Source organism: Arachis stenosperma, chromosome 3, assembly GCF_014773155.1.
Source record: "Arachis stenosperma cultivar V10309 chromosome 3, arast.V10309.gnm1.PFL2, whole genome shotgun sequence".
Taxonomy (NCBI): domain Eukaryota; kingdom Viridiplantae; phylum Streptophyta; class Magnoliopsida; order Fabales; family Fabaceae; genus Arachis; species Arachis stenosperma.
The window spans coordinates 26,974,132-27,046,220 of record NC_080379.1 but is presented as its reverse complement, the minus strand read 5'-3'; the positions used below and the strand labels follow the sequence as shown (position 1 = coordinate 27,046,220).

The following is a 72,089-nucleotide window of genomic DNA, read 5'->3' as shown; positions in this document are numbered from 1 at the left end:
TATATTCTTCAACCTTAGTTGCTGCAGGCTTGTTCCTTACAGAAGTGGTTGAAGAATCCTTTTTAGAGGGATTACTGTCAGCACTCTCAGGTGTCTGATCCTCCCTTGGCGTCTGAACGCCAGGAATGGGTGAAGATTGGGCGTTAAACGCCAATTTCTCTCCCTTTTCTGGCGTTTGAACACCAGAACTGGGCAAGGAATGGGCGTTTAACGCCAGCTTTCCTTCCCTTTCTGGCGTTTGAACGCCAAAAGTATTCCTCTCTGGGCTCTTACTGTCCTCAGAGGGATTTTGGGTAGTGGCTTGGTTATCCTCTGTCAATTGTTCCTTATTTGACTTTTTGCTCTTTTGAGTGGTGTTGTTCAGTGTCTTCCCACTCCTCAGTTGAACTGCTTGACACTCTTCTGTTATCTGTTTAGATATCTGCTATTTTGCTTGATTCAACTGCAGTTCTATGTTCTTGTTAGCAACTTTAGTTTCATGGAGCATCTCTTTAAATTCTGCTAACTGTTCTGTCATCAGGAGCAATTGTTGATTAAGCTCAATCATCTGTTCTTGAGGATTAGGATCAGTGACTACTGCCATGACTTCCTCTTTTGGAGAGAACTCATTGCTAGAGTATAAATATTGGTTTCTAGCAACAGTGTCTATAAGCTCTTGAGCCTCTTCAATTGTCTTCCTCATGTGTATAGATCCACCAGCTGAGTGGTCTAAAGACATCTGAGCTTTTTCTGTAAGCCCATAGTAGAAGATGTCTAACTGTACCCACTCTGAAAACATTTCAGAGGGGCATTTTCTTAGCATACCTCTATACCTCTCCCAAGCATTATAAAGGGATTCATTATCCTCTTATTTAAAGCCTTGGATGTCCAGCCTTAGCTGTGTCATCCTCTTTGGAGGGTAAAAATGATTCAGGAATTTGTCTGATAACTGTTTCCATGTCTTTATGCTTGCTGTAGGTTGGTTATTCAACCACCTTTTAGCTTGATCTTTTACAGCAAATGGAAACAGTAATAGTCTGTAGACATCCTGATCCACCTCTTTATCATGTACTATGTCAGCAATTTGTAAGAACTGTGCCAGAAACTCAGTAGGTTCTTCCTGTGGAAGACCGGAATACTGGCAATTTTGCTGCACTATGATAATGAGTTGAGGATTTAGCTCAAAGCTGCTTGCTTTGATGGGAGGTGTACAGATGCTACTCCCATATGCAGCTGTAATGGGGTTGGCATATGACCCCAGAGTCCTTCTGGACTGATCAATCCCACTTAGGTCCATAATGGATAAAGGAAAATGATATGGATTGCAAATAGATAAATTTTGTTTTTTTTTTGAATTATCCGAAAAAGATAAAATAAAATAAAACAAAAGAAAAATAAAATAAAAATTCGAAAATTAAAAGAAAATAAGATCAAAGCAAATTGAAAACTGAATCAATTAGTTAATTGAAAAGATTTTGAGATTAGCAATTAGAAAGATATGATTGAAAAATTTTTATGAAAAAGATTTGATTTTTGAAAAGAGGAAAGAGAAAAACAACAAAATGACACCAAACTTAAAATTTTTAGAAAATCAAACACTAATTTTCGAAAATTTTTAAGGGAAAAACACAAAGAGGACACCAAACTTAGAATTTTTACGGATCAAAAAGGGACTAAGGACATGCAAAATCGAAAATTAAAAGAAAAGCAAAAGCATGCAATTGACACCAAACTTAAAATATGAAACTAGACTCAACTAAAAGACTCTAAACCAACAAAAATAAAACAGTCCTAATATAAGCAACAAGATAAGCCGTCAGTTGTCCAAACTCGAACAATCCCCGGCAACGGCGCCAAAAACTTGGTGCACGAAATTGCAATCACACTTTTGCAATTCCGCACAACTAACCAGCAAGTGCACTGGGTCGTCCAAGTAATACCTTACGTGAGTAAGGGTCGATCCCACGGAGATTATCGGTTTGAAGCAAGCTATGGTTATCTTGTAACTCTTAGTCAGGATATCAGAAATTATAAGGATTGATTGTGAAAAGCAAAAGAACATGAAATAAGTACTTGTTTTGCAGTAATGGAGAATAGGTTGAGGTTTTGGAGATGCTCCATCTTCTGAATCTCTGCTTTCCTATTGTCTTCTTCATCAAACACGCAAGGCTCCTTCCATGGCAAGCTGTATGTAGGGTTTCACCGTTGTCAATGGCTACCTCCCATCCTCTCAGTGAAAATGTTCAACGCACCCTGTCATGGCACGGCTATCCATCTGTCGGTTCTCAATCAGGCCGGAATAGAATCCAGTGATTCTTTTGCGTCTGTCACTAACGCCCCGCCCTCAGGAGTTTGAAGCTCGTCACAGTCATTCAATCATTGAATCCTTCTCAGAATACCACAGACAAGGTTTAGACCTTCCGGATTCTCTTGAATGCCGCCATCAATTCTAGCTTATACCACGAAGATTCTGATTAAAGAATCCAAGAGATATCTACTCAATCTAAAGTAGAACGGAGGTGGTTGTCAGGCACGCGTTCATAGTTGAGAATATGATGAGTGTCACGGGTCATCACATTCATCCGGGTTAAGAGCAAGTGATATCTTAGAACGGAAGCAAGCATGATTGAATAAGAAACAGTAGTAATTGCATTAATCCATCAAGAAACAGCAGAGCTCCTCACCCCCAACCATGGGGTTTAGAGACTCATGCTGTAAGAAGTACACAAAGAAACATGTAAAGTGTCATGAGGTACAGATACAATGTCAAAAGATCCTATTAATAGTGAACTAGTAACCTAGGGTATACAGGAATGAGTAAATGACGTAAAAATCCACTTCTGGGTCCACTTAGTGTGTGCTTGGGCTGAGCATTGAAGCTTTCATGTGTAGAGACCTTTTCTGGAGTTAAACGCCAGCTTTCATGCCAGTTTGGGCGTTTAACTCCAATTTTTGTGCCAGTTCCAGCGTTAAACGCTGGAAATTCTGAGGCTGATTTGCAACGCCGGTTTGGGCCATCAAACCTCGGACAAAGTATGGACTATTATACATTGCTGGAAAGCCCAGAATGTCTACTTTCCAACGCCGTTGAGAGCGCGCCAATTGGGCTTCTGTAGCTCCAGAAAATCCACTTCGAGTGCAAGGAGGTCAAAATCCAATAGCATCTGCAGTCCTTTTCAGCCTCTAAATCAGATTTTTGCTCAGATCCCTCAATTTCAGCCAGAAAATACCTGAAATCACAGAAAAACACACAAACTCATAGTAAAGTCCAGAAAAGTGAATTTTAACTAAAAACTAATAAAAATATACTAAAAACTAACTAAATCATACTAAAAACATACTAAAAACAATGCCAAAAAGCGTATAAATTATCCGCTCATCAGTACGCGTGGGCGACGCGTATGCGTGACCAGTGCAACAGACAAAGTGATGCATACACGTGGGCGACACGTACGCGTGGGCGATGCGTACGTGTGACTAGGATTTTGTGCAATCGACGCGTACGCGTGTGCGACGCGTACGCGTGATAGAGCGTCGCGTGTTGCAATTGCAGAAAACACTGGGGGTGATTTCTGGGCTTCTTTTGACCCAGTTTTAGGCCCGAAAATCCAATTTAGAGGCTGCAGAGTGGCAAAAATCAATCAATGATTCACACTTTCATTCATACACTTTAGGTTTTAGATGTAGTTTTCTAGATAGAGAGGCTCTCTCCTCTCTCTAGGTTTTAGGGTTTTTAGCTTTAGTTCTTCTCAAATTCTGAATTCTATCTTATTTCAATTTAATTTCTCTTCTACTTTTAATTATTCTAGCATTCTAGTTTATTTATTTCCCTTGTTGATTACTTTATGTTGCCAATTTATTTTATGAATTCTTGATGTTAGATTCAATTTCTATATTAATGCAATTTATGTTTTCTATGGTAATTGTTGCTTTCTTTAATTTGTGTTACTGATGCTTGCAATTGGTTGTTTAAATTTAATGTTCCTCGTTACTTCTCTATGTTTTTATTTTGCGCCTTCCAATTGTTTAATAAAATGCTTGGTTGGATTTTAAATTAGCTTTTTATATTCTTGACTTGGATTGATTAGTTGAGACTATAGAGTTATGAAATTCTCTTGTTGAAGGATAATTAAAAATAGCTTATTGGCTTAGACTTCACTAAATCTAGTCTTTGACTAGGACTTGTGAAGCTAAGTTAATTTTGCTCACTTGACTTATCTTCATTGTAGAGGTTAACTAAGTGAAAGCGAAATACAATTACCATCACAATTGATGACGATAACGAGGACATGACTTCTAATTCTCAATCCTGGTTAAGAGCTTATTTAATTATTAATTTATTTTCTTCCCATTTTATTTTCTTGTTTCTTATTTCAAAAACCCAAAAATATACTTTATCATAACCAATAATAAACACTTCCTTGCAATTCCTTGAGAGACGACCCGAGGTTTAATACTTCGGTTAATTTTATTGGGTTTGCTTAAGTGACAAACATATTAAATTTGATTAAGGATAATTTGTTGGTTTAGATCTATACTTGCAACGTGAATATTTTTGTGAATTCTTTACCGACATTTTTCCCACATAAATTTTTGGCGCTGTTGCTGGGGAATTACAAACGTATGCCTTATTATTGGTTATTATATATATTTGCTTTTTGCTTGTTTGTTAGTTTTTGTTAGTTTTAGGACTTAGTTGCTTATTTTTTTTAGTTTTTGTTTTTATTTGCTATTATGAATTCTCATCCCTTTGGCTACGAGTATGGTTATGATTATGTTGTAGGAAGTGGAGATTACAATGAAGGCTTGCATCAAGGATGGGACAATCAAAGGTGGGAGGAGCCTCAAGGATTTGATCAACCCTCTTGGCAACAACCTTCACCAACGTACTATGAGCAAGAGCCATTCCAAGATGCCTATCAATCCAATGGTTATGGTGGACCTCTTCGTGACAATCAACAACCCCCACCATACGCCTATGACCCCCCATCCTCAACATAATTTTGAACCACCATACTCACAAGCCCTATTTTACCAAACACCTTCGTATGACCCCAATCCATACCCACCATACCAAGAGCCTTATGAGCCTTACGAGCCATACTTAGAACCACCCCCATTCCAACACAATTACTCCCAAGAACTACCACCTCAATATACACCACCCCCATATCTCTATCAAGATGAACCATCTCCATGCCCTTATCAAGATGAACCACCCTCTTATCTTGAACCATTCTTTCTATCCGATGAACCCTTCTATCCATCCCAACCTTCAATGGATGATATCCTTGGTGTTCTTCTTCAAGGGCAAGAAGAGATGAAAAGGGAGATACTAAAATTCACAGCCACCTTGGACGAGGTAATAAATCAATTAGCCTCCCAACATTTGGACACTCAAGAAACTCCTATGGCTACATGTGGAGAATCAATTATTGAAGAGCATAGTATGAAGGAGAAATTGGAAACTGCGGTGGAAAATGAAGGATGTTGCTTTGTGTTAGAACAATTGGAAGAAGCCGTACATGTTGAAGAGGAAGAAGTGGTCGAAGACTTATGAGATGCTGAACCTCCATGGAAATCTAGAGTTACAGAGTATTCCTCCCAGAAGATTGAATTTGATGTCGAGGAGGCTAGTGCATAACCTCCAAGGCGTGTTCCCTATGAAGAATTGGATCAAATAGATCAAGAGGCAAGTTTCCTTGGTGATGATGATCACGAATCAATCCAACCTTCTCCCGATGAAATTGAAAGAAACATTGAGGTAGACTTCTCTCCACCTCATATTTATAATTTGAGTGATGGAGAAGAGTTGGACGAATCCGGTGAGAAAGAGTTTGAAGGTGAAAAATCTTCTAAAAGGGTGGAAGTCCTTCGGCAAGGTTGGACGGGAGTCGAATATGCTTTGTCAAGAACGTTGGAGACTTCTCTACTTAGGTTGCCATCTGCTCCTTCAGTTGAGAGGGTATACCTAAATATCTTTCTGTGTATCATTTTGATTTGTAGCATTGATGTACAACTTTTTCTTGAATCAAAAACAAAAAAAGTCTATTTACAATAATGAAGAAAATGTGGAAAGAACTGATCAAACAAATAAAAGTCTAATTTACTTTATTTCGCTTCTCAAAAGATCTTATGATCTTAGGAATACGAATTCCCATAAATTTTGTGACGTATCGTCATTGTCACAAGCATATGTTTTTTTTTTTAAATTATCCGAAACCCAAGTTATTAACATATATAAGTTAAAATATGTACTTATCTCTATTAGCTTTACTATCCAACTTGAGTATGGTATTCTTGAAACAGATGGCCAACTTAGAAGGCTTTATGGAATGAAGCGTAAGAGAAGGATGTTTAGTGGTTGGAGTTGCAAATCAAGACTCATCAAGGTTGAGATTTCAAGAGCTAGATGCAAGGGTTGGACCGGTGATCACATAGTTGGATCTAAGAGAAGAGTTTGGTACTTCATTGAGAATTCAGATTGCTTATCACCCGGTTGGAACAATGATGACCCACTTAAATACGGGTGCAGAACAAGATTTGGGATCCAGGCATACAAGAGATCAACTTTGGGAGCTCAAAACTTGTAAAGAACTCCATCAAGGCTTGGTGAATTCACTTGGAAATGTTGGAGCTTATTGGAAGTCCAAGTGTTGGTGGAAGTTTCAAGATGAGTTCAAGCACAAGCTACCATGACAAGGAGCTCACCAAATATCCAACTTAAGGACTTTAACTAAAAGTGATAGGTGAAAGACACCCCACCATAGTAACTTCTTTCTAATTTCCCTTTTGTTTAGATTGTAATAAGTTAAATTTTATTTTTAGTTATGCTTATTTAGTTAAATTGTGGTTTCACTGGTTTGATCTTGTTTAGCATTACTTTGATAGCTGGTATGTTAAAAAAAAGGTGTGACGCGTATGCGTGACCCACGCGTACGCGTCGATGCGAATTTCGCTCTCTAGTAAAAAATTACAGAGAGTTGGGCTAAAACTGCGCTGGTAGTGTGATAAACGCACAACGCAAACCACGCGTGCGCGTCCCTGAGCGTCACTTTCATTTATAGGACACCACGCGTGAGCGTGACCAACGCGTACGCATCAGACCAAAATGCCACTCCAATACAAAGTTAGAGAAAATTACGCGAGAATGACACTGGAATTATGCGTTTAGCACAATTTCGCCCGACGCGTACATACCCGTCACTTTCATTCCTCTCCACCCACGTGGATGCGTCATTGACACGTACGCCTGGATTTGAATCCATTAACCCCTCACGCGAGAACCCTAACCCGTTCCCGTACCCTTTCTCTTCTTCCCTCCAACATCTCTTCTCCCCCTCTTCAAACTCACACAACCCCCTTTCTCCTGAACTCCACCATTGAACCTTCAACCACTGCCACCATCATCGCCGACAATCCCTAACCACGCTGGCCACCACTTTCTCTTCCCTCTTCTTCTTTTCTTCTCTTCCTTCTTTCCCACCTCCGTAACCATCACAGTCCTTTCTCTCCGCCTCCACCAAGCACTGTCGCGACTCCCCATTGCCACCGGCGATCTCCACCGCTCTTCACCCCTAGTCTTCCTTTCCTATCCTCTTCAACCACCTCGCTTGGTTCTTCAAGCATTGCTCCTGAGCCGCCTTTCCTCTACGACTCTACTTCCCCCTGCTTTCTGAGTTTAGCGCCTCCGTTCCACCATCATCACCTCCATCAGTAGCCGCCGTCTCTGGGTCGGCGCTGCTCTTCCCTCCCTTTTAGTTTCCATTTCTGCTTCTGAAACCCTTCCAGGTTTCCCCTGTTTCTCCTTTCTGCGTTCTGCTTTTATTCTATTCTAAGAGTATCATTAGAATTGCTTAATTTTACCTTAGTTAATTTAGTTAGAAGTGCATGTTAGTAGATTATATGTGGTTAGGTAGTTAATTGATTGTGTAGTGGATTTAGGTCTGATTTTGTTACTGATGCTGTCTGAAATGGCTTATGTTCATTTGCTATATTGAGTGATGATGATGTTGATATTCTGTAATCCCTTACATGTTGTTGCTGTTGCCAATTTTGGTTGCTACTGCTGTTTGATGCTGTTTTGCTTAATAATATCAACTCATATGAGTTTGACGCTGTTTGATGCTCTTTAATTCTGATGATACACTGTGATTATTCCACTACTGTTTGCTATTGCTAAGTTGTCATTGCTGCTCTGTAATTGCTGTTGATGCTGAATTCCTTCTTAGCTAATTATAGCTACTGTTTTGAATGAGTATGATCTGAATTTTATTCCTTCTTATGATATACGGATAAGTTTAGAAAATTGCTTGTGCAGTGAGGAGGATTTCGATCATTTTCTAAAATTGACTTATCCTTGCTGCTACATGATGGCTTATTTGTTTAGTTTATATGAATGCACATGTGATTTATGGGTGTTTAGTTGTTGATATATTCATATGAAACTTGGTTTGATGGATTGAATTTGGCTGCTCTGTTTGAACATGCACATTAGCTCATATGAAATTATAGTTGCTGGTTTTGTTTGATTCATTTTGGAATTCATATGGGTTGTTGTTTGCTGGTGTTTAAATCCGGGAACGCTCAATTTACTGCTGGAATGCTACCCAAACTCTTTTCGGAAAACTGTTTTATTCTTAACTTCCACTTATGAATTGACTTTAGTACTTTTGAATTGTGATTTATTTGGTTTAAATCAAAGCCAATTCATGGGGTGATGGGTTAGCATTTCCGTTCCTTTTGGTTCCCTTTCTAATTAAAATGCATTGTTGATAATTTCAATTTTTTTTGTGCTTCTTCCAGTACATGTTTCATCATCAATAACTTGCATTTTATGCATGGATGTGAGATTGCTTGTTCTTATACTTTTTGAATTTCTTTTGGTTAGGAACTACATTATCATGCCACTAATTTTAACCCACTTTTGTAACTTTTAACTTAATTGACTTTCTAACTTTTCTTTTTAGTTTTCCCCTTTTCAAACTAACTCTTTTAGTTTCTTTCAAGGCATGATACTTGTTGTTTCTTAGCAAACAAGCATTCTGAATTTCACTGTATGGATTCTTGGATTGTGATTTCTTATTGATTTTCTTTGAATCCTACCTTTCTTTCACTTCATGTTTTAGCTTTAACTCCTTTGTTGCCTATCTTATGCCTGTTTTACTTACATGTTGTTTGCCTTTTTGTTTCTCTGCTTTGATTTGATAATCTGTACCCTGAAAATTCTATTTTTCAGGATGTCTGATAGGAAAGAGAAAGGCAAGGCTAAGGCTAGCTCCAGTAAAAGGAAGAGAGGACAATCATCCGTTGTTCTCTTGGATGAATTTTGGTGTGAAAAGAATTTCTCTGATAAAAAAAAAGGCTGATCAACTTGTGCCTGCTAACGACTCAGTCAAATTTGCCAACCTTTACTGTGAACTCAAGTTTTCGGTGTTTGTGAAAAAACAGAACCTCTACTTGGAAAGGAAGCTCAGAATACCAACCGATTTGAGAAAGTATACTGAACATCAAATTGAATAGAGAGGTTGGGTATTTCTAGATAGGGATCTGGCAGAGGTAAACGCATCATGGGTCCGTGAGTTCTATTCTAACTATTATAGGACGACCTTTGATGCAATGCAGCGTAAGGGGAATCATATCTTAGTCACAGAGGAGGCGATACAGGATATCCTCCACTTCTGGCCTAAAACAGATGATATCGATGGTTTCAAGAAGGCCGAGGAGTCTATTAGATTCATGAGTTTTGATTGGGATGCTGTCCGGCGTACTATAGCCATTGATCCTGATGTTCCGTGGGCTATGGGAAAGTCGAAGGAAACTCCACGGGGTATCAAGGTTGATTATCTCAATGATGAGGCTAGGCTGTGGCAATAGATACTGAGCAATTATGTGATGCCTAGTACTCACGAGTCAGAAGTGCCAGCGGCTATGATCCTTCTTATTTGGTGTGTCATGGACGGAAGAGACCTATACCTCCCACGACTCATTAGGAAGTATATGTCTAGAGTTCACGTCAAGGGCACATTGGCATTTCCTTATTTGATCATTCAAACGGCTCGTCGAGCTGAAGTGCCTTGGGAGCCAGAGGATGAGAGACCACCGATTGCCGATTGCAAGAAGGTTATTCCGCACAACAAGCGGTTTGGCCCTCTAGGCCACAGACCACCTATTACTGCTCCCACTGAAGCAGCCACATCCTCAGCAGCACCTACAGCACCACCTACTTTAGCAGCACCATCATCCACTCAGCCATTTTACCACCTTGTGCAGCGCCTTTTTGAGCGTATTGATCAGATGGAACGCCGCAATCAGCGACGCTATGAGCAGTCGAAGCGTCGCAACAAGCGACGCTATGCCCATCTGAAGTTGATTATGACTACTGGACGTACTGACATCCCCTCTGAACCTAACACACCCCTGAGCACTCTGAGGAGGAGGACCAGCAGGAGGAGGCATAGCAGAAGGACCAGTAGGAGGCACAACATGAGGAGACTCAGCCTGAGCATCTGACAGAGTCACAGACACCTGCAGCTGACCGTGGACCAGTGAGTGACGATCTTTCTCACCCAGCTTGACCTCGATGCTATGATTTAAGTATGGGGAGGTCGCCATCTTCGGCGGACTATATTTTGGTGAACCATTTCAGACTTTTGTTTTATTTTGCTTTATTTTGTTTTATTTTTAGTACTTGCACATTTTTATTTTATTGTACTTTTGTTTATTTTTACTTTGTTGCATTTTGCACTTTGGCTTGTATATATCTCAGATATTTAGCTTGAATTGCACTTTTAGTATATTAGTTGTGATTTGGAAAAATGTGGATTATTGAGCTTAGTTTACCCTTTAGCATATGAGAATGTGGTTTGATTGAAAATAGGGAGTGAACTAAAAACTTTTGGCTTTTCATAATCACAACATTTCATTTAGTATATATATAACAATAAATGTTGGTCAATTTGTTGAAATTTTCAAGAAATTCATCTTTCTTAGAAAGGGCAATTAAGATTCACATTGATTTGAGTTAAAACTTTTTAAAACTTGCATGATATATATATATAGTTTGGAATATGATTTTTGAGCTCAGAACACACAACCCGTGAGTTTTTTTATCGTAATTGCATGGTTACATTATTTAACCGTAATTTTTATTATTGTGTGTTTTTTTCTCTATGATTGCAATCTGTCATTTATTCCATTTTATATGTCCATTATTTAGTGTATTTTAATGCAATTAGGTGATTGAGGCCATTATTTGATTATAGCTCACTTATCCCAAATATTCCTCTAATTCATTCACCTTTGTTTGCCACATTGAGCCTTTTAACCCCCTTTTCGTTATTTATATTACCACATCACTAGCCTTAAGGGGGAAAATAATTAACTATCCCATTTGAATCTTTGATTAGCTTAAGATAGTAAGTGTGTGTCAACTAAGTGTGGAGAAATGTGAGAACTTTGGTTGATGAGAATGTGTTTTATTTTATTGACAAATATTGAGAATATGGGTGTATACTCATGTGAAATTATAGAAACCATATGCATTGATGTATTATGCTTTCATATATAAAAAAATAAAAGAAAAAATAAAAGAAAAAGAGAAAAAGAGGGATTGTTAAGATCAATAAGAAAATCAATGCATATGTGAAGGAATTAGAATTGATACATGAGTATGTAAAAATATGCAAAAGTGAGATTTTGGGTGGCTAGGCTTGATTTTAGAATTGTATAGAGTGTGTGCGTGTGTTAGGTGAGAACTTAGGTAAGTCAAAGACTCATATGATAGCTCACTTGGCCATATATACATCCTCATCCTTACCTTAACCCCATTATAACCTTAAAAAGCCCTCATGATATTTGCATTTATACACTTGATAATTGTTGATTGGTTAGATGAAGAACAAAGTTTTTGAAGGCATGATTAGAGAATATTTGAGTGGTTTTACCCCAAAACACTTGAGTGCTTAGAGTGCATAAACACATCCAGTGAATGTTCAATTGCTCATTTCCATATGTCCATATTTTATCATTGCTTATCTTGCAAGTTTGTGAATTCTTTTGATTAACTCAACTCAATTGTGAATGTGCTTTGATATGGTTGATTTAGCACTTGATTGTGCATATATGATTTCTTGAAAATTTGACTCACTTTGACCACATATATGCCTATACATATATAGATAGATAGTAATTAGAATAGCATGATGCATGTAGGTAGCTTGCATTTAGATAAGTTGCATTGCATAAGTTCTACCATTTTGCCTTTACTCTTCTAGTTCTCTTGAGCTTAGCATGAGGACATGCTAATATTTAAGTGTGTGGAGATTGATAAACCCCATTTTTAGGGTTTATCTTGTGCTTAATTTAGTGGATTTTATTCCTTATTCTCACACTTATGCATATAATTCGCATATTTTACATTTTTCTTCCTAATTTTGTACTATGATTGAAAACATACTTCTTTGACCTTAATTTTGCTAATTTTAATTCTCTCTTATTACCATTCGATGCCGTGATATGTTTGCTGAATGTTTTAAGGGTTTATAGGCCAAGAATAGCTTAGAGGATGGAAAAGAAGCATGCAAAAGTGGAGTTTTGAGAAGCTGGCAGCGACGCGTACGCGTGACCAATGCAGCAGACAAAGCGACGCGTGCGTGACCAGGATTTTGTGCAATCGACGCGTCCGCATGATAGAGCGTCACGTGCTGCAATTGCAGAAAATATTGGGGGCGATTTTTGGACTACTTTTGACCCAATTTTAGGCCCGAAAATCCAATTTAAAGGCTGCAGAGTGGGAGAAATCAATCAATGATTCACACTTTCATTAATACACTTTAGGTTTTAGATGTAGTTTTCTAGAGAGTGAGGCTCTCTCATCTCTCTAGGTTTTAGGGTTTTTAGCTTTAGTTCTTCTCAAATTCTGAATTCTATCTTATTTCAATTTAGTTTCTCTTCTACTTTTATTTGTTCTAGCATTCTAGTTTATTTATTTCCCTTATTGATTACTTTATGTTGCCAATTTAGTTTATGAATTCTTGATATTAGATTCAATTTCTATCTTAATGCAATTTATGTTTTCTATGGTTATTGTTGCTTTCTTTAATTTGTGTTATTGATGTTTGCAATTGGTTGTTTAAATTTAATGTTCCTCGTTACTTCTCTATGTTTTTATTTTGCGTCTTCCAAGTGTTTGAAAAAATGTTTGGTTGGATTTTAAATTAGCTTTTATATTCTTGACTTGGATTGATTAGTTGAGACTATAAAGTTATGAAAATCTCTTGTTGAAGGATAATTGAAAATAGCTGATTGGCTTAGACTTCACTAAATCTAGTCTTTGACTAGGACTTGTGAAGCTAAGTTGATTTTGCTCACTTGACTTACCTTCATTGTAGAGGTTAACTAAGTGAAAGCGAAATACAATTACCATCACAATTGATGACGATAACGAGGACATGACTTCTAATTCTCAAACCTGGTTAAGAGCTTATTTAATCATTAATTTATTTTCTTGCCATTTTACTTTCTTGTTTCTTATTTCAAAAACCCAAAAATATATTTTATCATAACCAATAATAAATACTTTCCTGCAATTCCTTGAGAGACGACCCGAGGTTTAATACTTCGGTTAATTTTATTGAGTTTGCTTAAGTGACAAACATATTAAATTTGATTGAGGATAATTTGTTGGTTTAGATCTATACTTGCAACGTGAATATTTTTGTGAATTCTTTACCGATATTTTTCCCATATCATCCACTAATCCTCCTACATTAATTAAATCATTGAACTTCTGGATGGAGGCATCTGATTTAGCTCTACCACCCTCTTTCTCGTGATGCGCTCTGATAGCGTTGAAATCCCAATTACTAACACTCGGTCTCCCCCATGCGCCATAATCTGCAATAGCTTTGTGTATTGCTCATCTCTTCCAGCCTCATTAGTGTGTAAGTAAACACCAATAACTTCCCATTTCCTACCCTCCTGTTGGCTTTCCATGATAAAGTGAATGAAGAACGTATCATGGTTCAAAATTTGTACCTTAACTCCATCCTTCCATGTCACAATCAAACTTTCCGCCATTCCAGTAGGGTTCACTGCAAAGCAAGACTGAAAACCTATCCTCCGCAGCACTCATTCCACAGTCAAGATATTATTTTATGTTTCGGATAAAAATAATACCTCGGAGGAATGTGATTTATTAATTCCTCTGATGTTGTGAACTGTCAAGGGTTTCCCCAAATCTCGACAATTCCACATCACCATCTTCATACCTTCTTGGGTGCCAATTGTTGTGTGGCACCCACTTCCTATTCTGATTCAGCTGTTTCCTCCGAGCACTGTTTCTCATAGCTAACTATACCGCTGCTCCCTTCCGTCCTCCTTTTACTCCTTGAGATTATACTATACGAATTTTTCCTTCTAGCTATCTGTTTCATTTTCAATTTCTTCCAATTCTTTTTCTCTCCCTTCTCCTGGAGAAAGTTATCTCCTCCATTCTGTTCTGATTTGCAATTATGCTTTTTTATTGTCCCCCACCCCTCATAACCTCCACTCCTTTTACTATTTCAGTCTTTCTTCCTTCATTTTCCTTACCAGGTAGGACCCTGCAAGAGCTCTGAACCTTGTTCTCCTCTTCCCTTTTTTTGTGAACTTCTATCTTGGATAGAGAGGTTTGCAAATTCCAACATTAAATTAATAGGTACTGGCTTCTGTTCTCTGTCTTTTTCAGGTCTGTTGTTGTTATTGTTGTTTGGATTCTGATTTTCTTTTTCATTTTCCACTCTTCTACCAAATTAGTCTGCTCAGAGCCATCCTCTCCATTTATCCTCTACTTCCCTTCCAGTCGCTATATTCTCCAAGTGCTGTTGACAATTTCTGATTTCATGTCCAATACTCCCACAACAATAACAAAAATTACCAATACGTTCTTATTTGAGTTGAAGTTTAGTAATTATGTTATTGCTGCCAGAGATTTTTAGCACTCTTCTTAATGGCTTTGTAATATCGTGCTCGACCTTAATTTTTATTAGTCTTCCCTACTTATTCCTTATAGAGAAAATACCAACATCTATCACCTCCCTTAAGGTCTCTCCTATCCTCTTTCCTAGACCTTTTGTTTTGCACTGCTCTGGAAGGCCCCAAATCTGAATCCAGATGGGTACAGTGGTAAATTCTGCATCACAGATCAGAAAATTCTTCCTCCATTATTTTAGATTAAGAATGTAATTCTTGAACAGCTACGAAGCTCCCTTTTCTATTCGCAGAGCATCAATCTCTTTTTCAAAAAAGAATTGATAAAGGTTACCTCCATACTCTAGAACTTTGAAACCCTCTGGTTGAGACCAAATGGCATAGAGGTCTGCCTCCAATGTTCCTCCGCTGAATTGTCTATCAGCGAGGAGTCTTCCAACTAAACTTTTAGAGCATTTTTATCCCTTCTTGGATATCTTCATCAGTGTACGAAATCACTTGATTCTCCTCTGCATCACTCACTCCCTCTTGTGTATTTAGAGGGGTAGCATTGACTGCCATTATAAAACCTGAGGCACTTGATGTAAATTGACTAGCAATTTTAGTATTACTCTGAAACCCTAGCAGAGCACAAAAACCCTTCCAGTAGGGCATTCGAGAATTTAAAAGCAACAAATTCATTAAATACTTTACATAAAGACAATTACATAAAACTTTTTATCATATTATTATAAATACCACAAATATCAATAAAGGCTAAATGAGCCTAGTGGCAAAGCTTGCAACATGTCTAAGGGCAAGGGTTCAAGCCCTATTCAGGCACCATAGGAAGCTACTTGGTGGCAACACAGATCTGTGAAAGAAGAAAAAAAAAGGAGAAAGAGGAAGAAGGCAGCAGAGATAAAAGGTGTAACACCCTACTACACGGAGTTTTATGCCTAGGACATAAATCAAGGGTGGCGAGACGCAACAACCTCTAAAAACAAAATTACCTACATATATAACAAGGATAATATAGCTAGGAGCCTTGAAAAAGAAGCTAAGCAAAGAGAAACAGAAAATCGCATCACTCACGATCAGATACACGTAAAACGGATAGACAAAAATGAAAGGAAAGGTAAACAAGATTGAGAAGAAGGCTAAAAACATAAATATACAGATCAGAACTCCAAAGGGACAGACATCAAGCTCCAGTCTCGACCCGTAAAGCAAAGGCCGACCAGAGTATATATATATAACCCAACCATATCCAAAATACAGAATATAAATCCTAGTTCTTCAAAGTCAATCACTAAGAGGGACAAAACATGCTTTTATACAAAAATGGAAAAAGTACATATATAACTAAGTACTTAATATAAAGAGCCCGAAAGGATAAGTCTTCACTTCCAATAGAAAGGCAAATCTAGCATGTTCAGCGAGGCACGTCACGTCTTCCATATGAAAAATAACAAATACGTATGGAATGAGAACAGGAGGTTCTTAGCATAGTGGAGGTACCCACATAGATAATATATAAGGTCCCGAAAAAGGAAGAGGCATTCCTAAAACTCCGACACGCAGATTTAAACTTAAAATTAATTCTAAACTAGAAATCTTGGTAATCTATCTAAGGGGATTCTATTTCTACTCTAGTTTATCACCTCCTGTCAACCCAAACCTCCTAATTACCGGTGGAACTACCCTCAACGTTACCTCTGCCATTATGAGGGATCTCTCAGTTGCAAAGACACACAAGACAGGCAAAGAAAACACAGATAGAAAGCAATTATAACAAGTAGGACAAGTAGCAGATAAACATGGCTACAATTAGGCAAACCCAAATATGCATACTCAAACAAATCATACAAATGCACATGATGTATGTCTGCTCTATGGCTGATGAGTCTCATTTATCAGTTATCCAGCCAAACTCGACATGTCTGGTAGCTAACCCTGGATAGTCCCTGCGTGTGCGCATCCCTAAACTCAAAAATTATAATCATTCAACAAACATATATGTGTGTGTGTGTGTGTGTGTGTGTGTGAGGAGAGCTTATCCGAAAAGGTATAAGTGTCCAGTCACACTTACGACGTAAGGTCAATGGAATGAGATATAATTAATTTATAATTTCCATCTTGGAGCAAGTAGGGTGAACCACATCCTTGCATCTACCCGAGGAGCCTCAATACTAATAACCTGAAACAAGTGGGACGAAACTACAACCCTTGCGTCTACCCAGGAGGTACATTCTCATATGTCCAGGAGGAACAAAGGAAAGGATCCTAACCTCCCACGCACCATCTCGCTGGAGGCGATTTTACAATACTAGGAGAAATAAAGAAGGGATTCTCACCTTCCACCATCTCCTGGGATCACACTTTCAAGAAAGAGTGCTCAGATGAAACAATTATTCCTTTAAAAATCAGCTTTATAATATTAAAAATATTTATGCAACCCTATCTTATCTACACTCCGATATCTTCTCTTTAATCAATTCAAAACACTTCACTAAACCTCTCTAGTTAACCTACCCATAGTACTCTGTAATCCTAAGTCTCCGGCTCTAAATACAAAACAGAAACTATCTCTTTTATTTTACCAGTACACTCTCGCTCATCCCAAAAGCCTAAACACCAGTTAAAAATCTTAAATGATAGTTACAGAGGTTTGGAAAGTTAGAAGAATGGTTTGAAACTTAAAAATGATATTTTCAAAAAACAAGGGTTCCTTGTCCGTGTATGCAGAAGTATAAAATTTGACCATCTCATGTATGCGCCCCTTGTCAGCGTACACAAGCCCTTGGGCAGGGAAACATGCCCGCGTCGCATAACATTGCTTGTGTAGGTGAACTTGTCATTTGGCCCATTCTGTACGCAAGACGTCTGGGCAGAGCCCAACGTCGTTGCGTCGTGTGCATGTCCGCGTACACGCCTGTATCAAAAATTTTTAAAAGCTGTTAAGTTAGAAAAAAAATCAGTTTTTTACACCCAACTTCAAACGCGCATAACTTTTTTGTTAAAAATTATTTTTAATCCGTTATTTAAATGTTCTAAACTTCATGTACCCAATTTTCATTCAAAATAAGTTTTATAAAAATTTGGGGCCCGAAAGCCAAGTTATGTCCCACCAAAATTGGTAAAAAATCAGTTCTTACGCAAAACACCAAACCTCAAGTTTTTCCAAAACATTCCATTTAAAATCCATCATATTACAACCCCAAATAGTCCCAATTGTCCCAAACCATATTCACATACTTTTTAAATTCTGCCACAACATATCAACACTCCCAAACCACACCATCTACTCAACAAATTCATTCAATAAAATCTCACTACACCCAACATTAACCATCAACACATCACATTAAATACATATATAATATCTACGTCATAATCTCTAATTCAATACAATGTACATCAAATTATCACAATCCTTTGCTATATCCACAAACATGAATAATATACACAATCCATCATATCCTATGGTCAACTAGCTAGCCTAAGTTTTCACGTAACATTACACATTATCTATGAGAAACTAAAACCATACCTTGGCCGATTCCTTTCTAAATCTGAAACACCTCAAATTCCTCTATTTCACAAGCTTTCGCTTCTCCAAATCCTCACCAATTCGATTCCCAGTCTCCAAATCTTTGTCCCAAGTACTCTAATTTGATAATTCAACTCCAATTCAATATAAACTCAAGGTAGTTCATACAATTCACTCAAATTAGTACTAGGGCACACAAAATTGGACAAAACACAAAGGATTTAGAGTTTTTTTTACCTTATCCATTGATGATTGGAATAAAATTCAACAATTATCTAATGTTACATTGTACCTAAACTACCAAAATCACCAAAATCACTCAAAATCCAAACCAAATTCGTGCAAAAGGAAAGAACAGAAAGCTGGGCACAAAATACAGAAGTACAGACCACTTAGTTTAGAGAAAATTGAAGAGGACTCCGACATGAATGCGTGACCGTAAAGGCTCGTCAATCGAAACTCCAGATTGAAAGTTAGGGAAGATTGAAATTTGGAGTGAATAATAACACTAGGTTTTGTGTTCTTCACTCACAATGCAGTGTATTTCACCAAATGGAAGGGAAGAGTGGGTGAAAAGCTTAATTGTAGGTTTATATATGTTGGACTTTGGGTCCAATATGGATCCTGTTCAAGTGGTTTAGTCTGTTGGTCCAATTTTAGGCCAAAATCTTTAAAATTAATATTTTAATTTCTATTCTAAATAATTTTATATCCCTAAGTTATAAAAATTTAATTTTCTAATTTCTTTAAATAATAATTAATTTATTAGCTAATTATTTATTAATTTTTTGGGGTTTATATTCTACCCACCTAATTAAGAATTTTGTCCTCAAAATTTAGATTCAGTTACCTGAAAATAGGTGAGGGTAGTCTTCTCTCATTTCCGACTTAAGTTTCCAGGTGTGTTCCTCAATTTCATCTCGACTCCAAACAATCTTTACTAACGAAACTCCTTTTTGCGTATCCACTTAACACTAGTATTGTCAGTTCTAACTAGAGTTACTTAAAGCACTATATCCTCTCTTAGTTGTACTAGTTCAGGTTCTAAAATGTGATTGACATCAAAAGTGTACTTCTGAAACTATTATATGTGAAATACGTCGTATCGGTTCGAAAGATGTGGGGATAAAGTTACCCAATACGCCACTGGTCCAATTTTCTTCAGTATCTAAAATGGTCCATTTTTGCCACTAACTCAAGTCCCAATACACTTTGGCTTCAACCTCTTAGTTTCAATTGCTCATGGATTCCAACATGTTGAAGTAATCTCCAAGAATGCATAACTTCCTTCCTCAAACTATCTATGTTTTCTCCTCTTATATTCGCGTAACTCTTCTTCGGCTGTGCACAGTTAGAATCCTCACTCAAATTCGCTTAGTTTTTCTCTGTTGTCTCGGCTATCAATTCAGAGCGTAAGACGCTTGATTCGCTGGTTTCATTTCAATACAGAGGCACGTCACACACCGTGCAACCTTACTATCTCTTTGATGTGTAATCTCACCAATGTCTTCAACGAATAATTTGCTTCGATAGGTGAAAGGTAAGTGGACTTGGTCACTCAATACGCGATTACTTATGGCATCAAATCCTATCCCATATTTCGGCAAATCCATTACGAGGTTCGTAGCCATACCTTTCCACTTTCATTGTGGAACCCCTAAAGATTGCCGCATTTCGGATAGCTTCTGGTTCTCAATCTTCCCTTTCTCATCATAATTCATACCTAAACTCAACAAATCAAATTCTCAATTATCAATCACAACTAAATTGTCATCAATCATCTTATTCAATAATTTACACCGATTACCTTCACTTACCTCAAAGGAGATTTCCTCACCCTATCGTGGCCTTCAGCCCAACATCCACATCAATCAATAACAAAATCAATAAATACCATTCTCTTTATAATATCACACCAATTCTTAATCAATTACACATATATATACATTCATTCACTATCCATAACAACCACCAAATTCAATCAACACAGAGCTTTATGCCTATGACGTAAATCAAAGGTAGCAAGGTGCTATGACCTCTAAAAATAAAATACATACATACATATAATATAGCAAGGATATATAGCAAGGATAATATAGCTAGGAGCCTTGAAAAAAAGGGTACGATCAAAACAAAGATGTATCGTTCATGGAAAACAATAAGATGGAAAATGATAATAAAGCTATGAGCCTTGAAAGAATGCTTAGTGAGTTGCCTCACGTCCTGCATCTGAAAACAATAACATATATATGGAATGAGAATCGGGGGTTCTCAGCATGGTAAGGGTGCCCAAATAATTAATATATAAGGTCTCAAAAAAGTCAAAGGCATTCCTAGAACTCCGACACTCTGATTTTAAACTTAAGATTCAACTATGCTAGAAATTAGGTAAAGTTATTTAAGGTATTCAAGTTCTAATCTAACTTTAACTTAAAATTTCACTTTCTGACTCTTCTAATCTTCCGAATCACCGGTGGAACTACTCTCAGCGTCACCTTCACCAGCATGAGGGATCTCTCGATTACAAACACATACAATACAATCAAGGAAAACACAATTATGGATAACAAGTGCAACAGGTAGGACAAGTAGCAATTAATTACAATTAAAAAGTTAGGCAAGCCAAAATAAAGCATTCTCAAACAAATCACGTAAATGCACATATACATGTTTGTCCTATGGTCGATGAGCTCATCTGTCAATTATACACGCAAACCCGACATATCCGGTAGCTAACCCAGACATCGTCTCTCTGTTGCACACAATTATTGTCAAATTTTTCTGCCAGTAAATCCTACGGTAGTTGTGTTTTCTTTTAAGCCCATAATTAGTAGTCAAATTAAAATTTTTGTTTACAAAATTAGGGCAGAAATTCAAAATTACCATAAATCAACTAATGATTTTATTAAATATTAATGCTATGAATATAATAAAAAGTCAAACAAAGTAGAATACAACAAAATATACATGAAATAAATTAAATTCCTAAACCCTACGAATTTCGATAATCGTCGTCGTCGTCGTCTTCCCCAGCTGAGGTTACGGAGTAGGTGCTGATGTCGGTGCCCCACCAGCAGCATCGTTATCTTCAGCGCACATCTACTCGTTGTACACCTCCATCTGTTCTCGCAAACGCTCTAGCCATTCCAGCTTTTCCGTAGGTTCGAGCTGATGGCAACGGCTCCTTCTATGCGTGCAAGAAGCTCATTTTACCTCTGCTCAAACTGTTGAGCTTGTTGGTGAAGTTCCTATGTGAGCTTTTGCACCTCCTCCCTCAAGTCGACAACTTCCTTAGAATCGGCAGGACTGGTGGCATGGGCAGGCATTGGCAGAGGCAGATAAAGCCACCAGTGCAGAGGTGCGGAGGTCTCAGGCAAAGAATGACCCCAACCCAAAGATGTGATTCTTTTAGGGATTAAAGGCAGTCTTGTGCCAAACCCTATTAGGATCTATTACCGAGGCATCGGAGATAGCGGGGTCGTCCTCACTAGGCAGTTCAGATTACTGGGTCACGGTCTCCAATCTCTGCGTATAGTCCTCCTCTGTAACACACGTTTAGGATGATAGTTAATTGACTTTAAACCTAATAAATTTCAAAGTTAGAATTAATTGAAACTCACATAATGAGCCACAGACTGCTCATCAGTAAATCTCTCCTTGTTAGCCTTTAACATATGGGTATACTTGAAGGTCTCCGCCAATGTTGCCTCAGGATCTAACGATTTAGACTACACACATTGAAACCAACTAATAAAATAAATCAAGTAATAATTAACAAAGAATAGCAAATAAACTACGTAGCAGCCTGTTCTTCATCTTCATAAAAGTTGCTGACCTACCAGTATACTTTGAAGACCTCGGCGAAGCCCTGTTAGCTCTGTTTGTCAGATGGTGATGCTTGAACCCCTCATCAGTACTAAAATAGATGTCCAATTCCTTTTTAAGATCTGGACGAAGCCAAATAGTAAGGTTGTCGCATCCCTGACGAACTTCCTACATTATCTGCTGAAGTCGCTTAACTACCTGGTGATTGTAGATCTTCCTGATCAAGATATTATGTTCCTTATCCCAGATAAATTTCTCCTACACAAAGTAATTCAACAACATTAGTTAGCCAAAATAAAAAAATATTAAAATACAATTATTTCAACAAGGATTCTTACCGCTCACTTCTGAAACCATCACTCTCTGGTCTCAGCAGGGATCTTCGTGTAGCTTGGCCATGTGGTGTCATACATAGACTTAATTATGTTGGAGATCTCGTGTGTGCATGTATTGTTGTTTAGTGCAAACCTATCAATGAAAAACTTAAGATTAGCAAACACATGAAAATACATAAAACATAACAAATTCAAAGTAGATTGCAGATAAAAGATATTAAAATAGTATGTACTCATGCCTGCATGCCATCCGGCCAAATTCTCATTCGTATCACGGGCTGTGGTGGAGGGACATCTGGTTGGGACGCAATTAGGGGTGGAAAAAGACCAGGTGGCCTGCCAGGAAACTGCAGCCTGACTTGTGTTTATCCTGACTTGGCCTGGCCTATTATTAAATAGGCACAGACTCAAGCTCTTGTAAAAGTCTTAATATGCTAATAGGCTAGGCACAGGCTCACTAATTAGTCTTATTGACCTGTCAGGTCTGCTTGGACCTGTTAATACATAATTAAATATATAAATAAATTTTTTTATTAACAAAATTATGAGATATTTTAAATTTATTATATTTAATTATAAATACTTTTGTATATTTTAAATACTTTAAAAGTTTAAAAATTCTTATAAATATTAAATATGACATATTACATATAAATATTTTTATTAAAAAGTGATTTTTTAAAATAATATTTTTATTTTTGTAAAAGAAGATTATCAGACCTTTTAACAAGCTTCAACCCAGACCAGGTTGAATAACAGGCCAGACTTAGTACCTTTAAAAAAGTCTATAACAAGCTGCAGGCCAGGTTCAGACTAATTAACTACATGACAGATCAGACCTGTTAAGAGCAAAACCTGGCCTGACCTGACTTGTTTTAATCCCTAGACGCAATAGAGGAATCACCCACCGCGGGATATGTCGCTGGAGCTGTAAGGGACGGAGGGGGCGTAGCAGAAGCAGGAACATAGTTTGAATTCAGGACCATGATGAACTGCTGGTTTGTTGGACCTGCTTGTGATGTCACATGGATCGACGGGGTAGTCGGGGTAGAGGATGATGACTGAGCAGTTCCTGGGGATCCGGTGGAAACCCTCCCTCTACCATAACTATGAAACCCACTCGTTCTATCTGTGCTACCTGTCGTCATATCTGCAAAGAGAATATATTATTAACACTAATCAACATATATACATACAACACAAATCCTTCAACATTCATATTATTTCAAAAAAAAATTTTGACATAACCTCTCCTAAAATTGGATATATATCCACCTTTAATTTACAGTTCCTATAAATCCAACCAATCTCAATTCACATTATTAGTTAAAACTCAATTAAATTCACAACACTTTCAACAAAGTATATTAATTTATTTATACATTAAAAAAGAAACATAATAGTTTGAGTTATGCTAAAAAATTTCAGCAAATAATTATTTATACATGAAAAGCCATTTGAAAAAACTTCATACCTCAATCACCGTCTATCTTTTTATTCAAAATTCACTTTATTTTCATACTTGAATTTATACTATATATATATAATATAATATAACATTGTACATATACCACGCACTTTTACTTAGCATATTAATATATCTATCTCTATTTGAATCATAATGCTAAATTTGAAACAATTTATACTCAAATAAATTTACATAAAAGTGCATCTTAATTATTGATACTAAATTTAATTTAATCCTAGATCCTAAATTAGTATATGATAACCAAATCTTAAATCCTAAATTAACATATAACTAAATCTTAAATTAACTTAATCTTAAATCTTAAATTGGCATAATATTACCAAAACCTAAACTCTAAATTAATATATAAGTAAATCTTAAATCCTAACTTATTCATAAATCCTAAATTAGCATATAATAATCAAATTCTAAATTAATATATAATAAAATCTTCAATTAACTTAAACAAAGAAAAAGAGTGGCCATGACATCTGAGGAGTGAACAAAGGAAGAAGAACTCAGGAGAGTGAGATGTAGTGGTGGTGCAGGACGACAACAACGATGATGCTGGAGAGAGAGAGAGAGAGAGAGAGAGAGAGAGAGAGAGAGAGAGAGAGAGAGAGAGAGAGAGAGAGAGAGAGAGAGAGAGAGAGAGAGAGAGAGAGAGAGAGAGAGAGAGAGAGAGAGAGAGAGAGAGAGAGAGTCGCGACTGACGGAGGAGAGAGGAAGAACGAGTTGGTTTTGCTGAGGGGGAGAAGAGCAGTGACAGGAGTGGCCGGCGGTGACAGGGTTGACAGGGCGGCGGGGAGAGGAGAAAGGTAGAGAGAGTGGGAGAAGAGAGGTTAGAGAGAGGGGATATTTCAAAATGATGGGGGAGAAGGTTTGCGTTTTGAATTTTAGGTCTCGTTACTGCCGGATAAATTCGACGATAACGCATTGCTGTCGCCAAAACACAGCGTTCCTCTAAATGGGTTTACCGGTGAAAAAATCCTCCGATAAATCCCACACTACATTCTGCGCCTATTTTTTCTATTTTTTCTCCAATTATTACCGGCGAATTTACCATCGAAAATGAAAATCCGCTGGTAATGATTTTACCTGACAAATTCCACACCAAAACTGTCAATAAATCTATTGATAAAGTCGACACTAATATGCGATGCTAAATCTGACGGTAACTTCAACAGTAATCAGCGTATTTCTTGTAGTGTTGGTCATTTTAAAAGTTATTTTTGACACTTTTGAAAAATTAATCAGAATGATATTTTAGTACTTCAAAAATAAATTAAAATAACATTTTAATTTACATATGGGGATGACAAAAATAACTGTAAAAGAGGTACCTACGAAATTATTTTTTGCGGCAATTAAATTGGAACTTGTGAAATTTCCATCTCCGCAAATAAATGAGAAAGAAGATAGGTGGTAAAGAGATCTCCACAGAGCAGCCAAATCTTCAAAAAACAAAATTTACTAAAATACTTTTATTTATATATAAAAATTAAATTATAAATTATCATATTAGATATTTAATATTTATATTTGATTATGCTAAATTGTGCTTAGAACTTTGAATTGTATTATTATCTTATATTAAACTTTGTTGAATTTTTTAAGGATGTGTTATCCATGTGTTTTGTGTTAATTTTTTTTTTAAAAAAAATGTTAAGACAATACCCATGAATACTTGTGACTATTTGCTATTCTAATAGAGAAAACTAAACAGGGGCCTATGAAGGGATATGGGAGGAAAATAGAGATCATTCTCATAAAAGGGATGAGGAACGGGGAAGAGATATTTGCTTCAACGGATATGTATTGTCATTCCTAATGTCATATCATATTATATCATTTTGGTTTAAATATTAAAAATATTGTAGTGAATATTGGAAGAAAATAAATTGTGATTTAAATTAAAATTTAATCAATTTTAAAATTACACGACAAAAAAAATACATGTCATTATATTTACATGCCATTTAAAAAGTGTATTTATTACTTTTCAAATATGAGGATATGAAAGAACCACCTTCTCACAATTATTTCAATTCAATAATAGAAACAGTTAAATAAATATTCGCATTTTCTCTTTAGCAGGTCCTTTCATTTTCTAGTAATAAAAACACCAGAAGTTTCTGTCCAATGTCTCCGGAACGGCTAAATCTAAAATACGAAAAATATATGCACTAATTTTGTGTATTCTTTTTACATTTTATTAACTTTATAATTAAAAATTATTGATAAAAAAAATTCTTTTATATGATAAAACAAAATGTACCGAAAATACATAAAAAATAATACAAACATGATTTTTTTTCCCTCGAAATTAAAAAATTGGTACTGTCACTGTTGTATGTTATTCACCGACACATACTAGGGCAAAAGAAAACTGCCAAATCGTAATTATTTAACTTCTGTGATATATGCTCTAAGAGTTAAGTAATTCAATTAATTATAGACCAACTTTCGGATCCCTTTTGTCTATTAGTACGTAGAGTAAATTACTAAAATACTGAAAGTTTATATCGCTAAGAAAAGTATTTTCGAAAAATAAAATTTTAAAAATTAAAAAAAATGTGATAAAAATGATTATATAGTAAATATTAAATATATATATATTTAAAAAGGTTTTAAAGAAATTAGATTTTAATGAAAATTTTTGTAAGTATTATTTTAAAATTTGGTAATTCTATACAAAGTGACTTTTTTATTTTTATTTTGTTAATGATATATTTTTTTAAATAAATAAAAAATATCTGAAGATTAAATTTTATTTTGATTTTTTATATGTATCTTTTAAATAATTATATTAAATATTTTTACAAAATTTCAGATCATATATATAAATTATTTATTAAATATAAAAAGATATTTATCACATATAAAATTATATTATTTTTTAATTATTTTGTGTTTTTTTTTTGGATGTTCAATTTGACATTTGTATTTTTTCCAAATTAATTTTATCAGTCGTGTAAACTTTTAACATGGCACCATTTACAACATGTTATGTTTGCGAATATATGAGATAAGAGCGTAGCTGTCAGATGACCACCTAATTCAGCATTGATAATAATGGAGTACTAGTAATTTCTTGTGCCCTAGCTAAAGCAAAAATTAAAGAATATGTCCTTTCTTATGTCCCAAGTTACGTTCATCAAATGCAACCATTTGGCACCTCGTTAGATAACACCTCCCATTATTGGCATATTGGTTTTTATAGTTTTATTAACTTTTAAATTAAATTACTATAATTTTTAAATTTTATAATTGACTTTTTTTATTAAATAAAAAATTTTTAATTAAATTCTTTTTAATTATTTTTGTTAAAAAATATAATTTTATAAATAATTTTTTTAGTTTTGTGTTTGATTTATAATTAATTATATAATATTTTAAAAGTAAATATTTCAGAATTTTTTTTTACTGAAAAATAATAACTATTAAGGATATAAATATAATTTTTTATCTAATTTATAAAGATTCAATTAAAAATGTTTAAACTATAAAAACTTATAAGTAATTATTTTTTTTATTTAGGACGGATGGAGTCTGAGGAGGTTTATTAGGGGGATAATAAAGTGTATTTTTGAGAAATAAATTATTATTTGTATCGATAAATTTTATAAATATTGATAAGAATATTCATCAAATAAAAAAATTAATGTTGTATTCATAAAAAATAGGTTTCGTATGATAATAATATTTAAATCTTAATTTATTAATTTTTTAATAAAATTTTTAAATTAGTTCTACCCTTTATCTTTATCTTTTTTTTTTCAAATTCCAAACTTTTACAACTCTCCTACTACAAACACCTTCTCTAATTATTACTGCCTCCTTTCTCTCTCTATTGCAACCATTTATCATCACCACCACTATTTCTATCATTTTTATTCTCTCTTAATTGGTAATACACAATACTCAAAAACCCTCTTTTTTTTTTTGGGTCTTAGCAGTGAAAAATTATTAGGTTCTATTATTGTACACTCTCAACTCAATCTTTTTTTAGAATAATGATATATCGATACACCATAGTGTGTTCATTGAACCAAAATAGGAGTATAAAAGCACACTTCCTCCTAAAAAGCAGAGGTTGAAAAGCACCTCGGCGTGTGAGCGTTGCTCATTGGAAGAAGACATCAGGTGCAAAATTAGGATCTTGAAGGAATGAGAATGGATCAGCGCCCAACATAGCGGCCAGCTTCGATTGCTGCAACTGAGTTAATTTGGGATCTATTTTTTGTTTTAAAGGTTTTTTGTGGCTGGCGATGACAGAAGAAAAAAAAGAAGAGCGAAGGTTATAAAAGTTTGAAATTTGAAGAAGAAGATGAAGAGAATAATTTGAGAATTTTATTAAAAAATTAATAAAAAAATTGAATTTATTTGAATATTGTTATCACATAAAATTTATTTTTTATAAATACAATATTAATTTACTTGTTTAATGAGTATTTTATTTTATTAATGTTCGTTAAATTTATGGATACAAATAGTACTTTATTCTATTTTGGAAAGGATAATGAGTAATTTGTGTGTTTTCCGGGGCCAATAATGTTAAATTCTGAAAGATATGTTCGTTGTACAAGACTGGATCTGGTAGCGGTGCTATTAGTAGATCAACGAAAAAGCTTACAGTATAGGATCTTGAAGATTCGTGCATCATGCAATAAGTTCAATGTGGTATTTGCTTTTAGTTTATTTTGGTATTAAGTATAATAATTATTAAGAACGGGTTTCTACCTGTACTAATAAGGATAATTTTTTAGGCAACAGATTAAAGTTTCTAATAACAAGGCATGTTTGGACCGTATGAATTACGTCCTAACCTTGTTTAATGAAAATTAGCAATTAAAAAACAAGAAGAAATTTGTAAGTTTAACATGTTTTGTAAACTTTTGATGGCAATATATACCAAAAGAATTACGATAAGGAAATTTAAACTTAAAAAATATAAAGAATTATTTTTTTATTAATCAAGTTAGTTAACTTTAAAATTTAGATTTATAACTTAAAATTTCGAATTAAAATGTTATGATTTATGATTTATGATCTATAATTTAAAATAATTCACAACTAGAAAATGAATTAATATAGACAGATTTATAGACGGATTTAGTCTTTATTACAGACGGATTTTTGGTTACCGACGGATTTTGTCCTTCTGTAAAAGTTCCGTCGAAAATTATTTACCGACGGAGTTTTACCAGTTACCGACGAATTTTTTCTCTGTAAATTCTCCATCTATTTCCCTGAGACGACGAACTTTTCGACGGATTCTTCGTCTGTAATTACAGACGAATTTTTCGGCAGATTTTCTGTTGGTAATTACAGACAGATTTTTCGGCGGATTTTTTGTCTATAATTACAGACGGATTTTCCGGCAGATTTTTCGTCTGTAATTACAGACGGATTTTCTGACAGATTTTTCGTCTGTAATTACAAACGGATTTTCTGACAGATGTTCTGTCTGTAATTTGAACCTTGGAAAATCATTCCACACTCTGATTACAGACAAAAAATCCGTTTGTAAATCCGTCAGTAAAATAAAATAGTATTTTTTTTAGATTTTCCATTGCAAAATAAACTTATTTTCGTACAAAATAAATACAAATTTAAACAATTTCATATTATCAAGCGAAAAAAAGAAATACTATAAACAAGTCAATATAATTCATTTACGTCATATAATTAAAGAAGTTGAAGCAGAAGTAATCAGTGGCGGATCTAGGGGGCCTAAGGTGGCCATGGTCCCCCCCCAAAATTAAAAAAAAAATAGTAAATAGTAATAATTAATAATATTAAATTTATTTTTATATATAATATTAAAAAAATATAAGTTACAAAATTTTATAAATTAAAATAATTAAAAACTGCACTATGTATTAGATATTTGAATTATTGTTGCTCTTGTTAACAAATAGCCCATTCTAATAATTAATAAAAATGATTCTATTATACTAGCCCAAACCCATACTATTAATTAAAGTAACACTAGTACATTTTTCAAATATTTGTTTCAAACCATCAGAGGCATCAGCGCCACTTTTCTCTCTCTTTTAGTGGTTTCCAAACTTTTGTCTTCTCTTCTCATTCTAATTTTCTTTCCATACCAAAACAAGACATATGAAGAAAAACCATTGAAGAGAAGTGAACAGCAAAATATTAACCATTGAATGCACAACAAAGATTCAAAGAGGTATATTTCAATTTTTTTTAAGTTAATAACAATGTCAAGTATTATTTATATTATTTATTTAAAATAATTAATTTATTTTTTTTATAATGGACAGTGTTCAAAGATTGAAGTGAGGGCAAAACTCAATAGAATTATTTTTGGATGAGACTTGAAACAAAAAAATAATCAGGTAAATCAATAACTTTATTTTTGGTTATTATATATTTGTGTTTCTAAAATTATTTGTTATTGCTCAATAGATTTAATATTTTTTTAAAGAAAATAATATATATACAATTATTTTTGTTTTTTTTAGATAGTTCAAGTTAAGTTAAAAATGTCAAAGATGAAAACAATTCACTCATTTTTCAAGAGAAAAGAGAGAATATATGATGAACAAAATTCAGCTTCAGATTCTTTGAGTAATGTTCAAAATATTATTGAACAACCTGTGACACAACTTGTTGAGCAAGATATTCAACCCCCTGCTTCCAAAATAACAAGGACTGAAATAGATCAAGTTAATATTGATACATTGATGCGTGATCCCGGAAAGCGTCCGCAAATTTGGAATTATCCTATCAATCAACAAGATGAAATCCATAGAGCATACATAAAGTTTGGACCATATCAATTTATTATGGATGAGTACCCTCTTTCTAGTCTAGAAAGTCATCCTCGTCGTTTCAAAGCTCATTGGTTTAAGAGTTTTTCTTGGTTAGAATATTCGCCAGAAGTGGATGCTGCATTTTGTCTTCCATGCTATTTATTTTCTAGAAAATCAAGTCCATTCACATCAGGAGGATTTCGCAATTGGAAAAAAGTGAATAATGGAAAGGATTGTGCATTTTTATCTCATGTGGGTAAATCTCTTAATTCTCCTCATAATATTGCTGTTAAGTCTTGTAAAGATTTGCTTAATCAATTATGTCACATTGACAAAGTATTGGCTAAACAAAGCTCACAACAAGTTTTAAGCAATAGATTGCGTCTTAAAGCCTCTATTGATACTGTCAGATGGTTAACGTTTCAAGCTTGTGCTTTTAGGGGACATGACGAGAGTCATGAGTCTCAGAATCGAGGAAATTTTCTTGAAATGTTAAAATTATTAGCTTCTTACAATAAAGAAGTGGATGCAGTTGTTTTGGATAATGCTCCTCAAAATGCAATATACACATCACCTTCTATTCAAAAGGAAATTCTACATGTTTTTGCTAGAAAGGTGCAAAATGAAATTCGCAATGAGATTGGTAATGCAAAATTTTGTTTGATTGTTGATGAAGCTAGAGATGAATCTAGAAGAGAACAAATGGCACTTGTTGATAGATTTGTTGATAAGCATGGATTTGTCAAAGAAAGGCTAATAGATGTTGTTCATGTCAAAGATACTACTTCTGCTACTCTAAAACAAGAGATTTGTTCTGCATTATCTCATCACAATCTCAACATTCAAAATGTTCGAGGTCAAGGGTATGACGGAACTAGTAATATGCGTGGAGAGTGGAAAGGGTTACAAGCTTTAATTATTCAAGAATGTCCTTATGCATATTATGTTCATTGCTTTGCTCATCAATTACAGCTAGCTCTTGTTGCCACGGCTAAAGAAGTTGTTGATGTTCATGCTTTTTTCCAAAGTTTGAGTAATATTATCAATGTTGTGTGCTCTTCTTGCAAACGCAATGATGAATTACGATCTGCTTATGCAACTGAAATTTCCCATTTAGTTGCAACTAATCAAATTGAAACAGGAAGGGGAGCAAATCAAATTGGCACATTAAAAAGATCAGGAGATACTAGGTGGAGCTCTCACTTCAACTCAATTTGTAGCCTTTTACGTATGTTTGGAGCAACAACTTCAGTTCTGGAAGATTTGGCTACTAATGGATCTACATATTCTCAACGTGGTGATGCTACTTATGCTCTTAAATCTTTATTATCATTTGATTTTGTTTTCATTTTGCATATGATGAAAGAAATCATGGGAATCACTGATAAACTTTGTCAAGCATTGCAACAAAAATCTCAAGACATTTTGAATGCTATGCATCTGGTTTCTAGTACAAAGTCATTGATTCAACAGTTAAGAGATAGTAGTTGGGGAGCACTTTTGGAGAAAGTTGGTTCTTTCTGCAATGATCATGCTATTCAGATACCTGATATGGGTGCTTCTTTTAGTGACATAATTCGGTCTCATCGTAAAAAGGATGTTGTCACTGTTGAACACCACTATCGTGTTGACATTTTTACTAGCGTGATAGATTTTCAATTGAAAGAGCTAAATAGTAGATTTAGTGAGCAAGCAACCGAGCTCCTCATATTGAGTACATCTTTAGATCCTAAAGATGCTTTCAAGTTATTCAGTGTTTGCAACATATGCAATCTTGCAAAGAATTTCTATTCTTTAGATTTTTCTGAGCAAGAAAAGATTCAATTGGATTATGAGTTACAACATTATGAACTTGATGTGGTTAAAGCTCCAGATTTTCAGAATTTGTCTACTCTTGCTGAATTGTGTCAAAAATTGACAGAGACAGGAAAATCAAATATATATCCTTTAATTGATAGATTAATTCGTCTTGTTTTGACTCTTCCTGTGACAACAACAACAACTGAAGGGGCCTTTTCAGCTATGAAGATTATTAAAACAAGGCTTCGAAACAAGATGGAAGATGAATTTTTAGCAGATTGTATGATTGTATATATTGAAAAGGAAATTGCTTCAAAATTCACTTCAGAGATGATAATTGATGATTTTAGTTCCATGAAGCATCGTCGAGCAAGTTTAAAAATATCAAAATCTTAAAGCATGTAGTTGAACATTGACTTTTATATAATATAATTACTTTTTTGATATATATGCTACAAATCATATTTTGTGAATTTTTTGTTATATTTTATATTTAATTGGCCCCCCTCTTATGAAATTTCTGGTTCCGCCACTGGAAGTAATGAATATCATTTACATCATATAATGAATATCATTTACATCATTCCACTCTCATACAACTTCATTCATCAAATTAATCTAATTACTTTATAAAACTAACTTACTCACATGAATTGAAACAATAAAATTAAAAGTATTATCAAATTATGTGTCAGTTGTTGAAGTAGAAGTAATGCACTATCATGCTTTGCAACATTCACAATCCAAGAGGAACTACCCTTCTTCAAAGAAGGGGAATTGGATTTGAACATAGCAGTGAACACAAAGGAACATAGCAGTGAACACAAAGGCTGGATTTGAACAACTTGAATGCTTCCTATCTTGATTATTATTATGCACTTCTTGAAGTACTTGATGACAAGTCATCTTAGCCTAGTTTCACTAGTCTTTTTCTTTTGTTTTCACTTGAATTATGCACTTTCTTGAGGTCTAAGCAAGCCAATTTGGGTAGATTTTCATGCTTCCTTTGATTGAATTAATCATAGATGAATTAATGCAATTTCATGAGGTTTTATGCTATATTTGATACATATTGTGAAAGAATGAATATCCCATAATTTTAAGCATAGCTTTGATGTGTTTGGTTGATTAATGATAGGTGAAGAAAGCTTGGAGAAAGGTTGAAGCAAGAAGGAATGGCTAGGAGTAAAGAGAGGACAATGGAATAAGTAAAATTGAACGAGGAAGCAAAACGCTGGACCTAAAGTTAACCTCAAACTTTTGCACAAACTTTTGGGTGAAAAGTTAGCCCCAACGTTAGACCCCTAACTTTTGGGCTAACGTTGGAACTTGAAAATCACTCCCTGGGCACCAAAAGTTTGCGCCAACGTTAGACCCCTAACTTTTGGGCTAACGTTGGCGCCATAAGTGCACAAGGTAAAGCCAACGTTGGAGCAAAAGTTAGACCCCTAACTTTGGCACCAACGTTGGTATCAGCAGATTATGGTAGCTGATATGAAAAGTTGGAGCAAAAGTTAGACCTCTAACTTTTGCTCAAACTTTTACTCCAACTTTTGCAAAACTCCAACCCGGTTCAATTGGTTCACTTTGGTTCCTCTCCAAACTCCAAGAGCAATCAATCAAGGCCTCTTTCAACCCAATTCCACCAAGAGCAAAGGCCCAACTCAAGGCTTGAAGATCATTTGAAGGAAGTGTATAAATAGGATAGAATTCAAGTTATTCGGGGAGCTCTTCTTTTTAGTTTTCCTTTTAGTTTTGCTTAGTAGTTTTCGGAGAGCTTTTGGTATTGGGTAATCTTTAATTTCTTAGTTTCGGGGAAGGAGAATTCAATTCCCTTCCTCTTAGTTTTATTGTTTTCAATCTCAATTACTTTGTCTTGGATCTTGGGTTGGAGAATTGAAGAAATTCTGTTTCAATCTCATCCTTGGATCTCTCTGTTTCTTTACTGCATAATTGAGTTTAAATTTCTGTTAATTGCTCTTCATCTACTTTCTTTGCAATTTACAATTTCTTTGCAAGTGTTCTTGTTGGATCTGGGAAGGCATTGAGATCTAGACTCGGTTATCTAGTCTCTTGGGTCCTGAGATCTGAATTTCCAATTTCCAATTCTCTGTTTATTGCTTTTCATGTTCATTTACTCTTCTGCTTCAGATCCGATTCAATACCAATCCCCTTTTACTCTTCTGTTTAATGCAATTTATTTTGCCTTGTTTAATTGCTGCAAATCCAATTCCCAATTCCCTTTACATTTCAAGTCATTTACATTTCTTGCAATTTAAGATTCCGCAATTTACATTTCTTGCATTCTAAGTTTCTGCAATTTATATTACTTGTTCTTTAAGATTTAGCAATTTAATTATTGCACTCTTTAATTTCATGCAATTTACACATTCCCTTTACTTTCCATGCAATTTAAATTCTGCAAATCACAAATCACTCAACCAAATCTTGATTCGCTTGACTAAATCAACCACTAAACTAAAATTGCTCAATCCTTCAATCCCTGTGGGATCGACCTCACTCCCGTGAGTTTTTATTACTTGATGCGACCCGGTGCACTTGCCGGTGACTTTTGTGTCGGATCGTTTTTCGCACGTCAAGTTTTTGGCGCCGTTGTCGGGGATTGAAATAGATTGACAATGATTAAGTGAAGTGGAGATCTAGATCAAGCATTTTTTTTCTTTTCTGTTTCTTTAACTTTTGACTAACACGCTAACTGTTTGAATTTTTGCCTAAGCTAACTAATATTTCACTTCATCCATGGATTAAAGTGTTATTGCTTTTCTGATATTATGTGATTCTTGTGTTTTGCTTGTATGTCAGATACAAGAAGAAAGATCCCTACCTTTCATGAAACTGACGAAAGAATCCTCCAAAGGCTAAGAAGAGAAGCAAGAGAAAAAAATGTTGCTGGAGAGGAAGAATCAGATGAAGAATATCATGAATTGGAGGAACACTCAACAAATCCAACAAATCCACCAGTGAGATTGGCCAACAACAATGGTCAACCCCAGAGGAGAGTCTTGGCTTCATATACATTTGCTAATCCAAGGCATTGTGGGAGTAGCATCCTTACCCCAAATGTCGATGCAAATAACTTTGAATTGAAGCCCCAACTCATCACCTTGGTGCAGAACAACTGTTCTTATGGAGGAGGCCCCTTGGAAGATCCAAACCAGCACCTATCCACCTTCCTGAGGATTTGTAACACTGTCAAAACCAATGGTGTGCCTCCTGACAGCTACAAGCTATTGCTATTCCCATTTTCTCTCAGAGACAATGCCACTCAATGGTTGGAATCATTTCCAAGAGACAGCATCAACAATTGGGATGATTTGGTAACCAAGTTCCTTGCCAAATTTTACCCACCTCAAAGGATCATAAGGTTGAAGACTGAGGTACAAACATTTACACAAATGGAGTCTGAACCCATCCATGAGGCTTGAGAGAGATACAAGGCTCTAATCAGGAAATGTCCTCCTGAAATGTTCACCGAGTGGGATAAGCTGCAGAATTTCTATGAGGGCTTAACATTGAAATCCCAGGAAGCTTTGGATCATTCAGCTGGAGGTTCTTTGCAACTCATAAAAACTGCAGAGGAAGCTCAAAATCTCATCGATATGGTGGCCAACAACCAATACTTCTTCGCTCATCAAAGAAACCGCCAACCATCACAAAGGAGAGGAGTAATGGAGCTAGAAGGAGTTGACACCCTCCTAGCTCAAAACAAGATAATGCAGGAGCAGATTCAACAACAATTTGAGCAGATGGCTAAAAAGATTGATAGCCTACAAGTTGCAGCAGTGAATACAAGCCAACCATCAACCAAATGGGGGCAAAATGAAGAAAACCAAGAAGATCAGCAGCAGGAACAACCTCAATATGTGCATAACCAAAGCTCCGGCCAAAATAAAGTCTATGGTGACATCTACAATCCATCCTGGAAGAACCATCCAAACATAAGATGGGGAGATAACCACACTCAAAATCAGCAACCATGGCAACGAAATTCAAACCAAAACAACTCAAGAAACAACCAAAATCACAACCAGCAAAACACTAACCCCAATCCATATAGAAAACCCCAAAACAACCACTCAAATTCTAGCTACTGTCCACCCAATAACCAAACCACTAACCAAAACACCCACCATCAACCTTCAACACCCCACAACCAGCCACAAAGATCACAAGACACTCAAAGGATCTCCAACTTGGAGACATTGATAGAAAAGATGATGAAGCACCAAGAGACAATGATGGAAAAACTCATGAAAAATCAAGAGATGGCAAGACAAGATCAAGAAGCAGCAAGAAAAGATCAAGCCACAACAAGCAAAAACCAAGAAGCTTCAATCAAAAATCTCGAGAGGCATATGGAACAAATGGCTAAACAAATTACAGATGCATCCCCAAGTGCCACTCAAGACCACCCAAGGGATAAAGGAAAAGCTACAAAGTGGGAGGAGTGTAAAGCAATCATAGTGGAAAGTGAGAAGAAAACCATCAATCAGGAATAACACAACAGAGAAGTTCCACAAGAAGAGACAGAAGAGAGAAGTGAAGAGGATCAGAAAATCAAGAATGCAAAAAGCTCAAAGAGAGATAAGGACATTCTTGAAACACAACTACAAGAGAAGAAGGAAAGGGTGAAGCCACATATCTCCAAACTTCCATACCCTCAGAGGTTCAAAAAAGAGAATGAGAATAAGCAATACTCAAAGTTCCTGGACATATTCAAGACCCTCAGCATCAATATTCCTTTCTTAGAAGCACTTGAACAGATGCCAGTGTATGCCAAATTTATGAAGGAAGTGCTGACAAAGAAAAAGTCCCTAAAAGAAGGACAAATTGTTGAGATGACAAAGGAATGTAGTGCTATTCTCCAAAGAGAGTTACCAGAGAAGAAAGATGATCCTGGGAGTTTTTATATACCTTGCACTATAGGAGACATAACAATTGAAAAGTCATTCTGTGACCTTGGTGCAAGCATAAACTTGATGCCTTTGTCTCTAATGAGGAAACTTCGAATTTGTGAGCTGAAATCCACACGAATACTCCTTCAAATGGCTGACAAATCCATCCAGCAAGCAGTTGGAGTTGTAGAGAATGTGCTGGTAAAAGTGGGAAAATTTCTTCTCCCAGCTGATTTTGTCATTCTGGATATGGAGGAGGACCCTAACACCCCCATCATCCTAGGGAGGCCTTTTCTTGCTACGGGCAGAGCACTGATAGATGTTGAAAAAGGGGAATTGTTGCTGAGAGTGCATGATGAGCACCTAGCATTCCATGTGTTTAAAACCCCACATGAGCCCACTCAAGAAGAAGAGTGTACGGAGGATAAGGCCAGAGATCAAAGCTTGAAGGAGGTAGTCAATGAGTTAGCTCCAAGACTTCCAAATCCATGCTTGAAAGAAGTAGAGATGGTGCAACAGACCAAAGAAATCAAGGAGGAACTAGATCCAAAACTTCCAGATGAGAAATTCAACATCTCAGATAAGGAACCACCAAGGCAGGGAGTATCTTTTGAGAAAGAAAAGAAGAAGAGGCCAAGAGGGTGGAGAAACAAGAAGATCCCTACTGAAGGCTTTTCACCAGGGGATAAAGTAGTGTTATACACCCAACCAATGAAGGTGTCCCCACAATCATCCGAATACTACACTGTAAACCGGGTCCTTTCACTTGAACACCTAGAGATCATCAAAAAGGAGACCGGAAGGAAGTTCACAGTAAGAGGAGAAAAGCTGAGGCACTATGATCTTCAACCCCCATGATCTAAGTGGATTGATGTCAAGCTAATGACAAAAAAGAAGCGCTTGTTGGGAGGCAACCCAACCTGAGGTAGTTCACTTTTCATAGCTATTTCAATAAAAGGGTTAATTAGACTTATCTATATTGTAAGGAGCTAAGTTTGGTGTTGCACACCAAAATAAATTAAGAGAGAATGAAAGATTCTAAGTTTGGTGTTTCACCAAATTCTCATTTAAAAGCACATTCTCACCTTCTGCATACATGGATGCTAGCTCCGAGTAATCAGATAAACTAATTAACCAATTGTTTACTTTTTAGTTTTTCTAGTTTTTATTGTCTTTAACAAAGATAGGAGGATTTCACATATAGTTATTTTGATGCATGAGGAAGGTGGCAAGGAACTAAGTTTGGTGTTCACACACCAAAGTAAGTTCAAAAGCCTACAAGAAAATTCTGCACACTAACAAGTTACCTAAGGGCTTGAGAAACAAGCAACTTCCATGAACTTTATAGGAATTCAATCACTCTCTTGGAAGGGTTACATACCATCAGCTGGGAGTAAGAAGAAGAAGCCACCAAGAGGTTGTATTGTCACTTAATTTTATCAGCATTTAACTGTTCTAATTTGGAAGTTTGAGTGTTACCATTGCAACAGTAACTATTAGTTCAGTCATTTTGCATCTTGAGTGTTCTAGTTGAAATAAGTATGTGATGAGCGGATAATTTATACACTTTTTGGCATTGTTTTTAGTATGTTTTTGGTAGTTTTAGTTGAGTTTTTAGTATATTTTTATTAGTTTTTAGTTAAAATTCACTTTTCTGGACTTTACTATAAGTTTGTGTGTTTTTCTGTGATTTCAGGTATTTTCTGGCTGAAATTGAAGGTTCTGAGCAAAAATCTGATTCAGAGACTGAAAAGGACTGCAGATGCTGTTGGATTCTGACCTCCCTGCACTCGAAGTGGATTTTCTGGAGCTACAGAAGCCCAATTGGCGCGCTCTCAACGGCGTTGGAAAGTAGACATCCTGGGCTTTCCAGCAATATATGATAGTCCATACTTTGCTCAAGATTTGATGGCCCAAACCGGCGTTCAAAGTCACCTCAAGAAATTCCAGCGTTAAACGCCGGAACTGGCACCTAAATGGGAGTTAAACGCCCAAACTGGCATAAAAGCTGGCGTTTAACTCCAAGAAGAGTCTCTACACGAAATTGCTTCATTGCTCAGCCCAAGCACACACCAAGTGGGCCCGGAAGTGGATTTTTATGTCATTTACTCATCTTTGTACACCCTAGGCTACTAGTTTCTTATAAATAGGACCTCTTACTATTGTATTTTCATCTGGGAATCTTTGGACATCTAGTTCTTAGATCATTTGGGAGGCTGGCCATTCGGCCATGCCTAGACCTTGTTCTTATGTATTTTCAACGGTGGAGTTTCTACACACCATAGATTAAGGTGTGGAGCTCTGCTGTACCTCGAGTATTAATGCAATTACTATTGTTCTTCCATTCAATTCCGCTTGTTCTTGTTCCAAGATATCACTTGTTCTTCAACTTGATGAATGTGATGATCCGTGACACTCATCATCATTCTCACTTATGAACAAGGTGACTGACAACCACTCTTGTTCTACAAGCAACCAAGGCTCTAGTGAATATCTCTTGGATTCCTGACTGCACGATGCATGGTTGATCGCCTGACAACCGAGTGCTCACCTGACAAACGAGCCAACCATTCCGTGAGATCAGAGTCTTCGTGGTATAGGCGAGAACTGATGGCAGCATTCAAGAGAATCCGGAAGGTCTAACCTTGTCTGTGGTATTCTGAGTAGGATTCAATGACTGGATGACTGTGACGTGCTTCAAACTCCTAGCAGGCGGGGCGTTAGTGACAGACGCAAAAGTATCGATGGATATTATTCCGGCCTGACCGAGAACCGACAGCTGAATTTCGCTATGCTGTGACAGAGCATATGCAATCGCTTTCACTGAGAGGATGGGAGGTAGCCATTGACAACGGTGAAACCTTACACGAGCTTGCCATGGAAAGGAGTAAGAAGGATTGGATGAAGACAGTAGGAAAGCAGAGAGACGGAAGGGAAGGCATCTTCATGCACTTATCTGAAGTTCCTACCAATGATATACATAAGTATCTCTATCTTTATCTTTTATGTTATTTTCGTTCATCACCATATACATTTGAGTCTGCCTGACTAAGATTTGCAAGATGACCATAGCTTGCTTCATACTAACAATCTCCGTGGGATCGACCCTTACTCACGTAAGGTATTACTTGGACGACCCAGTGCACTTGCTGGTTAGTTGTGCGAAGTTGTGTAATGCCATGGGATTGAACTACCAAGTTTTTTGGGGTTCATGACCGGGGATTATGAGAGTTGTGAAAAGTATTGTTCACAATTTCGCGCACCAAGTTTTTGGCGCCGTTGCCGGGGATTGTTCAAGTTTAGAGCAAGCTTTTTGTCCGGTAACATCAGTGCCAAATTTCTGATCCGGCAACAAGCACCAAGTTTTTGGCGCCGTTGCCGGGGATTGTTCAGTTTGGACAACTGACGGTTCATCTTGTTGCTTAGATTAGGTATTTTTTTTTCGAAATTCTTGAAGATGAATTCTAGAGTTTCATGATGATTTGTTGACATCTGGCTGGCTGAGAAGCCATGTCTAATTTCATTGGACCGAGGTTTCAACTTATCATCACAAGAGCTTGTTGATTTTTATCAATCTTGCTTTTGGAGCAGTGATCTGCTAAGGCTTGGCTGGCCTTTGGCCATGTCTAGTGTTTTGGACCGAAGCTTTCTTTGAAAGCTTGGCTGGCTGTGAAGCCATGTCTAATTCCTTGACCGGAGTCTTAGACTAACATTGCACTGATTCCTGGAATTCTCATTAAGAATTTTGATATCTTTTTCCACTTAATTTTCGAAAAACACAAAAAAATCAAAAAAAATTTTCATAAAAACCAAAAATATGTTATGTTCCTTGTTGAGACACTAGTCTCATCTTAAGTTTGGTGTCAATTGTATACATTCATTCATGTATCTTAAGGATCTTCAAATAATTCTTGATGATTTCTTACTCTGATCTTTGAATTCTTTTGGCTTGAGTGTTTATGTGTCTCATATAGTGTCAGTAGTATACAAACTGCTAAGTTTGGTGTCTTGCATGCATTGTTATTTCATTCTTGTTGCATTTTGATTATTAAAAATCCAAAAATATTTTTAATTTGTGTCTTTTCAAGTCAATAATACAAAGAATTGAAGATTCAGAACATGCTGCAGAGGAATTATACAGAAAAAGCTGGGCGTTCAAAACGCCCAGTGAAGAAGACAGACTGGCGTTTAAACGCCAGCCAGGGTACCTGGTTGGGCGTTTAACGCCCAAAAAGGGATCATTTTGGGCGTTTAACGCCAGGATGGCAAAGGGGGAAGATTTTGTTTTTTCAAATCAATTTTTTTTCAAGTTTTCAAAGTTTTTCAAAACCAAATCTTTTTCAAATCATATCTTTTCAATCAAATGTTTTCAAAATCAATTCCTTTCCTTTTTCAAAGATACTTACTAACAATTAATGATTTGATTGAACATCTCAAATATGTTACCTTTTCTGTTGAGGAAGGTTTAATGTTTGAATCATATCTTTTCTTGTTAGACAAGTCATTGATTTTCAAAATCAAATCTTTTAAAAATTGTTTTCAAAACATATCTTTTAAAATTGTTTTCAAATCAAATCTTTTCAATCATATCTCTTTAATCACATCTTTTTCAAAAACAAGTTTTCAATCAAATCTTTTTAACTTCTAATTTCAAAATTTTTTCAAAAAATCACTTGATTTCTTTTCCACTTTCAATTTTCGAAAATTATCAATCAATTTTTAAAAAAATGTTTTTGACATCTTTCTAATTAATTTTCGAAAATTCTCTTCCCTCCTTCTCACATCCTTCTATTTATGGAGTACTACTCCTTCTTAATGCACAATTCGAACTCTATCTAATCAAGTTCGAATTCTTATACCTTCTTTCTTCTATTTTTTCTTTTCCTCTGACACCTCAAGGAATCTCTATACTGTGACATAGAGGATTCCACATCTTCTTGTTCTCTTCTCTTTCATATGAGCAGGAGCAGAGACAAAGGCATTCTTGTTGAAGCGGACCCTGAACCTGAAAGAACCTTGAAGAGAAAGCTAAGAGAAGCCAAAGCACAACTCTCTTTAGAGGACCTGACCGAATTCTTCAAAGAAGAAGAACACATGGCAGCCGAAAACAACAACAATGCCAACAATGCAAGGAAGGTGCTGGGTGACTTTACTGCACCTACTCCCGACTTCTATGGGAGAAGCATCTCTATCCCTGCCATTGGAGCAAACAACTTTGAGCTGAAGCCTCAATTAGTTTCTCTAATGCAACAGAATTGCAAATTCCATGGACTTCCAATGGAAGATCCTCATCAGTTCTTAGCTGAGTTCTTGCAAATCTGTGACACAGTCAAGACTAATGGGGTTGACCCTGAGGTCTACAGACTGATGCTATTCCCTTTTGCTGTAAGAGACAGAGCTAGAATATGGTTGGACTCACAACCTAAAGATAGCCTGGACTCTTGGGAAAAGCTAGTCAATGCCTTCTTGGCAAAGTTCTTTCCACCTCAAAAATGGAGTAAGCTTAGAGTGGAAGTCCAAACCTTCAGACAGAAGGATGGAGAATCCCTCTATGAAGCTTGGGAAAGATACAAACAATTAATCAGAAAATGTCCCTCAGACATGCTTTCTGAATGGAGCATCATAGGTATTTTCTATGATGGTCTCTCTGAACTATCCAAGATGTCTTTGGATAGCTCTGCTGGAGGATCTCTTCATCTGAAGAAGATGCCTACAGAGGCTCAAGAGCTCATTGAAATGGTTGCAAATAACCAATTCATGTACACTTCTGAAAGGAATCCTGTGAACAATGGGACTAGTCAGAAGAAAGGAGTTCTTGAGATTGATGCTCTGAATGCCATTCTGGCTCAGAGTAAGATATTGACTCAACAAGTCAATCTGATTTCTCAGAGTCTGTCTGGAATGCAAAATGCACCAAGCAGTACTAAGGATGCTTCATCTGAAGAAGAAGCCTATGATCCTGAGAACCCTTCAATGGAAGAGGTGAATTACCTAGGAGAACCCTATGGAAACACCTATAATTCTTCATGGAGAAATCATCCAAATTTCTCATGGAAGAATCAAGAAAGACCTCAACAAGGTTTCAATAACAATAATGGAGGAAGAAACAGGTTTAGCAATGGCAAGCCTTTTCCATCATCTTCACAGCAACAGACAGAGAGTTCTAAGCAGAATACCTCTGACTTAGCAACAATGGTCTCTGATCTAATCAAAACCACTCAAAGTTTCATGACTGAAACAAGGTCCTCCATTAGGAATTTGGAGGCACAAGTGGGACAGCTGAGCAAGAAAGTTACTGAACTCCCTCCTAGTACTCTCCCAAGTAATACAGAAGAAAATCCAAAAGGAGAGTGCAAAGCCATAACCATGGCCGAATATGGAGAGGAAAGAAAGGAGGTGGACGCCACTGAGGAAGACCTCAATGGGCGTGCACCAACCTCCTCTGAGTTCCCCAATGAGGAACCATGGAAATCTGAGGCTCAAAATGAGACCATAGAGATCCCATTGGACTTACTTCTGCCTTTCATGAGCTCTGATGAGTATTCATCCTCTGAAGAGGATGAATATGTCACTGAAGAGCAAGTTGCTAAATACCTTGGAGCAACCATGAAGCTAAATGACAAGTTATTTGGAAATGAGACTTGGGAGGATGAACCTCCTTTGCTCACCAAAGAACTGAATGACTTGTCTAGGCAGAAATTACCTCAAAAGAGACAAGATCCTGGGAAGTTTTCCATACCTTGTACCATAGGCACCATGACCTTCAAGAAGGCCCTGTGTGACTTAGGGTCAAGTGTAAACCTCATGCCTCTCTCTGTAATGGAGAAGCTAGGGATCTTTGAGGTGCAAGCTGCAAAAATCTCACTAGAGATGGCAGACAACTCAAGAAAACAAGCTCATGGACTTGTAGAGGATGTTCTGGTAAAAGTTAAAGACCATTACATCCCTACTAATTTCATAGTCCTAGAGACTGGGAAGTGCATGGATGAATCCATCATCCTTGGCAGACCCTTCCTAGCCACAGCAAAGGCTGTGATTGATGTTGATAGAGGTGAACTGATCATTCAAGTGAATGAAAAATCCTTGGTGTTTAAGGCTCAAGGATATCCCTCTGTCGCCATGGAGAAGAAGCATGAAGAGCTTCTCTCAAATCAGAGACAAACAGAGCCCCCACAGTCAAACTCTAAGTTTGGTGTTGGGAGGCCACAACCAAACTCTAAGTTTGGTGTTGAACCCCCACATTCAAACTCTAAGTTTGGTGTTGGGAGGTTCCCACATTGCTCTGAATATCTGTGAGGCTCCATGAGAGTCCTCTGTCAAGCTAATGACATTAAAGAAGCGCTTGTTGGGAGGCAACCCAATGTTTTATAATTAACTATTTCCTTTTTGTTATTTTATCTTTTTTGTAGGTTGATGATCATGAGAAGTCACAAAATCAATGAAAAAAGTAAAAACAAAATGAAAAACAGGAAGAAAAACAGCACACCCTGGAGGAAGATGTTGCTGGCGTTCAAACGCCAGTAAGCCTAGCAGTTGGGCGTTTAACGCCCAGTCTGGCACCATTCTGGGCGTTTAACGCCAGAAAGAGGCACCAGACTGGCGTTAAACGCCAGAAAAGGGCAAGAACCTGGCGTTAAATGCCAGGAATGGGCATCAGCCCGGCGTTTAACGCCAGAAATGGCTCAAAACGTGGATTTTGATGCCATTTGGTGCAGGGATGACTTTTCCTTGACACCACAGGATCTGTGGACCCCACAGGACCCCCACCTACCCCACCACCACTCTCTCTCTTCTTCTCCCTTTCACCAATCACCTCAATACCTCTTCCCCAAAAAAACCCCTCACCTATCATATCCCATCTTTCTCTTCACCACTCACATCCATCCTTCACAAAACCCCACCAACCTCACCCTTCAAATTCAAACCACTTTCCCTCCCAAACCCACCCATTATGGCCGAACTCCATCTCCCCTCTCTCCTATAAATACCCTTCTTCATTCCTTCATTTTCACACAACCTAAACACCACTTCTCCCCTTCTTTGGCCGAATACAAAGCCATCCCCTTCTCCCTCATTTCTTCTTCTTCTACTCTCTTCTTTCTTCTTTTGCTCGAGGACGAGCAAACATTTTAAGTTTGGTGTGGTGAAAGCATTGCTTTTTGTTTTTCCATAACCATTTATGGCATCCAAGGCCGGAGAAACCTCTAGAAAGAGGAAAGGAAAGGCAAAAGCTTCCACCTCCGAGTCATGGGAGATGGATAGATTCATCTCAAGGGTGCATCAAGACCACTTCTATGAAGTTGTGGCCTTGAAGAAGGTGATCCCCGAGGTCCCCTTTTCACTCAAAAGGGGTGAATATCCGGAGATCCGCCATGAGATCCGAAGAAGAGGTTGGGAAGTGCTTACCAACCCCATTCAACAAGTCGGAATCTTGATGGTTCAAGAATTCTATGCCAATGCATGGATCACCAAGAACCATGATCAAAGTGTGAACCCGAATCCAAAGAATTATCTTACTATGGTTCGGGGGAAATACTTGGATTTCAGTCCGGAAAGTGTAAGGGTAGCGTTCAACTTGCCTATGATGCAAGGAGATGAACATCCTTACACAAGAAGGGTCAACTTTGATCAAAGGTTGGACCAAGTCCTCACAATCATATGTGAAGAGGGCGCACAATGGAAGAGAGATTCAAGAGGCAAGCCGGTTCAATTGAGAAGGCATGACCTCAAACCCATGGCTAGAGGATGGTTGGAGTTCATTCAACGCTCAATCATTCCCACTAGCAACCGGTCCGAAGTTACTCTAGACCGGGCCATCATGATTCATAGCATCATGATTGGAGAAGAAGTGGAAGTTCATGAGGTTATAGCCCAAGAGCTTTATAAGGTGGCGGACAAGTCTTCCACCTTGGCAAGGCTAGCCTTTCCTCATCTCATTTGTCACCTCTGTTATTCAGTTGGAGTTGACATAGAAGGAGACACCCCCATTGATGAGGACAAGCCCATCACCAAGAAAAGGATGGAGCACACAAGAGACCCCTCTCATCATGAGACCCCTGAGATACCTCAAGGGATGCACTTTCCTCCACAAAACTATTGGGAGCAACTGAACACCTCCCTAGGAGAATTGAGTTCCAACATGGGACAACTAAGGGTGGAGCATCAAGAACACTCTATCATCCTTCATGAAATTAGAGAAGACCAAAGAATCATGAGGGAGGAGCAACAAAGACAAGGAAGAGACATTGAGGAGCTCAAGCACTCCATAGGATCTTCAAGAGGAAGAAAGAGCCGCCATCACTAAGGTGGACCCGTTCTTTAATTTCCTTGTTCTTTATTCTTCTGTTTTTCGAATTTTATGCTTATGTTTATCCATGTTTGTGTCTTGTGATCATTAGTGTCTTAGTGTCTATGCCTTAAAGTTATGAATGTCCTATGAATCCATCACCTTTCTTGAATAAAAACGTGCTTAATTGAGAAAAAAGGAAAGAATTGCATGAATTTTGAATTTTATAATAGTTTAATTATTTTGATGTGGTGACAATACTCTTGTTCTCTGAATGTATGCTTAAACAGTGCATATGTATCTTGAATTTGTGGTTCATGAAGGTTGGCTCTTGAAAGAATGATGAAAAAGGAGACATGTTACTGAGGATCTGAAAAATCATTAAAAATGATTCTTGAAGCAAGAAAAAGCAGTGAATACAAAAAAAAAACCGAAAAAAAAAGAGAAAGAGAAAAAAAGAAAGAAAAAGAAAGAATAAAGTTGTGATCCAAGGCAAAAAGAGTGTGCTTAAGAACCCTGGACACCTCTAATTGGGGACTTTAGCAAAGCTGAGTCACAATCTAAAAAGGTTCACCCAATTATGTGTCTGTGGCATGTATGTATCCGGTGGTAATACTGGAAGACAGAGTGCTTTGGGCCACGGCCAAGACTCATAAAGTAGCTGTGTTCAAGAATCATCATACTTAACTAGGAGAATCAATAACACTATCTGGATTCTGAGTTCCTAAAGAAGCCAACCATTCTGAATTTCAAAGGATAGAGTGAGATGCCAAAACTATTCAGAGGCAAAAAGCTAAAAGTCCCGCTCATCTAATTAATACTGATCTTCATAGATGTTGTTGGGATTCATTGCATATTCTCTTCTTTTTATCTTATTTGATTTTCAGTTGCTTGAGGACAAGCAACAATTTAAGTTTGGTGTTGTGATGAGCGGATAATTTATACACTTTTTGGCATTGTTTTTAGTATGTTTTTGGTAGTTTTAGTTGAGTTTTTAGTATATTTTTATTAGTTTTTAGTTAAAATTCACTTTTCTGGACTTTACTATGAGTTTGTGTGTTTTTCTGTGATTTCAGGTATTTTCTGGCTGAAATTGAAGGTTCTGAGCAAAAATCTGATTCAGAGACTGAAAAGGACTGCAGATGCTGTTGGATTCTGACCTCCCTGCACTCGAAGTGGATTTTCTGGAGCTACAGAAGCCCAATTGGCGCGCTCTCAATGGCGTTGGAAAGTAGACATCCGGGGCTTTCCAGCAATATATGATAGTCCATACTTTGCCCAAGATTTGATGGCCCAAACCGGCGTTCAAAGTCACCTCAAGAAATTCCAGCGTTAAACGCCGGAACTGGCACCTAAATGGGAGTTAAACGCCCAAACTGGCATAAAAGCTGGCGTTTAACTCCAAGAAGAGTCTCTACACGAAATTGCTTCATTGCTCAGCCCAAGCACACACCAAGTGGGCCCGGAAGTGGATTTTTATGTCATTTACTCATCTCTGTACACCCTAGGCTACTAGTTTCTTATAAATAGGACCTTTTACTATTGTATTTTCATCTGGGAATCTTTGGACATCTAGTTCTTAGATCATTTGGGAGGCTGGCCATTCGGCCATGCCTAGACCTTGTTCTTATGTATTTTCAACGGTGGAGTTTCTACACACCATAGATTAAGGTGTGGAGCTCTGCTGTACCTCGAGTATTAATGCAATTACTATTGTTCTTCCATTCAATTCCGCTTGTTCTTGTTCCAAGATATCACTTGTTCTTCAACTTGATGAATGTGATGATCCGTGACACTCATCATCATTCTCACTTATGAACAAGGTGACTGACAACCACTCTTGTTCTACAAGCAACCAAGGCTCTAGTGAATATCTCTTGGATTCCTGACTGCACGATGCATGGTTGATCGCCTGACAACCGAGTGCTCGCCTGACAAACGAGCCAACCATTCCGTGAGATCAGAGTCTTCGTGGTATAGGCGAGAACTGATGGCAGCATTCAAGAGAATCCGGAAGGTCTAACCTTGTCTGTGGTATTCTGAGTAGGATTCAATGACTGGATGACTGTGACGTGCTTCAAACTCCTAGCAGGCGGGGCGTTAGTGACAGACGCAAAAGTATCGATGGATATTATTCCGGCCTGACCGAGAATCGACAGCTGAATTCCGCTATGCTGTGACAGAGCATATGCAATCGCTTTCACTGAGAGGATGGGAGGTAGCCATTGACAACGGTGAAACCCTACACGAGCTTGCCATGGAAAGGAGTAAGAAGGATTGGATGAAGACAGTAGGAAAGCAGAGAGACGGAAGGGAAGGCATCTTCATGCGCTTATCTGAAGTTCCTACCAATGATATATATAAGTATCTCTATCTTTATCTTTTATGTTATTTTCGTTCATCACCATATACATTTGAGTCTGCCTGACTAAGATTTGCAAGATGACCATAGCTTGCTTCATACTAACAATCTCCGTGGGATCGACCCTTACTCACGTAAGGTATTACTTGGACGACCCAGTGCACTTGCTGGTTAGTTGTGCGAAGTTGTGTAATGCCATGGGATTGAACTACCAAGTTTTTTGGGGTTCATGACCAGGGATTATGAGAGTTGTGAAAAGTATTGTTCACAATTTCGCGCACCAGTATGCTAGTTTAAGTATGTGCTTGTGTGTTTACTTTCACTTAACAAAAAGCATGCTTTGTCCCCTGCATTTTCAATTCAATAAAAGAAATGTTTGAATGTGAAGTGAGATAGTCCTCTGTTAGACAGAAGTACAATAAAAGTAAGTGGTGGTATGTATGTGTGATTGTATGATAGCTCACTTTTAGTGAATAAGAGAACTAGGATGTCTCCTTCTAAGTAGAAAGTGGCCTACTGTCTATGAATCTCAATCAAATAAAAGTCCTTGGTTGGAAAGAAAAACAAAAAGAAAGAAAAAAAAGGAGAAAAAGAAATAGCCAAAGAGTGGCAGTAGAACAAAAGAAAACAAAAAGAAGAAAAGCTGGACACCAATAGCTTGAACCTTAGAATATATGCCTGTGGTGTCTTTGTATTAGGATCTGCTTGGATTATTAAGCTCTTTGGAGTGCATCAACACTCGGTGACTTGGGTTAACTAACCCGGGATCATCAGCTGAAAGTCCACTATCAAGAGCAACCTAACTACAAGGCATTTAGTAGCCCAAAGAGGTGCTGGGCATCAATGTTCTAAGAAGGAATGTGAGCCAAGTGTCTATAGTGAATAATGTGTCAAGTATAAAGAAAAGGAAATGAACTTGCTACACATGACACTCAAATAAAGCTTATGAACAAAATAATAGCCAAGGATAAAGAAATAATGAGAGGTCATAGCAGTATGTTACTTGAAGCTTGAAGGAGACTTTCTAAGCCTAAGAGTCAATAAGAAGTGAGTGTTTGCATATCCACACAAAACCCCATGAACTACCAATAATACTCTGCTAGCATGAACATCCTCTTCCATTTCATTCTTTCTTCTTAATAATTCATTTCTTGCTTGGGGACAAGCAAGCTTTAAGTTTGGTGTTGTGATGACAAGTCATCTTAGCCTAGTTTCACTAGTCTTTTTCTTTTGTTTTCACTTGAATTATGCACTTTCTTGAGGTCTAAGCAAGCCAATTTGGGTAAATTTTCATGCTTCCTTTGATTGAATTAACCATAGATGAATTAATGCAATTTCATGAGGTTTTATGCTATATTTGATACATATTGTGAAAGAATGAATATCCCATAATTTTAAGCATAGCTTTGATGTGTTTGGTTGATTAATGATAGGTGAAGAAAGCTTGGAGAAAGGTTGAAGCAAGAAGGAATGGCTAGGAGTAAAGAGAGGACAATGGAATAAGTAAAATTGAACCAGGAAGCAAAAAGCTGGACCTAAAGTTAACCTCAAACTTTTGCACAAACTTTTGGGTAAAAAGTTAGCCCCAACGTTAGACCCCTAACTTTTGGGCTAACGTTGGAACTTGAAAATCACTCCCTGGGCACCAAAAGTTTGCGCCAACGTTAGACCCCTAACTTTTGGGCTAACGTTGGCACATGGAAAATACAAAGGGGGAGCAAAAGTTTACGCCAACGTTAGACCCCTAACTTTTGGGCTAACGTTGGCGCCATAAGTGCACAAGGTAAAGCCAACGTTGGAGCAAAAGTTAGACCCCTAACTTTGGCACCAACGTTGGTATCAGCAGATTATGGTAGCTGATATGAAAAGTTGGAGCAAAAGTTAGACCCCTAACTTTTGCTCAAACTTTTACTCCAACTTTTGCAAAACTCCAACCCGGTTCAATTGGTTCACTTTGGTTCCTCTCCAAACTCCAAGAGCAATCAATCAAGGCCTCTTTCAACCCAATTCCACCAAGAGCAAAGGCCCAACTCAAGGCTTGAAGATCATTTGAAGGAAGTGTATAAATAGGATAGAATTCAAGTTATTCGGGGAGCTCTTCTTTTTAGTTTTCCTTTTAGTTTTGCTTAGTAGTTTTCGGAGAGCTTTTGGTATTGGGTAATCTTTAATTTCTTAGTTTCGGGGAAGGAGAATTCAATTCCCTTCCTCTTAGTTTTATTGTTTTCAATCTCAATTACTTTGTCTTGGATCTTGGGTTGGAGAATTGAAGAAATTCTGTTTCAATCTCATCCTTGGATCTCTCTGTTTCTTTACTGCATAATTGAGTTTAAATTTCTGTTAATTGCTCTTCATCTACTTTCTTTGCAATTTACAATTTCTTTGCAAGTGTTCTTGTTGGATCTGGGAAGGCATTGAGATCTAGACTCGGTTATCTAGTCTCTTGGGTCCTGAGATCTGAATTTCCAATTTCCAATTCTCTGTTTATTGCTTTTCATGTTCATTTACTCTTCTGCTTCAGATCCGATTCAATACCAATCCCCTTTTACTCTTCTGTTTAATGCAATTTATTTTGCCTTGTTTAATTGCTGCAAATCCAATTCCCAATTCCCTTTACATTTCAAGTCATTTACATTTCTTGCAATTTAAGATTCCGCAATTTACATTTCTTGCATTCTAAGTTTCTGCAATTTATATTACTTGTTCTTTAAGATTTAGCAATTTAATTCTTGCACTCTTTAATTTCATGCAATTTACACATTCCCTTTACTTTCCATGCAATTTAAATTCTGCAAATCACAAATCACTCAACCAAATCTTGATTCGCTTGACTAAATCAACCACTAAACTAAAATTGCTCAATCCTTCAATCCCTGTGGGATCGACCTCACTCCCGTGAGTTTTTATTACTTGATGCGATCCGGTGCACTTGCCGGTGACTTTTGTGTCGGATCGTTTTCCGCACGTCAATACTCAACTTGAATGCTTCGTCCATAAACATGAGCCAGCTTTGCTTAAGCATAACCCGCCCCAAACAAAGCAACTGCCTCTGCCCCACACTCCAATTCTCTCCATTATCTACCACTGATAGGTCAAGAACAAGAGCATTATTCCCATTAGTGCAAATGTAAAATGATGAATTTCAAGCAGTTCAAGCAAAATGGTTTTCACAAAAAAATGTACATAAAGAGTCAAACTTTTCAGGCTTAGCAGACACTGCCTCTTTTAGTTGACACCTTTCCAAACTCTACAACACTATAGAAACTTAGTTTAACATGAATTTTAGGCCACATAAGGATAGAACCAAACCAGAAATAAAGGTGTGTCTATGTGTGTTTTACCTTCTGGTGGACGAAATTGTGATCACTTGTTATTTGTTTATAAAGGATGTATACTCTTATGGCACTGTTTATTTTCTTCACAACTCCGTTCAACTAACCAGCAAGTGTACTGGATCGTCCAAGTAATAACCTTACGTGAGTAAGGGTCGAATCCACAGAGATTGTTGGTATGAAGCAAGCTATGGTCACCTTGTAGATCTCAGTCAGACGGATTTAAACATGATATTTAATTAGATTCCAATAAAATAGAAAATAAATAATAAAAAGGAAAGAAATACTTATGTAGATTCATTGGTAGGAATTTTAGATAAGCGGAATGGAGATGCTGTAGAGCTCTCGGACGCCTGCTCTCCTATTCCTTCTACTCAATCCTTCTTACTCCTTTCCATGGCAAGCTTTGTATAGGGGTTCACCATCAGCTGTGGCTACTTTCAATCCTCTCGGGGAAATATCCTATGCGGCTGTCACTCGCACAGCTAACCAGTCTGGAGGCATCACCCATGGCTGATGGCTACATCCCATCCTCGCAGTGAAAGCTAATGCTCACGCACTCTGTCACAGTACGGCCAATCACCGGTTGGTTCCCTCCCCTACTGGAATAGAGTCCCTCTTTTGCGTCTGTCACCAACGCCCAGCAGGTTACAAGTTTGAAGCACGTCACAGTCATTCATTACCGGAATCCTACTCGGAATACCACAGACAAGGTGAGACTTTCCGGATTCCCAGGATCCTACTCGGAACACCACAGACAAGGTTGGACTTTTCGGATCCTCATAAATGCCGCCATCCATCTAGCTTATACCACGAAGATTCTGTTGGTGAATCTAAGAGATACACATTCAAGCTTCTTTGCATGTAGAACGGAAGTGGTTGTCAATCACGCGCGTTCATACGTGAGAATAATAATGAGGGTTATCTAACTCATCACATTCATCATGTTCTTGAGTACGAATGAATATCTTGGAATAAGAATAAGAGAGATTTGAATAAAAGAAGATAGAATTTCATTAATACTTGAGGTACAGCAGAGCTCCACACCCTTAATCTATGGTGTGCAGAAACTCCACCGTTGAAAATACATAAGCAAAAGAGGTTCAGGCATGGCCGAATGGCCAGCCCTCTCCATGATCAAGTGACCGAATGAATAAAGAGTTTAAAGTGGTCAAAAGATGTCTAATACAATAGATAAGTGTCCTATATATACTAGACTAGCTACTAGGGTTTACATGAGTAAGTAATTGATGCATAAATTCACTTCCGGGGCCCACTTGGTGTGTGCTTGGGCTGAGCTTGATCAATCCACGAGCTAAGGCATTTCTTGGCGTTGAACTTTGAGTTATGACGTGTTTTGGGCGTTCAACTCCGGATCATGACGTTTTTCTGGCGTTTAACTCCAGACAGCAGCATGAACTTGGCGTTTAACGCCAAGTTACGTCGTCAATCTTCGAATAAAGCATGGACTATTATATATTGCTGGAAAGCCATGGATGTCTACTTTCCAACGCCGTTGAGAGCGTGCCAATTGGAGTTCTGTAGCTCCAGAAAATCCATTTCGAGTGCAGGGAGGTCAGATTCCAACAGCATTAGCAGTCCTTTTGTCAGCCTTCTTCAGAGTTTTGCTCAAATCCCTCAATTTCAGTCAGAATTTACCTGAAATCACAGAAAAACACACAAACTCATAGTAAAGTCCAGAAATGTGAATTTAACATAAAAACTAAGGAAAACATCCCTAAAAGTAGCTTGAACTTACTAAAAACTATGTAAAAACTATGCCAAAAAGCGTATAAATTATCCGCTCATCACCTTCCATATATCTTCATCTGTGTACTGTCTAGTTGGATCAATATTACTTCTGACAGTTCCTTTGAAAAGGACAGGCTCCTGAGGAATGATACCAAAGCGAGATCTAAGATCATGAAGCAATAATTATTTTGCCTCCTGAAGGTTCAACCAGCCTGAAGAAAACTTGAATAAGAGTTGATTTTCCACTTCCAGTTCGGCCTACAACACCAATCTTTTCTCCTCCATAAATGCTTAAGGTAATGCCCTTGAGAACTAGAGGAGTATTCGGACAATATCGGACATGTTTTCCAAAAGTTCAGTCATCACAAAAAAGTATTTTATTTTCAAAAGACAAAAAAGAATCACTTGCCAGGAACAAGGTTATGAAGTGATTCAACTAAAATAGGAGCTGTTGTGTTTCAGTTAAAAGCAATTAACCCCAAAATGGACGATGGAAGCTCTGGTATAGATTGAAGCCTCTCGCAATTACTCAAGTTGAGGTATTTCAGCCGTGATAGATGCTTAATGCTTTCGGGCAAGCTTCTCACACTGTTGTGACACATTGATAAGTCCTTCAATGATGAAAGCATGCTTATATTGTCTGGCAGCAGAGAAAGGTTGGAACAGTAATCCAGTTTCAGCCGTTCAAGCGGAGCTGATAACACCAATGTCTGTGCTGTGGTTAAGCTGTGTCAACGAGAACTCTCTGAGACCAATACAGCTATAGAAGGAGAGTGTCTTAAGAGATTGATGATGAATGTTGTGCTGGAAACTTCTTAGTTCATTACAATCATTTAGAAAGAGATAACCCAGCCTTTGAGAAGATAAAATAGATTAAGGAACTTACTGCAGACTCTTGCAGTTGGAAACATTTACTTCTTCAAGATTTGGGGCCTTGGAGAAATCTGGGAGCTCGACTAGGTGCGATGAATAATCAAGATCTACTAGCTTCAGATTTACAAGATTCTGAAGAAGAATTAAAATAAATGCATGAGCCCAATCTTTTTAAAATGATATACATATGTTTAAGCAAAACAGAAGTTGCACTGCAAACCTGGACACCTTCCCAAAGCTTCTGCCTCCTCATGTGTCCTCTTCCAGTCAAGATTCCCAAACCCTAGTCACATAGCCCTTCACATCAAACCTTCGAACCAGAAAAAATCTAATTAGACCCTATAAAAGTACCAACTCTATAGCTCTAAGCAAACCTATTCCTAATACTAAGATTTATATAGTAAAATATTAAAACACAAGATCAATTATACAAATTTATAAGGAAACTAATTTAAATTCATGGAAAATGGAACATGACTGTGTAATCAAATAATGATGGCCTAAAGACAGAAGTTAAACTTGAACACCAACTAGCCAGAACACCTATCATAATTGCAAGAATCTATATCCTAGAATGTTGTACGGATGAAACTAAGGAATAAAACAGACCTCGTGAAGTGTAGGGGCATCATTGGTTCCATCTCCTGTGACGGCAACAACTTCACCTCCTTTACGTAGAGCTTGCACAAGCAAAAGCTTGTCATTAGGAGTAAGTATCCCACACTCCAAAGCTATTGCCCTTGCTGTTTGAAGGTTGTCTCCGGTAACCATGCGTACCTGTGAGTTCATACTTCATTGTGTAAGATGTTTGTTTCCTTTTATTACATTTTGGAGTAACACTAACACTAATGCTGGGATAAAGTATGAAACCATGTCCCAACAGACTCACTAGTTAATTTCTCGTGTTAGCTACTATCTAAACATGAAGATATTAAATTGAGCCTTGATTAATCAATATGAAAACTATACGCATCAAACTTTAAAATGATATATTACCTTGACACCAGCTTTAGTGCATAGTTCCACTGCTTCTTTGACACCAGGGCGACAAAGATCCTAAAGATACAGAATAGTTTTAGCTTAGATGAAAGATAGGCCGAGTTAATTTGATATCATAAGGACCAGGTACAACATTCAAATAATAAAAAATATTTCGAAGTGCATCCAGAATAATATAAAAAATAAATCAAATCTCGTAATACATTTACGTTATACGCATCCCCAGAGCCTTGAGCTTTTAAAACAATACTTATGAATATTTAATTTATCGGACACAATCAAGTTTAAGTGTTTAACATTGCCAGAAAAAACTTATCCTTGAATTTTACCTTTATTCCAACAATAGCAAGCAAAACAAGATCATTTTCTGGTAACGACCATTGGGCCAAATCATCTTCATTAGATGGAACTTTGTCTAATTCATATGATCTGTAAGCAATGGCAACACAACGCAAGCTGCGAGCAGCCATGTTATCAATAGCCTCCTTGAAAGCTACCTGAAAGAAGTTTTACAATAATTAATCAACTTGGAAGATGCTGAAAAAGAAAAATTATCAACTGCTTTCAATTGCTATACTTTGTGAAATATTATCAGTTGTTACGTTAGCTGATTTTGCAAACTTTGGCATAAAGTAAGTTGCTTCAAACAACACTCTAATCGAATTGATAAGAATTTGGTGATTTTAGTGGTAATCACATTCCATGTTTCTTAAATATTGATACCGATCTATCAAAAGGTGATTTTAGTGGTAATCACATTCTTTTAGTGGTAATCATTTCAGTTATTTTCATCTCAGTACTTGAAATTGCTGCTAACCTTCTCTCCCTCAATGTATTGCAAATGACCATCTGAATCAAGATATTGCGTACATGCTCCAAGAAGTATTTCTGCAGCTCCTTTCCAATGTATATGTACTCCAGAGCCCTCCTATCAAGATATTACGAAAGAAATGATGGATGAAAATTAATATAATGAATCAATAAAAGAATTAAGTATCCTGGGCACGTGATATGACCATAATAACAAAGAAAATACTTTCACATTTATAACTTCATTTCATTCACGAGCAAAGTTAATCATCAAAAGCTAAAGGGATGCATACTCTGATACTAGTTCAAAAGTACAATGAATGGCAAACAAATATATCAAATTCTCACCAGCTTCACAGCAACACCGCCTCATTTTTTCTCGGAATTAAAGGGAAGACATGGAGAACTATCGTATTTGATCTGAGAAGACTGAAATTCATACCCAACTGCAATATGTACGAGTTGAGCTTCAATCAATAGAGGGAAGGAGTGGAAGAGCAATAATAATAATAGAGGAAAAACAGCAAAGGTACCTTTACTGCCCATGAAAGAATTGCCTTCTCTGTAGGAGATCCTGAAATCTCTGTCTCTCCCCCTTCCTACCAAACCAAATTCAGTCACAAATGCAATGGTTAATAAATATTAAATGACTCGACATCAACAATTATGTCTAAGCTGTAAGAAGTTTTCAACTTGAAGAATCACAAGAGATTGTTATTAGCAGAGCATATAAATTAGCACCAAACTATACAACATAAAATGGAATCCTAGAAACACTTATTAAATTATGTTTGAAGGCAAACCTTAGGCATAAAAACATTTCCAATAGCATAAAATTAACATGTTTTTGAAACCATTATCAGAATTAATTGTTCCAATAGCATGTCAATTTTTCTGGATAAGAAATATAGCTACATGCATGGTCAATTCAGCATAAAATCATGTGAAAATGGATTTTAGATCTGTGTCTCTTACATCAGATGGCAGAGAAATTACTGCCTACTGAGCCTCTTTACCATGCCAAGTAAGTTGCCAACTATGATTGAGCATATGGGATCATAAATAGCATTTCCAGTGACATTCATTGCAATCAATGATTCCCTAGCAATAAGAAGGCCTGTCACAGTAGCACCATCCTGCATATTTTGCTACCGTTTATAAGAACAAGCTAACAGAGAGAATATTAATTCACTACTAAAGGAATTTTAGGAAATAAGGAATATATTCAAGTTGCATAGCTTACCGGAGGCGGAGGGAAGAATAACTAAAACAATCTTAACAAAAGTTTTCTTTTCACCTTTCTACATTCTTGTTTTAATGCTTAAAAACTACTACAACATCAACATATCTTTTCAGTTTTATGATATTCCAAGTGTTAAAGCAAAACTAAAAGCAGCCAAAGTGAGGTTCAATCAATTGAAAATGAATAATATCACAACCATAAACAATTAATTAGAACAAAAAAGAACAAGTAATAGCAAAATCAAAGGATCACGATTTCACGATGTTGAATTCAGAAAACCCTAAGAGTCTTAAAAAACAAGAACTACTTTTTCTAAGCATTCAAATTATATTTGGCCCTCTTTAACTTCTCATATTTAGCAAATTAGACGATTTTTCCGAGATATGTTCAACTATACAAAATTGATATCAATTAACCACTAATCGGCACTGTTTCAAATCGAATTTCGAGACCAGAGCAAGACACTGCACAATAACGCGTTTGGAATAAAAAATTAGCGAGAGAAACAAGGGATGGAGTTAGGGCTAACCTGGTTAGTGGAGTGCGAATAGATCAAAAGATTGAAGATCTATGCAACCCTATATATAAAGTGTTTGATTCGATTTGATTCGGTTAATGGAGACGCTGGTCTTTGCCGGAGAAGAAGTTACCAACGGAGTCAACTATCATTTCGAGCTTCGCTTCAAGCTTCGCCATTCAACAATAACTACTGAGTTTCCACCGAGTTGACATGAGTTTCACGAATCGCTGCAGACGCAACGAGAGCGGCGCCGGAGAGATCCCGTGCAACGCAAGGGATGACAGAGATAGATCTTGCGACGCAAGCGGCGGCGACAGCGGCGGAAGAAGCTGGTGCGACGGAGAGAAAAAGCAACTCGGTGCCGGAGAGACTCATTTGATTTGTGTGGAGTGTGAATGGATCGAGAGGGTAGGGATAAAATAAGGGTTAACTCAATTTTTCCGACGGAAAATTTTGAATTTTTCGTCTGTAATAATTTAATAAAACGCAGCGTTTTGTCTATTAAATTACAGACAGATTTTCCGTCTGTAATTATTTTTCACGAAAAAAAAATTAATTTTACCGACAGAATTATCGACGGATTCTCTTTTTCATCTGTAATTTATGTTAATTCATTTTTTTTGTTTTTCGACAAAAAAATCTCTCTGAAATCCGTCTATATTTCCGTGGGATAAAATCCGTCGAAAATATCCGTCTATAATAACTAGTTTTCTAGTAGTAATTTAAAAAATTAATTGATATTGACTAAAAATAATTAGTTACTTAATATTGCTTGTTTATACTCCTATCTTTACATATGAGTCAAACTTGAACGTAATTAATAGAAGAAAAAAAAGTAATTTAAAAAATATATATTTTGTCTTTAAAATTTATTAAGAATTTAAAAAATATTTCAAAATATTATTTTGTTTTCTTTTTAGATCGAAAATTTTGTTCGTCTCTAACAATTTTTTATATAAAATCGTTTCTAAGGTTTAAAACCAAGTTTTAAATACTTAAATCTGAAAATTTTGGACCAAATTATCCATACTAAAAAATTATATAATAAAAAAAGGAGAGTATTTCTGCTCCAGCGAAAAGAAAGGAAAGAAGAAGAAGAAGATGTCCACGATCCACCTCTACCTTTGCTTCCGCCTCCAACAATTTTAAACCAAGTTAAATTTTAGGGACGATTTTAAAACCAATTTAAACTTTAGGAATCATTTTGTATGAAAATAAAAGTTGGAGACGAAAAAAATTTTCAGCCTATACCTTAAAACTAAAATCATACTTAACCCTAAATATTATTGTTGAATTAATCTTTAACCTCTTAAAAATTTAGCTGCCAAAAATATATTTGATATAAATTAAAAAAATTTAGAATAAAATTAAAATAAAATAAAATTTATGACAAATTTCAAGATAAAAATTATACTTTATCTAAAATATTATATTGTTTTAAATTTTAAGAAAAGCACAAAAAATATATATTGCACGTTCTTTTGTCCACCCAATAGTAGTTAATAAGTAACTATATTTGTTTAGGAACGACAGCCATGCATTTGAAGCAATTATTGGTTGAGATTATATTATCGTCCAGCTTAGAAACAAATATGAAAAGTTGCTTTTACATGTTATATCAAAAGAAGGTGACAACCCATAAAACAGAAGGTCCTACAAACAAGGGGAGGGTGGTGGCTGCCCTAAAGTTAGCCAGCAAATTTGACAACGATACTCTCACATCATCAATAGCAAACCTCTTTAAGAGGATAAGTTCGTTATTTAGTTTCTTTTAAAATATTCAAACAGTGACATAATATAATTCTAACCGGAAGAATTACTAATATTTAATATTGCCAATGCATGTATGTTTCTGGACAAAATTCCTAAAATGTTAATGTTCTTGTCGCCTACAAATTTGGAATTTTGGATCATTGAAATTTGAAATATTGTGATATTATTTCACTCTCCTCCATTACAAATTAAAATAATTTCTTCAATATTAGTTTATAGAAATATCAAATTATGTATTGCTATGTAAAATATCAAATTTTGATTATGAATTAAGATTCTCGGTTTCAATATTATAAGAATCCACGCTTATATATATACTCGTTTTTCTTTCTAGCTATCGCAATAATACTTTATTATTTTGAAACATTTCTATCAATATATGTTTTGGTAAGGGCCACTCAAATTCAATATCGGGTATGCCTTTGGTCTTTTCAAAAAGTGTTATATTTTTTTTGGTAAGTCAAAAAGTGTTATATATTCCCCACCACTTATAAAAATATCTAATAGGCTAGAATGCAGCAGAATATATATAATAAGGTGGAAATTTTGGTGAATTCGATTTCACATGAAGTTGATACATAAAAGTCGTTAGATAATTTAACTGATTTGACTAAATTTTCATCCAACGATTCTTAGGTATCAACTTTATGTGAAGTCGACTTTACCCGTATTTTCAATATATACTAATGCATGAACAGCAAATTACGGAATAGACAACAAACCTACTTTTGCTAGCTTCTTTAAAAGAAAGAAAACATTTAACCTTATATTAATGCGTTATAATTAAAGTCTTTTTTTTTTTTTTGGTGACTTATTAGAGTCTTATTTGCTATTCAGTATCACGTTTATTGATGTTTAACGTTAATAAATTTAGTGTAATCTTTGTTATTAGTTATTTTGATTCACTAGTTAGATTATTAAAATATAACGTGCATATCATGTGAAAATATAAATAGTTTAACCGGTAAACTACAAAAAATATATTCGAATTATTTTAATACTGATAAAAGTGTCTTCGAATTATCATCATATTTTTTGTAAATGTAAATATCTTAGATTACAAATATATATTTTTGTCACATATTTTAAATCATTTAAAAATATTTTTGAAAATAATAAAATTTAAGAATTTTGTCAGTATCAAAATAGTTCGGATGTTTTTTGATAGTTTATCCTAGTTTAATTTATTATCAAAGTTATAAATTTCAAAGTCGTCTTTAAAAAAAATTCTGGTTTAAAATGATATATAGTAAATGAAGATTGAATTTGTCGATATACAATTAACAAAAAAAGTTAAAATCTTCACATGCACTAACTACTTTTTAATTAGATAATAATTATATACGTACATACATTCATAACAATAGTAATAATAAAAAATAATATTATACATTTAAATTTTTTTATAAATAAAATTTAATTAAATTAAATAATAAAATTTAAAATAATATTAATTATAACAAATTTTTGTTATATTAAATTAATTTAATTAAATTTAATTAATAAAAAAATTTAAATGTGTAATATTATTTTAATACAAATAAAGTCAAAGTTTCAAATTAATTAACGATAGACTGGATGATAAGTCACGCATGCCAGTGAATCAGCACAATATATTGCATGTCCCGCCGATCTATGATGCCGATTAAAATAGATAATGAATTATGATAGAGCTAACTTCATACCTCGTGGATTAAATGTCAAAAATTTGAATTTTATCTTATTAAAGCTAACTTTATACCTCTTTGTGACCAATTTGAATTGGTTAAAGTGATTAATTCATTTATTAATACGAATAAATATTAAAAATTTAAATTTTATTTTAAAAGAGTGCTATACATATAAGTTATTTTGGTTTATAAGTTATATAAATTGGGACAAATTTAACAAAAAATACATTTATTTATATAAACGTATTAACATACGTGCTACTTAACGGTTTTTATAGCGTGCTTTGTATTCCTCCTTCTTCTCCTCCTCCTCCTCCTCCTCTTCTTTCTTCTTCTTCTCCTTCTTCTTGGCGTTTCTCCTCCTTCTTCTTCACGTGTTTCATTCTCATCGTCGTTTTTTATTGTTGTTATTGTTGTTGCATATATATTTTTTTCTTTGTTTGATTTTTTCTCCCAAAAAAAATTATAAGAAAATGAAATAAGAAGATGAAGAAGAAGAAGTAGTAGAAGATGAGGAGGAGGAAGAGGAAGAGTTTTGAATTATGTAGAACTTATCAAAATAAAAATACATCTAAAATTTTTAAAAATACACTCAAATATCTTCGTGTTACACCCAAATTTACTGCAAATACAGAAAAATATTTTCTCGAATGCTGCATTTTTTTCTTCTTTTTTTTCTTATTTCTTTCTTTCTTTTAGTTAAATGAATGTAAGTTCATTCTCTTCCAAGTAATTTTGTACCATTATGTGTTTTTTTTTCTTCTTTGTTTGATCTTTTTTTTTTCTTGTTAAAAGAGTAAAACAAGAAGAAACTTGAGAAGGTAAAATAAAAAGAAAAATATGAATAAGAAAAAAAAAGATGAAGATGATGATGATGATGAAAAATAAGAAGAAGCAACAGAAGATGAGGAGGAAGAAGAGGAAGAGTTTTGAATTATGCAGAACTTATCAAAATAAAAATGCACTCAAATATCTTCGTGTTACACCCAAATATTTTCGTGTTATACCCAAATTTACTGCAAATATAGAAAAATGTTTCCTCTAATGCTATAATTTTCTTTTGAATTGAACCACACCTCAGCCACTTAAATGAATTCAAAACAATAATCGATTTCGTTCTGGTACAATTGATAATTTGAACCTGAATTATTCATTATCTTCAACAAGATAACTGATGATGGAGGAGAAAGAGAAAAAGAAAAGATGGAAAGAAATTCCAATGAAAAAAGGAGAAAGAGGAAGAGGTGGTGTTAATGATGACGATAACGAAGAAGAAAAATAATAAAAAAAAAAGAACGTGCAGTAACAAAAAGAAGAAGAAGAACGTACAGTAACAATATAAAACGTGTAAATATAAATAACTTATAAAGACTTGTATGAAAAAGTGCTTATACATAAAAAATAATTATATACTAAATCAATTGAGTATCTTATATTATTTTCATCATTTTAAATAAGTATTGAGAATTCAAATCTTATCATATACATATAAACATATAGTTTTTATATATTTTGAAAATTAACAAAGAGCATGTGGCCTTTAAGCAAAGAGCCGCCAGAGAACTATGCTTCGTTCTATTTTTTATTGAGTCAGATCTCTAGCTGGAGCTGTTGAGAAGGACTTACGTTACATTACATACATACACACATGAACACATGAGAGGGCGTGATTAATTCCTTTTACACAAGTAGACAAATCAGAACAAAACATGTCACATACATTTTTATTTTATTGCAAAATTACTCTAAATAGTAAATACTAATAACTTTCTCGTACGTAGAGTGCTGGATGGACTGCTGAACCACACATACAGGCCCTACTACACACCCTTTAATTGAATTAGTTTGACATAAATATCATGCATAAAGTGTAGATAAAGGTGATCTTCCTTAAAGATAGCACCTACTAATTAGATTTTTCTTCGCTTTCAAGTTTCATCTGCTCCATTAATATACAAATCATACAATACATTAGGCTACAACAAAGATTATTGTTAGTGACAATAATATAATAATTATTATATATTTTATTTAATTTATGTTTTTATAATAATTATATATTTATTGTTATTATTATATATTAGAATAATAATTGTATATCTATTATAGCCATTAAAAAAAATTCCAAGTAAAAAAAAATATTTGTTAACAACCATCTATTACGTTCAGTACCAATTCCAAGTAAAAAAAAAAAAAAAGCACACGTATCTGATACTTGTGGGGAAGTTAAATTGCGGTTGCAATTGATAGCAGTTGGGTGGCTGCTTCGGTTAATTAGTTGTAAGTGTTACTGCCATTGCGGTATCGTATATATGAATTTTTAGCGTATTTATAATTTAATTTGAATTTGCTCATATGTATGTGCAAATCGATGATTGTTACACCTCTCAGCCCTTATATCAGATTTTACTCCTCATATACAAAAGATTTGTGTGCGTGTCTTTTTTTTATATATATTTGTGTGCGTATCTTTTTTTTTTCCTTAATACATATTGCTCGCTAAAATTCTAAAAATTGAACTGGTTATTAGATTAATAGAGTTAGATGTTAAAAAATATAATAGTTTAAACCGAGAATATAATAAAATAAGAAAAAGTTTAGGAGTTAGTAATTTTATTGTATTTTGGCCAGCATGTAATCAGCAGAAAAAAGTGAGCCATTGGATGAAATTTCACACCAATCTCACACCATCAAACCATCATTGATAACTAGTTGATGGCTACCAATTACAAATGTTGCTGGCCCTAGTATTGCTCATAAAATAATATAAAAAAAAGTTTAAAGATTAGTAGAATTTAATACTTTTAGCTAATAGTTTTAGCTATGAATTCAATTTTTTAATCTAATAATTTAATAACATATTTTTAACTCACATTTTTAAATATTGTTGACTAATTATAGGGTAAAAATAATAAATTATGTTAACTCTATAGTATTTCTTAATAATATATTTACATATAAAATATATATTTTTTATAAAATAATATTTTTAAATTTTATTATTTTAAATTGATTAACTATTAAAAATGCACCCATTCAACTGATTAACCGATTTTTATTTTGTTTTTTTATTTTATTTTTTGATCGATTCATTATTAGCCAATTTTTTACTTGAATTTCTGATGATCAATTTTCGATTAATTTAATTGAATTCACTGATTTAATCTGATTTTCAAAACCATATTGCTAATATTAAAGATTAATCCCTTCATCACTCGAATCTTTAGTTAAAATTAAGTCACACATACAGTTATAGTGAATGCTCTCTCCCCAAAATAATTAAAAGCACATATTTAATTTACAAGCTAAGGATTCAACTTTTTTTTTCCTTTTGGACGTAGGCAAAGTTTTGTAATTCACAACATTTCATCTACTTTTGTGGTAGACCGTAAGAATCTTGTACTGAATGTCTTCGGTACGAGTTGAGAGATGAATAAAAAATTTGCGGGTTAAGGTGGATGTCAGATTATTTGATTGGAATAATGGGAGGTGGTACCTGCAAAGACATTTCGACGCTCAAGTTAGAATAGATTTGAGAGGTATAAGGTGTGTAAGTGAATGACATATCTGAGGGTAGGGGTGTGCATGAGCCGAGTGAAACCGGGTTTGACGTGACTCAGATCCGACCCGAAATATGTACCGGGCCCATTTATGAGATCCGAACCCGACTCTAGACCCAATGAAACCTATACCCTTTCGGGCCACAACTATACCGGGTGAAAACTGGACCATTAACATTATATTACCTTGATACCTTCTTGTAAGTTAGCATGTAAAAATATTCAAATTTTCAAGACTCAAACTATTATTTGACATGGTAAAATTCATTTAGAAAAATATAACAAGAACCAACTTTTCTCTAAAATTAAAGCATAACCATAATCAATACTAATATTGCCTAATAACACCAAATATTTAAATCAACACAAATAACATAATATTATGTATTAGTCTAAAGTCTTATGCATTTTAAATATAAAACATTAACTTATAGTCTTATATATAATGACTAATAACATAAAATATTAAGGTTTATAATACTTAAATTCCACATAATAATAGCCATCATCCATCACTAATAATACAAAATATTTATTGTATATGGTGACCGAGCCACCCGACCGATTTCGGGTGACCCGAGCTATGGCCCAGACCTGACCCAAAATAATGACCGGGTCTATTTTTGAGATCCTTACCCGACCCTAGACCCGATGAAATCACACCAAATTAGCCCCTAAAGTGTTCGGAACCGGGCCGGGTCTTCGGGTCGGGCCGAGCCATGCTCACCCCTACCTGAGGGGGCCTGGAGCTCCCCTTTATATAGGTGATGGTAATTATCTTATCTTATCTTATTTTATCTGGTTAAAATAAGAGAGGTATTTAAATTTGATTGTTGGTTAGAAACTCTAGTGGGCCAGTTCTGGACCTTCTAGAAGGGTGAAGCGATTCGAATCCGGATAACCGGATTTGGAGACTGTTCCGGGTTTGAAAGTCGTGGGCCGGATTCATAACAAATCTAATAATGAATTCTAGGTAACTATTAAGTGGAAGGTTACAAGTAACTAATTTTTGTTATCATTGGTTGCATGAATGGCTACAAAAGACGTTATTACACCATAAATATACTAGCATTTTATCTTTAATAATTATCTCAAAGAAAAATACAATTAGCACTAGTATTACAAAAAAAAATGTTGAGTATTGTCGAATTTAATTTAATCCACTGGTAATATATTTATTGGCAGATTTTTTATTAAAATTGATCTGACGATATAACCCTTGCCGATAATTAATTATTGTTGGATTTTTTAATCCGCCGGTATCTACCACGGATTGAAAGTACCGTCGGATTCTTTATTTAATCCACCGATAATTATCCTCGAAAAAGTCTTGCTGGTAGTCTTGGCGCTCCACTTTTTTTTTCTAATTACCGTTGAATTTTACTCCCCATGAATCAAATATTTATTTTTTTTTACTCAATAGGTGGTCAAATTCTATTTTTTATTTAATTTTTTTTGCACAATTAGTAGTCAAATTCTAAATAATAGAAACTAAATATGGTAAATTAAATATCAAGTGTACAAAAAAAATAAAAAATAAAAAAGATAGAATATACAATGGATCAGTCTACAACAAAACTCTAATAACTAAAGATCCTAATAGTCATCGTCGTCAATCTTTAATCAACTTCGACTCAATCATTTAGCCAGACTTAAATATTCAAAATTAGATTAATGAAATCTTTAAGATAATCAAGCATTACAAGAAAAACGCTGAATACCATCAGAATTACCGTCGGATTTAGTGACGCCCATTACCGTCGATTTAGCGTTGGTTTTTGCGTCGAATCCAGGCTATATTTGGTTCCCCAAATTGTTTACCGTCAGATGTAATGTTCCGGCTATAAATCTAACGATGAGAAGTGGCACGAATTTTTTTTGCGTCAAGAGTACTGGCGGATCTACCGTCGAATTTCACCGACAGTAACTCACTTCAGTGAAATGCTATGTTTAAACAATTTTCCATCGGAAGGTGCTGCCTGACGGTAATATTGGGATTAATTTCAAACGCGAACTCCCTTCCCCTCACTTCTCTGAACTCACTCTCTCTCTCTTCTTTCTCTCTCCTCACTGTTGAAGCTATTGGCATTGCCGCCATCCACTAAAGGTTCTGTTGCCGCTGTTGCTGTTGGACGTTCTTGCCACTGGAGCTGTCGGTCACTACTAGAGCCGTTGGGAATGCCGCCGCTGTTCGCATCTATTGTCACTGTCGTCGACGATAGTGGCGTTGTCACCGTCACTGCCGCCTCGTGTTACTACCACGCCTCCACCATCCGGCAGCCACCAACAGAGGTAAATATATATATATATATATATATATATATATATATATATATATATATATATATATATATTTTTTAAGATTTTTATGTGAGTTTAGGATTTTTTGAAATTATTGATTAAATTAGTGTAATAAAATTTGTGATTAGGATAATGAAGTTTGTGATTAGAGTTTAATTTGGTTTAGGATTTTTAGTTTTTTTTTTCAAATTTTTTTGTGAATTTAGAATTTTGTTATATATTTTATTACCACTGAATTTTTTTCTCCAAATATTATTGGCGAATTTACCGTCAGATAACAAAATCCAATGGTACTTTTTTATTTGGCAAATTTATTGTCAAATATGCCGTTAAATCTATCTGTAAACCCTCTGTTAAATCTGACGGTATTTAGCGTTTTTCTTGTAGTGTAGGAGAGAATTTTACTTTTTGTCTTTTCTTAGTAATATTGGGTGAGAAATTAAGTATGTACTAGTGCAGTCTCCTATGCCTTGCACATACATGACATGCCTAAATTTTATATGGTGAAATGTTAATAAATTTCCACTTTCTTATTGATCACATAATTCACATTACGAAGTTTTTCATCTAATAGATACGAAGTTTTTCAACCAATATTACGAAAGACTTTCCTATATATAATATTATCGTTGCGCGAAAAGTTTACAAGGATTATTCTGAATTAAGACTTGGTCCTTTTTTGTTTTTACTCTTAACAACGCAACATACAACTGCCCATGAGAAAAAGCTCGCCTTAGTAGGTACAATCCAATGTGCTTAATGTTTGCCCCTGCAACTTTTTAATAGTCATAGCAAGAGTAATGATAATACAAAATTGTCTCCACTGAAATCTGAATGAAAGAGTCTGATTACCAACTCTATTAATGACATTAACAATATTTTCATGGTCTCTAAATACGACTAGTGTTCGTTTTATAAGTGAAAAGGTAACCTGATAATGGAAGGCTCCTTTAGTTAGATTTCATATCCAAATATCGACCAAGATGCCTCGCACGCTGACATCCAACAGTCGTAATAATTGTGCATCTCATCAATTACTTATATACTATTATCTTCGCTGGTATTTTGGTAGAATGTAGCCGTGACTACTCTATCATTGTTCTTATGAATATATTTAAAGAAATACTTAATAAATGATCTTTAGCATGTATGATCAACGTTGATATGACAACCGTACTTTAGCAACAACAATGGATTATACGGTACAATGTATACATTATTAAGAGCGATATTCTTCATGATTGTGCAACTATTGTATGATCTTTTGTATTTAGGAAATCCAGCATCGTCAACTATAGTCCTTGCCATAAATGGTTTGGAATAAAATTTTGAGTACCTGCCATTTGACATGTATGGACTACCATTCTTATGCCTGCCACATGGTTCATGTACCATGAACTTCTCTACTGTTGCATATAGTTTTGGCTTCCTTGTCTTATCAGGAATCTAAGCTTATATGTGCTAGTCAATGTTATCAGGTGACTCTGGCTTGTTAGATGTATGAACAACAGTATATAGGCATGAGACAACCCTCTTTTCTGAAATTTCACTATGGATACATCTATATATATTGTAATAGTTACAGCGAAAATTCGATGCATATAAATACTTTTAAATTTAACTTACACAAAACAATGTTTCCAAAGAACCTTTCTTACTTGAAATATGTGATCAACTCACTTAGATTTATGTGAAAGATTTTGGTGATGATGTTCGGCCGATCTTCGGCCTTGAATCTAGTGTCCTTTAACAACTGCTTGATTTCATTCCATTCTAGATTGAACATGATGGTTATAAAATAGTTTGGATAACTGGCATATTTACAAATGGCAAATGCATCTTTGTAGTTATTAAACATATATTTGGGACCACCTATGAAGTCACTCGATAAAATAATTCTCTGACTAGTAGCAACTGCATTTACTTCCCCCTCACCAATGATTCATGTACGCACTATACTTGTCCACCCACAATCTGGGTTGGTTGTTTGTAATAAAGTTTAAGCTTTTAGACTCTATCATTGTATATGAATCTACTATGAATTGTTGAAACATTCTTCTCGAATGTTACAAAATGGGAGACTCTTATTGCCTCATTTGAATGCAAAATGAGAAGAACTCACGCATGGTAATGTTCTTCCTTTTCTTCATGTGATTCACACTGTATTGGGAAGATATGGCAAAGACAATCCTATAACCATATCCGTATGGAAATATCATAGGTTAATGTAGGGCTAAGTACAACGGGTGTAACACATCTATTATTTGCATTTTGTTTGTAGTTGATCGATTATGATGTCCCTCTCAATTATTAATTCGTCAATGTCCCCTACAGTTAGGATAACAACCTCAAATACAGTTAGCACGTTGTATACTCTCCCATTCTTGTCTCTTTTCCTAATTAGCTTTAATTTAATGTCGAAGTTGTTGGCATCGTTGAATTGATTTCTACCTTATCAAAAGATCTTCAAAAGAGAATTGTTACTATCTAACATCTGCTTGAGTTTAATAATGATATAATTTTCAATTGCATTACATTCTACACTAGACCTAAGCACGATAACAAATACAATTTGTTTAGCAAGGTCGTCTCAATATGTTAATTAATAGAATACCCATAGTACATTTCAACAAATGCATAAAAATATATGTAGTAATGTTATAATTCCAAAGACATAATATATTGTACCTAACAACATTTATCCAGTTCTAAACCTTGTTGTCAGTGTCATAAACATATAGCTATGCAAATATTTGCCTGTCATGGTCTCGAGGGATCAATCTTCTAATGATATGGTAATCTTGTCCAATGATGGAAAATATTGGCGGAGTAGTACCATTAATTGATCAATTAATTCTTTTCGCCATTGATGTAGATGCAAATGTTGAATTAAACATTCGTGTGTTTTTCTTGAAGTATCGCCGCCTTTCATGATTTCCGTAATAAAGGTCATGTAGCAATGTAGGAGGCTCGATAAGAATTAACAACTGAATGGAAAACCTAGGTAGTCCATACCCCGTTGCACTTGGATAATCTCTGCTCTTCCCCACACATGCATTACAATCTATATATTGATGTACCTGATTATCAACTTCCCACGTATCTACAGAATGAAGATAAATTAATTTATGAGCATGGTGAAAGTAATATAATCTAACTAAGATTGCACAATCACTAGATAGTTCTAAGAAATTCTTAGTAAGAAAGACCATTAACTAACCTTCTTCAAGTGTTCGAACTTCGTTTTATGAAATTCATGTTTTGTGCTGATCTCAATAAATGGGGCGGATTAAGTTTAACATTGAAATGATATTTGTTCATTTTGCTTTATGCACTATAAGCTTGAACTGAAGTAAATAGTACCTTGTTGGTCAACTGCAATATAATATTTGTACGTATTTGGCGTCTAGAGCAGAGTCGTCGAATGCGTCTATTGCTAAAATCATTTTTGAAAATTAGATATGATAAAATATTAGTATACTTGAAAAATATGATGCACAACGTGTATTAAAATTCCTATATTTTATATGCAAGAAAAATAATATAAATTAATACAACAGATCACTCCGGCTATTTCAACTAACCTTCAAAGTCCTCTGTTAGGGTCTCTATGCACTGATTAGCCTGATTGTTCTATGATGTCAATGAATCACCAAGTGACAATTGTGAACCTAAGACACGTCCTATGTAAATATTTATGTTTTTGTTCAAACTATGATCATGTCGACCTTCAAAGAGCTTGCTTTGAGAGTTAGTTGAGCTTCACTAAAAATATACGAAACAGTAGAATGAGTTTTACCATTTAAATATAAATATGATTTTGGATTGAGATATTCACTACACAGGAAGCATTTGTAACGAATCTCAAAGTGCAAGGAACTAACAAAAATATATCCATTATCAGTTCATTAGCAGTCTTATTATGATTCTTGTATAAAGATGCATGGGTGCAGGGAGAATTCTCGTCAAATAGAACAACATATCCAATCTTTTTGCCGGAA

General features: G+C 35.6%; 2 protein-coding genes, 1 non-coding gene and 1 pseudogene across 3 annotated transcripts; 2 read left to right on the top strand and 2 right to left on the bottom strand.

Moving 5' to 3' along the window:
* Positions 1-7,458: 7,458 nt before the first annotated feature.
* Positions 7,459-10,667, top strand: LOC130970536 (uncharacterized). Its single transcript, XM_057896653.1, has 2 exons — positions 7,459-7,770; positions 9,218-10,667. The coding sequence occupies exon 2, from the start codon at positions 9,874-9,876 to the stop codon at positions 10,489-10,491; it is 618 nt and encodes a 205-aa protein (XP_057752636.1). The 5' UTR covers positions 7,459-7,770; positions 9,218-9,873; the 3' UTR covers positions 10,492-10,667.
* A 19,957-nt stretch (positions 10,668-30,624) lies between these two features.
* LOC130965757 (uncharacterized) lies at positions 30,625-51,816 on the top strand. The gene is made up of 5 exons (XM_057890517.1): positions 30,625-31,771; positions 31,820-33,067; positions 35,518-35,919; positions 37,465-38,206; positions 51,777-51,816. The coding sequence occupies exons 1-5, from the start codon at positions 30,625-30,627 to the stop codon at positions 51,814-51,816; spliced, it is 3,579 nt and encodes a 1,192-aa protein (XP_057746500.1).
* Positions 43,110-43,217, bottom strand: LOC130971312 (small nucleolar RNA R71). The gene has a single exon (XR_009082537.1). It is a non-coding gene; the product is annotated as a small nucleolar RNA R71 (small nucleolar RNA).
* A 6-nt stretch (positions 51,817-51,822) lies between the features above and the next one.
* LOC130965756 (ABC transporter C family MRP4-like) lies at positions 51,823-55,465 on the bottom strand (annotated as a pseudogene).
* Positions 55,466-72,089: the final 16,624 nt, after the last annotated feature.

What these genes read in the sequence shown, in the direction of transcription:
- LOC130970536 (XM_057896653.1), top strand. Translation starts at nt 9,874, where the DNA reads ATGCCTAGTACTCACGAGTCAGAAGTGCCAGCGGCTATGATCCTTCTT.
- LOC130965757 (XM_057890517.1), top strand. Translation starts at nt 30,625, where the DNA reads ATGTCAAAGATGAAAACAATTCACTCATTTTTCAAGAGAAAAGAGAGA. An exon ending in TCAAGGGTATGACGGAACTA is followed by an intron (nt 31,772 to 31,819) that starts GTAATATGCGTG and finishes TAATTATTCAAG; the next exon opens with AATGTCCTTATGCATATTAT. An exon ending in CATGAAGCATCGTCGAGCAA is followed by an intron (nt 33,068 to 35,517) that starts GTTTAAAAATAT and finishes CTTGTATGTCAG; the next exon opens with ATACAAGAAGAAAGATCCCT.